This window comes from Hirundo rustica, chromosome 2 (assembly GCF_015227805.2).
Source record: "Hirundo rustica isolate bHirRus1 chromosome 2, bHirRus1.pri.v3, whole genome shotgun sequence".
NCBI lineage: Eukaryota > Metazoa > Chordata > Aves > Passeriformes > Hirundinidae > Hirundo > Hirundo rustica.
In genome coordinates this window covers 25269821-25330768 of record NC_053451.1, presented here as the reverse complement: position 1 = coordinate 25330768, position 60948 = coordinate 25269821, and the positions used below count along the sequence as shown (strand labels likewise).

Below are 60948 nucleotides of genomic sequence, written 5' to 3'. Positions count from 1 at the left end.
AAACCCCACATATAAATAAGCCTCTAACCAGTACCAAGATTTTCCAGGAAGTGTATGAAACATGGGCAAGTATAGAGAAATTACTTTTTTAGGATGTGCTTCTAGTCTCCGGAGACTGACAATTTATGGACTACCGGCACCAGGCACTGCTCAGCCCACTGAACAGATAGTCTATATTGTTTAGCTGCACTTGAAGAGTTGGTCTAATCACTTTTATGGTGGCTTTTCTGCCCAACACAGAATAAGATCCTCCCTCTGTAACATCACACTTCTCAATTTATTTGCTGTGGCTAGTTGACAAATTCTGGGTGTCTCAGCAGCCTTGGGGAATAGACAAAACCAGAAAGGATTGTTTTCCTTTGGTGAAATATAAGCCTGATTAGCATTCCGAGAAGCCAGGTTGGGGTTTTGTTGGTGGGTTGTTTGGATGGGGTTTTTTTTGTTTGTTTGTTGGGGTTTTTTTGTATTATCCCCAGCCTCTGTTACATGTACCAGATACCTCTAGGGATGTTACTGGACAACGTCCTATTCTTTCCCTGGGCTATTGACTACATGCCAAATAAGATTTCTCTCCAATCGAACGCTTCTGAAGATTTAGGCACTGTCTCTATCACAGCTGGTGGTGTCTAGTAAAACAACTCAGTTCATTTGCTACACCTTGCCTGGGTCACTGAGGAAGTTAACTGTGTGGGACTATTAACACCCCATAAAGATACTTTCTTAGCTTTAAAGCACACAGCTCTGAAACGTCAGCAGCACAGCGGTGATGGGCTGTCTAAAGGCTGCTGTTGAGAGCATAGTGTGCTGCTGACCCCGTGCAAAACTAAACAAAGAGACTGTGCCTGGAAAGCTGCAGGGCAGGGCTGTAAATCTCTTGGCCAGGCATGAGAAGCACAGTTCCTATGGCCTAGGCAAACCACAGGCACACTAGCTACACATGCACCTACCAAGAACAGCATGCTAAGCTCATCACCTCCTAAATCTGATGTCCTGATCTATCAAGTTTTGTGTCAGCAAAGACGTTTATTTGCATAATAATGTGACCTATAGAAATGGAGTACTGTACCCTGACTACTGTGGGATGATACTCTTCTGTCTTATTTTTCGAGAAATATCTGGCTTTGGATCTCCAGCACATGAGTGGAGGTTTGTGGGTTTGTTCTGTGAGTAACATAAATTGATTGAGTGCAGTGGAGCTTGGCTGAATTAAGCAATGTGGACATCGGTTCCAAGACCATGAGAACTGAAAGTTAGAGGGTCAGTGTGTCTCCAAAGAGATCTGACAAATGCATGCTTAACTCTGCACATTACCAAACTGTCCTTATACCGAAAGCCATGGTTCAGCATAAGCTTCAGATTGGATTGGATATTAGGAAAAAATTCTTCACAGAAAAGATCACGCATTATTAAAACAGGCTGTATGGGAAAGTGGAAGAATCATCATCCTGAGAGGTATTTAAAAGTCATGTAGATGTGACACTTAGGGACACGGTTTTTGTGGTGGACTAGGCAGTGCTGGGTTAGTGGTTGGACTTTATAATATCAGAGGTCTTTTGCAAACTGAATGATTCTGTGATCATGCTGATCACTAAACCAATTAAGTTTTGGTCAAGCACATAAAGTTCATAGAGGTGAGAACTGTCACTGCTGTGATTAGCCTAACAGGGAGAGTCAGTCATGAAGATGGGGGCCATGTTCCCTCAGCTCTTTCCAAACTCCTACATTGAAAGGGTATGTTTCTGAGAGTGACAAGAAGCCTCCATTCATGCACTTTGGCAATTGCTCACTCTGTAGAGGACACCTTTTCTGGTCTCTAGAAGATACTCCTGTGGACATTAATGTTGGTTGGAGAGGGTTTCTTTTCCATTCCTATACTGCCTGGAAGACTGCTGGCCAAGTGCCTCCACCTAAGCTGTGTTACCAACAGCAGAATAGTGGACCCCAAATATGTAGGAAGCAGAGGAAAGAGAGCACAGAAGTTTTAGGTACTCACTTTTTTCCCCCTTGGTCTAATATAAATAATACGTTAGTGTGTGTTCCTGTCTCAAACATTTGCTGTCAGTTGCTCTTACATGACGAATTATGACTGAACCCTGTCTGTGCTACAGTTAACAATCTTTTCCTTTGATTTCTTTTCTTCCTGCCAATGAACACCAGGGGAAATAGGCTCCAAAATGGTAATAGATGTTGTAAAACCAAAGGTAACTATCTTCTTGTTGTCCTGTTTTTAAGGACAAAAATTATCATATTTTAATTATGAGAGAGATTTACTGGGATAGATTCTCCATTGGTGAGGGCAGACTCCCTGGAGCTGATCATGTAGGGAGGAAGCAGTCTCTACCACCATATGAGCATGGTCTGACAAATATGGTGAGAATGGTAATGACGAGAGGGAAAGGAAAGGACTATGAAAGAAAGGACTATGGTCCTGTGATGTTCCCTTCATTATGCATAACACTACATAGTGCTTCACTGTATTAATCTCTTAATTCCAATTCTTTTGTTTTCTTTTCCATCCACGGCTTCCTTGCTATTCAGTCTGAGTCTGGCCAGCTCTGAAAATGGAGTTATTTCCTGGGCTGAAGCCATGTTAGCAGCAAACTGTCCTTGTAATAGGAGAGAGCCAGTGGGAAGGAGCAAGAGTGAGGAAGCCAGATGTTGTCTCAAGCCAGTGACAAGAGCCAATATCCACTGGCTGAGAGTGTGAGCTGTCCATGTGTCCTGCCTGCAGCATCAGGCAGAAGCTTCTGTTGTCTTCCGCCCCCGTGGGCGTGCTTGCCACAGTTGTCACAAATCCAGTGCAAATCTTAACACACACCACGGCAGAGCGGCTGTTCCAGACCAAGCTGCCTCCTCTGTGTCTCCCTTGGGGGCTGATTTTGGGGGGTGTATATCCTCAGCTCCACTCTACACCAGCTGTGGGCTTGTCCCTCAAGGACAGATACCAATAAATGTGGAAGTCTGGTTCTTTTCCTGCCGGGGGAGATGAAAAAGGACTCGGTGCATGGAAACCATCTGGGATGAGAGCAGAATTGGCCCAAAGAGCTCTGGCTTAAAAGAGCCAGCAACATGGAGAGAAAGTGGTGGGAGGGAGCAGAAGAGGGGAGAAGAACTGGAGAGGGGAGATAGTTGTGTAAATAGAAGAGTGAGGTATGAGCATCAGCTCAATCTCCATTTTCTGGCTGATTTTGACAATGAGGTGCCATGGCCTTCACTGGCCTCAGCTCTTTTCTGGTGTTGATGTGACCTTATTGCTTCCCTGGTTTAAAACATTTTTATTCTATCAGTGGCCCATTCCTTCTCCCCACCCCCACCTCATTTTTCCTTTTACAGCCTGTTAATGAGCAAAGTGCTTATGCAAATGAGAGACAGAAACAATCACTTTGAATAAAGAAGGAAATTGTCAGGGTAGAGACAGAATCCAGCTTCACTCTAATGAGTGCCTCTCTACCTTGGCTCTCGTGTCGACCCTCTTGCTTTTCACTACACCTGAAACTGCAATGTTTTTTTTAACTTTTGTGCCATATTATAAACACTGATATCTGTCTTTTTGGTAGCATCATTTCGCATGCCCATAGAACTGTAGAAGCATTAGCACCAATTTTCATTTTCTTGCTGTACAAAGATAAGCCAAAGGGGACAAGGGTTTCATCTCTCCCTAGCTTGCTATCTCTATGCAAATTTTGTGTCCATTTTTAATTGTTCATTTAGGAAAGTGATTTTATGTTGTTTTATCAGCCACCCTTAGTGTGGATGCGGTCACACTAACGTAAAAGTGCTGGAAAGCTATGCTGCTTAGTCAAACTGGACTATTACTTGTATGCAAATATAAGGGAGTGTGCCTTAAGGGACTGTTCTGGTTTTTTTTCCAGCATTAAAACAATGTATATTCTAGTGTGAACAAATATTTAGAAATGTCAGAGCTGCTCTGGAAAGTATTGTGCTGTTTCAGTAGAGAAAAACCTCAAGGATATTTTCTGTAAGCATTGCAGGATATGGATGCAAATCCTTTAAGGAAACTTTTCCTTTTACCAAGATGTTAACTAGCTCTTGAACTTAAATGTGATTTTTGTCAATACTTGGGCATTGACAAAAAACGGGCAGGTAGAAATAGCAAGATGTCTGTATGAAGCTGAAAAGAGCTAGCAGAACACAGGGTGCTGTTTAGGTAAATCAAGGCTCATTTGTTTTCATTTGACTCTAGGGGTTAGCCAGGTAACTCACAGCATGGGAACAGGGACTTTTCCCTTCCCTTCTTCTCCTTCCCCTTCCCCTCAACAGCAAAATCTGAGATAAACCAATGCACCTTTTGTATGAGGGCTCGTGAAAGAAAATTCAGTGGCTGTCATGTAGTTCCTATCTTTCCTGTCCTCTAGCATCCAACATAGAACCATACCTATAGGTGGGTATAAAAGGGCAGAAGTAATGACTGAAGGTTCATTCAGAGGCTCACACTTGCCCAAAAATTCTTGAATTTTTGAATTTTGCTTTATTCTCTCATCCAAAAATGTAAATAATCTACTTCTTCTGGGATGGATGAGACCCAAAAGGTCTGTGAAATGAGACTTTTACCTGTCTGGCTTTTGCCACAAAACAGTTCAGAACTTAATAATATGTTTCAGACTTGTGCTCCTCTGTCAAACTGGGTTGAAACTGACAAACTGACTCAATGGCTATTAGAAGAGACTTACAGACAGAGAGTACGGTCACATAATCCAGAGAAATCAGTATAAATTAAACAGAAGTAGGTGCTGTTTGCAGGTGAGCAGGATCATTTTTTCATCAGTCACCTCCTCTGGTGTGGAATCCCTTGGGATCTTAGGGGTGGCAGTGCAGACAGGAGTCTAGAGTGTACACTGAGGGTCCACCTCAAAGTCCTCATTGCCCAGGAGAGCATGGCCTCACAATGGTGAGTGTTCACCACTGGGTGATGAACATCTGGAAGGTAGGATTTTTCTAATTAATTCATGTATGGGTGTCTTGGTTTTGAAAGACAGTTCTCTGCCAAGAAAAGCTAGAGCCTCCCTTGGAATGGAGAATGTAAACCCCCTTCCCTCCAAATTATTGTAATTTTGCAATTAGGGGCTTTCAGGCAAAGATATTGGAATAGGAGTACCAGTTCTTTACTAGGAATATTAAAAAAAAAAGGAAAATACAAATGTCGTAGTACAGAAAAACAAGCAAGCAAGCAAGCAAACAAAAATCCTGGAAAAACCCTGACAGAGTCAGGGATATGACCTGACACCATGTTGGTCAGGGTGTTGGAAGCAGTCCAAATTAAGTCCTCCTGGAGAAATAACAGATGTGGTTCTGTGGAGTAGAGATGGTCCTGTGGAAAGTCCAGTGGTGATGAGGTGGGTCCAGTCTTCCTCCGGGAATCCAGTGGAAAAACAGGATACCTTGTGTCCTTCAGTCCCAGTTTTTATCTAGCTGGGAACAGCTGGCTCCTCCCCCACTGTGTGGAGCATCTCACAATGGGATGATGGAATGTGTCATGTCATTGGTGGGCCCTAATGGCCCATTATCAGAAGATGTCCCCCTGGAGGATGGAGGGGTGGTGAAAGAGACAAGAAACACTGCCCCACCTGCTTTTAATGGCTGGGCCATTATCAGGAGGCGTCTGCCCCCTCCCCCCTGGAGTTACAAGAGAAGGATAAAACCTCTCCCAAAAACCAGCTTTCAACAGTTGAAATAAAATACACATGTTTAGGTTGCATAATCCAAGACAATGGGAGCAGTATTAGGGTTAAGCTGTTTCATCCTGTTGCTCCCTACCAGGCTACATGCACTTGGTGTTTGGAGCCTGCTCACCACTGCGTTGTCCAGCTGATTTTACATGTCTCCACTGGTGGCTAAGATTTTAAACATTTTCCTTTGGCCAACTTAATGAGGCTGCTGAGAAGGGTTGGTTAAGCTTCTGATAAGCCTCTTGATTTTTGTTTTAGTTTTCCAAGCCTTATGTGAATCAGCCCTTTTGAATGCAGCCGCCAGCACCTGGAAAGAGGCCACCAGCACTCAGGGGCCGACAACATTATTAATGCAAGTCATTATTCGTGCGAAAATGCTCCTGGCTCATGCGAAGCGTGTGGGTTCCCACTGTTTCAAAGGAGGTGGAAATACCTGCTATGTGCAGATAACCCAGCCCCTCCGCCTATTCCGAACCATCAACGCCCACCACTCCAACCTGGCCCTCTCCAGCAGCCCTCTTGATGAGCAACGTCTGTTTGCTGAAGGGTCCCTTTGTGAAACTCCTGAGGTTTCACAGCAGAGTCAGGCTAACAATGTGTAGTGTAATTTAGAGACGGATGGGAAGTTACTCATCTGAGTTGAATGACAATAAGCATTTCTTGGACTTGAGAGGATGGGGAGGAGACGTGAAAGAATAACCAAAAAAGGAAAATATTAAAAAAACAAGCAAACAAACCAAAAACAAACCAAAAACAAAAACAAAAAACCAAATCCAAAAAACACAGAAACAAAGAGAATAACACCCTGATCCATCTTGAAACTGGGTTTTTTTTTGTTTTTTATTTTTTTTTTTCTTTTTGGTTTGTTTTCAGTTATTTGCTTTTTCAAAATTATTCTTCCTCTTAACAACGTGCAGATGTCTTTATTTGTGTAGACCTATTCTAGAAACAACAAAATAAAGTTTTGAAGGTGAAAATAATTACAGACAGGGAGGTAAGTGGGCTGAATGCAGTCCAAGTTTATCAAAGTGGAACCATTACAAACTAACCAGATACCTTGAGGGGGAGAACCAGCTTTCTAAAGATAAAAAAAAAAAAAAAAAACAACCTGTGTCAAATCTAATTTATTTTGGACTTTTTGAAGGTGATACCTAAATTGAAAGGTGATACCTAAATTGAAAGGTGATACCCAAACTGAAAGGTGATACCCTACATGTTGAAATTACTGCCTAAATCTGGAGAAGACAGGGATTAGGAACAAATTTACAAGAAAGGAAATCAGCTGATGAAACAAAACTGAGACACTCTCAAGAAAAAAAGTGAGATTGTGAAGGAAGCATTGGGAGACCTTGAAGGTAATAGAAACAGAATGAAATTGTATAGTGAAGAGTAAAAGGTTACATTCTTGGGATTAACATGAGAATTTCTTCTATGAGCCAGAATAAATAAATTCATAAATTCCACAAATTGCAGATGACAGCAGGGAGAAAGGACCAAGATGTTATTCATCCTGTGATCAGCTAGTACAACTGTGAGCCACCTCTGGGATGCGGGTGAGAAACAAGCAAATGCAATCTTCGGATGAGTATTTCTGAGACAGACAGGGAATTTTTAATATCATTGTTTGAGGAATTATCTGGAACATCATCTTCAGCACCAGTCAGTCACGTGTCTGGCTGAGCTGCAGCAGGGGCAGAACACGAAGGCTGCTAAAGGAGGCTGTGGGGCCATCCAGGAGAATGGAGAACCTGTCGTACGTGAGGAGACCACAAAGCGTTCTACTTGTCTAACAAAACAAAGGCTGAGGAGTGATATGATTATTCTCTATAAACACCTTAAGGGGCTAAACGTCAAGGAGGAAGAAGAGCTGCTTAAGCTAAAAGACAATGTTGGCACAACAGCAAATGGGTATAAGCTGGCCATGAATAAAAATAGGCAGAAAATTGGAGGAGAGTGAGTCTACTACTAGCAGAGCCAGGCTCCAGAGAAGCCTAGACAACTGTTATGGGTGAAGCATACAGTTACAGAGGTAGAGGGAGGCATGAACAGTGTCTATGCCCCCCGTCAGTGATGGGTGAGCACTCCCACCACTTAAGACTGTGCTTGAGACTTCCTCCTCTTTCTCTTTGCCCCTACCCCATTATGACTGACCCCTCTTGCTGCTCTGTGTCGATGTTTAGGGGGTCATTTGACCTGGAGAAAAAGATGTTTATCTATCATGATGTGTGCAGTGAGAGAGGACTGGCTTCTGCACCTCTGTACTATGATGATCCAAAGTCTTTTACTTCTCAAGGATGGGAACAAATATTTTTCTCTTAATTCTACATTACCACTTCATCATGACAAAGGTGAAGCTGCATGGTTAAAGTAGCTATGTTTTGGAAGGATATATTTACTTCTATGATTCCTCCTTTACCCCCCGTTTAACCTCTGAGCTGGATTTAATTTTTTTATTTATCTTTTTTTTGACAATGGAAAGAGCAACTCTGCCATTTAATAGATTTCTTGACAGTTGTAGCTTTTTCACAGGCAAAGAAGGATTAGGAGACAGGGTTGGTGAGTGAATTGTTCCTTCTCATTTCCTGCTGACTCACTGGTCTCTGCATTATGCTTACAGCATGGCTGAATCACCAGGGGAATCTAGGCAAGGCTCCTCTAATCCCATTTGGGATAATTTGAATTAGGAAGAGAAGGAAAAAGATGAAAGGGAGGCAAAGAGGAATTTCACTGTCATGGCAGATTCTAGGTGCATTTGTTGTGGTAGATAGTCCCAGGTAAGGTGAGTCAAGTGGATCAGAGAGGCATAGAACATACATCTTCATTTCAGTTTGAGAGACAGAGATCAAGATACTGCATGCTCATAAGCAGAGATTTGCTGAACTCTTGAGAATTGCTTTGACTAGTTCAAGCTCTATCTATCACATTTGACATTCACTAGCACACAGGATTTTTTCAGCTTTCATGTCTCTCAGTCACCAGTTGCCTCCACTACTGGCTGTGAGATAAGGCCCTGTTTGTAAACATCTGTTGTCTTTCTGGTAGCAAAGGAACAATAGAAGAAGAGAAGGAGCAGGAAAACTGCTCGAGCTTCAAGATTTGAGTATGAGGATTGTACTGATCAGGAGCACAGAGTGGTGAAATCAGCCCCTAACGTTTAGATTCAGCCCAAATTGTAATTCCTTATATGATCGTGATGTATTTCAGTGCCCAAAGAAGACTTGAAAAGCAGAGTAGTATGATTATTTTTAAGTGCAAATACAGAAAAAGGAGCAGATAAAAAGTCCCAGTGTGCTGCTATTCTGCCCTATACTGTGACTGTAGTATATTTAGAAAACAGCTCCAAGTATCAGTTTCCCTTACTAGTATGTATGAGCCCATCCAGGCCTCAGAAAGTCTTTTGATGAGTTATTACATTTCCTCTGAAGACTTGAAGTAATCACTTGCCAGGCAGGCTGCATCTTTCCTTGGACACTGTGGGTACAGACATTAACAATGTAGAAAAAAATCTTTGAAAAGATGACGAACCTGATAATGGTGGTGGTGCTGGCTTAAAGAAGGACTGGGGAAATAGCTATCTGAAGCATATGTGAGTTGGCTGAAGCCTACCTAATGTAGGGTAGGCTAATCTAATTTTAATTGAGATATGGCTGCAGCTCCTACAGCTGTACCTGAATTAGACATGCGTTTGCCAGCTCACGTTCTGCTGTCCTGTGGCCGCTGCAACACAGAGGTCGGGCCAGGCTGCAAAACCTGCCCGTGAAACTGCACGTGCTCAGCTAGAGGGAGTGGATAGAATTCGATCCACCGGCCAGGTTGTATCTGATGTGGGTTAAAACAAAATTTAACAAAGGGTTCATGGCCTGAGATAAGGACCAGGAGAGATCTCTCATTAAATACCACCAAGGGCAAAACAGGCTCAACTTACAGATATGAAGTGAATTTATTATTTACAAAATCAGAGCAGGTGATGAGAAGTAAAAGAAGCCCTTAAAGCACCTTGGCTCCACCCCTCCCTCCCTTCCCATCTCTGCCTCCTCCCCCAGTGGCGCAAGGAGACAGGGAGTGGCGGTTACAGTCAGTTCATCACCGTGCCTTCTCCTGCTGCTCAGGGAGAGGAGTCCTTCCCCTCCGCACTGTGAGGTCCATCCTGTGGAAGGCAGTTCTCCCATGTGGCTTCATCTCAGGAGCAGCAGCTCTCTGTGACCTGCTGTAACGTGAGTCCATCCTCCCAAAATTGCTGCAGCATGGGCCACTCTCCCATGGGATGCAGTCCTTCAAGGACAGGCTGCTCCAGCCTGTGAGCAGGGCCCCTCTCCCCGTGGGTCTCCCTGGTGTTATAGCCTCCTCCAGGCACCCACCCACTCCAGTTTGGGTTTCTCCTTGGGCTGCATCCCCGTGGACCTCCATGGGCTTGGGGGTTCAGCTGCCTCACCACGGGCTGCACCTGGGACTGCAGGGGAATCCCAGCCCCAGTGCCTGGAGCACCTCCTGCCCCTCCTTCTGCACTGACCTCGGTGTCTACAGAGTCGTTCATCTCACATGGTGTCACTCTACTCTTCTCTGACTGTAATTGCAACTTTTTGGTTTTCTTTCTCCTTAAATCTGTTATCACAAGGCGTTATCACCATTTCTGGTTGGCCCAGCCTCGGCCAGTGGCATGCCCATCTTTGGAGCCACCAGGGACTGTCTTTGCTGGACATGGAAGAAACTTCCAGCAGCTTCTCACAGAAGACACCCCTGCAGCCCCTCCAGCTACCACAACCAGGCCATGCAAAACCAATGCAGTATCAAATACCCAAGGGAATTGTGAATAACAAGAGTTTTTGGCATTGCTGTTGTCTCGTCATGCCAGAGAGGTTTGAGGATTTTTTGCTGAAAAACCAACAGCTTATGTCTTGCCCACACATTTCTATCCACAGCATCACTGAATCAGGGCCAGAATGGACAATGTCAATTAGCCATAAGCCATGTTCAGTAGTAGGTAGCCTTAAGTCTTGTCACCTCTTCCCTCAAACATTTAAAATTGTATGAAGCTCTTGGAAAATCACCAGTCTCAAGACATGATAGCCGCAGATGGAGAGTCTGCTATACCTTCTAAGCAATATATTAGTATAGCACATGCAAGTGTTTGGCTTTGGGCTTCTCTAGATTTGCTTAGGATGTCTTTTTTTTATTCATGCACTCCTTCAAGGCTTTCCTACAGTTCTGCAGTAACCATAAGAGAATATATTATGCAGAAGCGGGGTAATCAAGAATGAGAGTAGAGGAAGAGCTTAATAAACCTAGGAGGCCTGGAACAATTAAATTCAACCAATTGACAGAGCAGGGGAGATGAGTTGACAGTGGAAAGATAACCTGTTTGTAAATGCAGTCCTATTTTATCTTCCCACCAATTAAATTAAGTTCTCTTTGGCCTTCAGATAAAAAAAAAAAAAAAAAAAAAAAAAAAAAAAAAAAAAAAAAAAAAAAAAAAAGAAACCAAAAAAAAACAACACCAAACCAAACTAAATAAACACTGTTATGCTGCATACATCTTAATATTTCTAATCTTCTGACTAGCAGAGCAAAAAATTAATATCTTCCTGCCTTGGTAAGAGGGAAAACAGATGCCATGGGGAGGAGAAAATGGGAGAGGATGAGCAGCTCTAAGTTTAAGTTTGTGTGCCTACACACGCATGCACACACACAGGGAGTCAAAAATAGCTTTGCAAAAGGAGTTTAAAAACCTCATTGTAATAATGCCTGTGAGTATGCCAAACAATGAAAGCAATGAAAATACAGCACTTTCACTGTCACTTTCAGTGACCCCAGGCAAAAGCATCAGTCTAGCTCCAATGGCTTTGGTCCATGGCAAAACAAGAGGCCTCTGCAGTCCTGAGGAAAAGCTCTATCTGCCTTTCTCCCTAAAGATGTGGAACCAATGAGTTGAGAGCTGTGCCCTTTCATACCATTGCTGCCTACAGCCTGAGGCAGCTGAAGGAAAACTCTGAATAATTCCAGCACTGCTGGCAGAGATGACCAGGGCAACTTTGCACACACACGGTCTGCACCCAGCCCCAGTGACACATCAGGGAAGAAGACCCTGGGATGACCCTGGCACAAGGCTAGGGAGGAAATATGCTCCAGGAGCCCCAAAGCAGAAGATGATGCTTTGTCCTTAAGGATGCTCTCCAGGTTTGGGCTTTTCCCAGTGACCCCAATTTTTGTCTCACTTCCATGTGACACAGCCTGCAGTCACGCTGCTGCCAGCATAGCCCAACATCCCCACAGAGAGAAGGGGTAAGGAAGCTGACTGAATATTGCATGATCACAGGGAGGGAGAGACACAGGCAGTGGCCTCACAGCATACTCATGCCCATCAGCAAAGGTCTCTTTGGTCCTTTTCCCCCCTTCTTTTATCCTACCACAGCACATCCCAATGCTCTGCACTGCTGACCACGGCTCACCAAGGCTCTTGGGTGCTCCTTCAGAGAATTCAGGAGATGCTCCCTGCTTTTCCCCACTCTAATTCCTGGGCTTAGAACTCCAGTGAGTGAGATGAGGTGTGTGTGGAGCTCGTCCCCTTTGCCTCAGAGGTGCCCTATTCCAATGCAGAGCTTGTACCACAAGGACACGATGTCAAACAAGCACCGGGGCTGTGGCTTGGCTCAAGCCGCTGCTGCAGACTCAGAGCCCCTGCTAACACAGAACAGCCTCTCAGGATGGCAGGGCTGGGTCTCTGCTGCTTCAGACTTCTGTGGACACAGCATCAGAGCCTTTTCCTTGTCCTGCATCCATGCTGATGACAAGTGCAACTCTCTGTCACACCACAGTCACACCAGGCAGTTTAACAAGAGCTTACAGTGAGAAAAACCATCTCCTCAGGAATGCTTTCTGTGCAAGCAGAGCCATGGGAGATTGGGGCAGGAATGCACTGCAACCAAGCTGTGTTCCTTCTTCTCAGGCACAAGCATGTAAACTGCTTTATCCTGTCCCTTACCACTCCTTCTCCATGCCAGGCACAGAAATGCAGCAATTAAAAATCTTAGTACTCCAGTACCAGCCCGTCCACTCAAGTCTGACATGACCAAATGTCCTGCTCATTACTGGAAGCAAAAAGCTGTGGACCTGGGATCTAATTCAGACTGTTGAACACATCATTTCCCTTTTCCACAGGAGCTTGCTGAGACATACAATAAGGAATTTGTCATAATTCATAATATTCCTTTATTTTGTGCTGCTGAGCATTGTATCTCCTGTGCAAGCAGTCAGAACAGTTTAAAGCAACTCTGAGGCTCCTGCACACAACAATGGCTTGTTTTGTGATTCCGAATTGTAACTACAGTTAATAAATGTTGTGTCACTCCTTTAGATGCAACTGTCAAACTGGACAGAACTGTATTTGTTTCATTCCTTCACGTGAAAAAAAAAAAAAAAAGCTTTATTAGAAATTTATGTGAGGGCAAGTCTGCCTTGATTCAAGCTAAATGTTTTCTGATTCATTTTATTCTGTTATACTCCACTAGTCTGTTTTGGATAATACTATTGTTACTTTAGCTTTTTATATGGACACGTTTTATGTAGTTCTGAAAAAAAAAAAATCTTAATTTCTTTTTGGTTTATGTAAAATTCTTAAACTTTTTTCCCCTTGAAATGTATTTTCAATATGGACCTGAACCACCAATGTTAGTTCTATGTCCCAAATTCCTAAGCACCTCAGTGTGTTTGGTACATGCATGCACACAGGCACAAACCATCAGAAGAGGAAAATTATGTGTGGGAAGGCGAAGCACTCTAGATCAGCTTTATTTCCTTTTCATTGCCATTGATGATAAAATGCCACTTCTTGACTTCTGGGGAAACAGAACTGAGTTAGTGTTAAGGTGTTTTGAAAATACCACTCACTCTGCAAAAAATCTGTACTAGTGGATCCCCAAGGTGAAGATTTTATTCACACAAGACAAGCAGTTCAGACACAAAATGAACTATTGAAATAAAAAAAGATATCTCAGATAAATAAATCTAGAAAGTTGTGGGGTTTTTAAACCAAATTCCCACTGTTCCCTATCTGTCATTTGTTTATTTGCTTCATTTCCCTCTTTCAAACAGTATAAGTAAACTAGTGGGTTTTTTTTACTTTTCCATGCCCTTTCAATCCAAAATGTTTCTATTTTACATTGAAATGGAGAGAAAAAAATCAAAAAATAAAAAAAATCACCCCATCATGAAAAGATCTTGGTTGAAGTGATCAGAACATGTCCTCAGTGACACTGACATGGCTCTGCCTAACAAAAGTGACTGTGGCAGAGAGATGCCTTGAAAACCACAGACAAGAGAATTTCCTAAGCTGGCTGTCTAAGCATCACTCCCTTATATTTTTAATTCTTGCATCTAGTTGAGCTGGCTGTGAAGTCCATTAACAGAAATGAATCACACTGTGGTGGGCTGCACCATGCATTTACTGTGCTCTAAATGCTCTGTGGCAGCTCTTTTTTTTTTTTTTTTTTTTTTTTTTTTTTTTTTTTTTTGTTTTTGTTTTTGTTTTTGTTTTTGTACTTATCTCGTTGTAGGTCCTGAAACTGAGGTGAGGGTGTGCATTTGTGTGGCCACCACAGATTAGCTACTGCAGAGCTAATCCACTCCATGTAGACAGACCAGCTACCCATTGGATGGGGAGGGGTGGAGAAGCAAAGAAAATTTTTTAGCATTGAAGGCAGTATTTAGCAGGCTGAGATCTTACTCTGCTTCTACTTTCTTTGCCTTCCTCAAGCTTTTGTGTTATCTCAGGCTTTTTCTGTTTCAGTTGGGTCTTTTATTTGCGTGGGACTTTTCTTCTGTCCAGATGAGCTTTTAAAGTTTTAATCCTTCGCTCCAGTACTGTTTTGGTAAGCCTGAGTCTCAAAGTGAAAGCATCTAAAGTCCCAATGCAGGAACTTCCTCCCTTTCTGTGCACACCTTTGACCCTGGAGCTGCAGAGGCTCAGAGGAACTGCAGACATTTGCCTGTATGCCTGTGATAGTGGAGTTACTTCCCAAATTTTCACGATGAACATGTCTTGTGAATGATTTCCTTGCTCATTTTGCTTTGTGCGTGTGTCTATGTATTCACACATACACTGCCGTGAGTTCTTTTTGAAATGTGATCAGAAACTGTTCTGTTTACACAGAAACCTAAAAATGCTGCACATACATGCATATAAGATTATAGGAAGCATTTGCATTGTTTGACAAGTAGTATGTTTTATTGTTCAGCATTGTGTGAGCAGGCAATAAAAAAGTTTGCCTTTTATGTGATTCAGGCCTTTCACTTCCCTCTGTACACATTCATCTATTTATTTTTTAGAAGAGGGCATAACATTTTACATTATTCTTACCCAGTAATAGTACTGGAGAGTATTTTTCAGATGCTGACATCTCTATTTCCATTCTGAAACAGATTTATTTTTATTTAGGAAATAATGATGGATTTTGGGGACTAATTCGGAACAACTGAAAAGGGATAAATGTGAAGCAGGTGCTGACAATTTAATCAGGGAGGAGTGTCTGCAAGGTGAGAATAGGCTTTTTCTCTGCCTATCCCATGGAGGAGGTATCAGCCTTATCTGAAGGCTGGTGTCCTTAGTTCTGTCCAGCTGTGGTTCCAGTAAGAGCACAAAAGCATTCTCCTGCAAGCAGGTGGGATTTTTTTTTTTTTTTTTATGAACTAGACAGTAAGATCAGGATGTAGCTGGTAAAGTGGAAAGGGACTCCTTAGGGAAGTATGTTTTGGATGCTCTGGTGCTTCTTTCCTTTGCTCTTTGGGGCTCCTAATCGCTTTAGAGATGTGATTATGCTGGGACCATGGTGTCCTTTACTGCTGCCAGAAAAGCACGCCTCTCACCCTCCTCACAAACAGCACTGCAATGATTTCCCTTCTGAGTGCAGTGGGTAAGTGAATTACATGGAATGAGATTTCCCCTTGTCTCTAGATAATGCTGGGTGACCGAGTGTAAAATTGAGAGAGTTTTGCTTTCCCACTCTATCACTGCCCTCCCTTAGTGCTCTCTGTTGCTTACCTGTGGGGCCTGATTCACTGGAGTTTACAATGGTGTGAAGTCAGTGTAACAGAGAGGCTGCTGGCTCCTGAGTGTGAATTCTCTGTCCCTGAGAGATGGCTGTAGCTTGCTAAAGCTGTGGCCCAAGGGGCTGCAGGTTTCCACACCACCCCCCCCCTCCCCCCGCCTTGTTGTTCTTTCTGTTTTCACTGGTGCAAGTCTCATGATGCTTTCTGTAAGAGGAAGGGTGAGCCTGTGATGCACATGGGGAAAGCTGTGAAGTGTCTGGCTCCTTCTGCAAGGTCCAAGAGCTCTCTGTACCCGCAGCACAGCTGTGTTCAGGCTTCATGTCAGTAAACAGCCCCTCTCTGGTTAAAGCAGCTAATCTTCTGACTGCTGTAAGCTTCTCTAAGACCCGATCCTACCTGCTCCTAAGGCCTGATCCTTCTCCTAAGAGAAGGACAGTTGTTGGGTTGTACATCACATTAGCAGCTAAGAATAAAAGCTGGTTATCTCTCACCCAGTTACTCTAGAGGTCATTGAACCAGCATTAGAAATGGATGAGCTAAAGCTTATAAGGAAAGAGCCTCTGATTTCTGTGTGGCTGGAGGGAGGAGTAAATACAAGGAGCTTTGGGATCTGGTGCAGTGTGCTAGCTCACTAAACTAAGCCTCTGCCTCCTTTGTAGGTAAGTGTAGGTTTGTAACAAGTTTCTATGTTTTAGAGGCTTCAGCAGTAAAACCAACCTAATCACGGGGGTCAGAAAAATGACCTCTTTCCAATCCAGGACTGCAGCATGATCTTTAGTTTGTTTGTGAAAGCTCTCCTGAAAAGTCTCTCCCTCACCCCAGGGTTCAGTTTTTGAGCACGTTGTGAGAGCCTTTGAAACTGTCATGACATGGGGCAGCAGCTTGTCACCTTTCCAGGTGAAAGGAAGAAAGGTTTGGGACAAGCACCAGCTTCCAAAAAACATCCTTCCTGTCTGTCTGCACAGCATTTGTATGTGCAGGCTTTAGAATTCTCCTGCAGCTGTCTCTTCTGAGCTCACGTGGCAGAAATGCTAAAACTGAAACCTCAAGTTGATGGCAAAGAACCTGCTCTCTGCCTAGAGTTAGCTGATCGCAAAAACCTCAGTGAGAAACAATAATTTCCTTCTAAAGAGATTATTAGAAGTGGCTTTATATGTGCTCCCCTTGGAAAAGGCTGGTAGGGTGGATAAACTTGGCTGTTGGCCTGTAGTCATCACCTGGGAGCCTGGGACACTTTAACTGCAACTTCCCTGCCTCGATCTTCCAGGGAAGCCCCGTCCTTTGCCTAATGCTGCTGGTGGTCTGATCTCAGCAGCCACGGGACTGCAGGAGCTGCTGCTCCCCTTCCTAGGTGTTAATTGACCTAGAAGCCAGACGTTTCCTTGAGCTAAAAGACCTCCTGCCACTGCCTGGTGTGACACGGCACGCGACTTGTTAGATATTAGACTGTGAGATCGAAAGGAGAGGTGGCAGCTTCTGGAACTGAAGCAAAGCTTCAAACCTCTATCAAAGCGCTTTTCATCTTTCCTGCTTTTTAAGGTAGAGAAAATTATAACCTCTTCCTTGCTCGTTAGCGATCTCAAATGCCACGAATCCATTGTGGGTGGTGGCGTTTGGCAGTGCTGACGGGAATGGTTTGTGTCGCTTTGCCGTCCCCTGGGCCTTGGGATGGAGAGGGAAGGTGATCGAGGTGAGGTTCCACGGGAGCTGCTTGGGCTGGTTTTGTAGGTGCCCGTTGCGTCTTCCCAGAACACTTGGATCAGAAGGACACAAATCAAACCTGACCCCTTAAGACATGGAGAAAACAAGTGGTAAGGGTCTTTTTGATGGGTCTGGCTCTTAACCTTTTGGCTGACTGTGTTGCTTGGTCACAGTTAAGGTCCAGGCTCATTTGCATTGAAAATGAAAGCCTATAAAACATGGAATGATGGCTTTGGCTCTGTCATTTTTTAACATGATGAATGTTATTATATAATGTTTCCTGGACACTGGGACTCCTGAGAATCCAAAAAATAAAATAAAATTAAAGGTGGTCTCAGCTGTTGTTAAGTACCTCACTGTTTCTCTGAAGATAAGAACTCAATAGCCCAGAATGAGGGCACAGAAAGCAGCTGTGATCACTGGGAGCCAAAAGAGCTGTGTGTACCCCTGTCCTGGAGGAATGGAATTGATAGCAGCAATAAAAAGTGTTTGGCAGCTCCCTGATCAGCACAAATACTTGTAGTGAGTAATTCTAGCTTTTCCTGTGCTCCCTGTTCTGGAAGAGCAGGATTGCTGCTTCCTCCTCTGAGCAGTGGAGATCAGCATGGTAGCAGCGTGACTGACTATCTTCAGTGTGATTCTTGGTGTGTGAAGACAAGGCACTGCCTCAGAGAAAAGCTGCCAGCTCCTAAATTGAAGAGATGGCTTTGATGGCTCCTGCAAGGGGAAAGTTCTGAGGGAGAAAGGTACCTTCTTAGCATTTACATGGAGGTGGGTGGGGACACCTAGGCTTTCTGAGCTTACCCTGTGCCATGTCAACTAGAACAATCTGTAACAGAGAACAAATTGCAAATGTTGTGAGGGACTAATTTAAATAAGCAAACAAACAAAGCCTTCAGAATTAATTCCTAAAAGGCATGTCTTCCCTTGGGAAAAAAAAAAAAAAAAATGCAGGCATTCATATTTTTTTCCCCTCTGCCCTAAGCAGGCTTGCAGCTAGGATTTGAAACGCGGAGCCCTCCATTCCTGTGAATTTCATGTTGATTCAGGAACCACCTGGTTCCATATCCTCCTGGGACAGGGGCAGTATTAAACATAATATCTAGTGATTTGAACTGTGCAAGGAAGCACGCTGCTATTCCCACTCCAATGAGTGGAGTAATTTCAAGTCTCTAAATTGGGAAAGTAATAGAATGAACTGCTGGTTTTCAGAAAATCCCAAACAAACAAAACCTGCGCTTTAAGTCACCTGCAGGCTGTGGCCATGTCAGGAAAGATCAGATAAGCGGCTGAGGTGTCCCCTTTGTGTTGACTCTGTAATGAAGCAGTCCGGGCAGGAGACCTCTGGGCTTGCCTTTGCCGTAGGGCAATGCTGGATGTCATTAAGCGAGACAACTTCCTGACATCACCTCACCATTTACTACTGGGCACTGGCAGCACCTGCAGACTTCAGGGATGATGAGCAAGAGGTTGCTTTATCAGACTTGGCAGACTCGGTGTGTTGTTGGCTGCAGCTGCTGGTTTAACTCCGGGTCCTGTGCTGTGTAACTTATCCTGATGGAACGCAACGTCTGCCCCCAAGAGCTGCAGTCACGAGCCCTCCTTCCCTTGAAGCCTGCTGTGGGAATGCAGCCTGATTACTTGTTGATCAGCAGTAGCAGGAAACACTTAGCTGTCTGCAGGGAAGGGGCATTTTTGTGTAAAGCAGGTCCTTGAGAAAGAGGGAAGCCAGAGCTGCCTCTGCTCTCTTTCTTCCTGATCAAAAGGAAGCGTGAGGAGGGGACAGAGGAGAACTCTCAAATTATAACTTACAAGGACTGCCTGCTGTCCTTCTATAACAACCCAGAGTACCCCTGATGCACACTTCTCTGTGGCCTCTACAGGGATGAATGTGCAGCCACTGACCTGGACTTGCTTCCTCTGACCAGGAGGCATTGTGAGAGCTGCCGGCCCTCCAACCAACCAACCAACCGAATGCCTTTTTCATAACAATTCCCACGCTCTCCTGGTGGAACCATATTCGGATAGGAAGAGACTGATGAAGGTTTTTCCATAAAATCTTATTTTTTATATTCAAGGTAATCTAGGATTGGGGTAAATCATATGAAATATAATCAGTCTCCCTTGAGGAAGGCACTAGGATAGCTTCGTGCCTTTTTTTGGATATTTAAGATAAAAGAAATCATATGAGTAAAAGGAATGCAGTAGAATCAACCACAGCTATATCTTTTTCAGCTCTACTTCTTAACTTAAATGGGAATGAAATATTTTCCTTATGTGCCTTGGTTTCCTCTAGTGAGATTGTGATAAAAGTGCCCCCTTTCATCTTCCTTCCCAGAGCCTCCCCGTGTCCCTGCACATGCAGGGATGGATGCTCATGAGAGGGTTTGAGTTTCCTTCTGAAGTCATGCCTTTTTGACACTTCTGCAATGCTTTTTTTTTTTTTTTTTTTTAAACTGTGCAGAAGGCTGTAGAGCATAGGATGAGAGGATCAGCTGGTGGCAGATAGTGATGTGAGAAGCCAAAATACTGGGACTATTTAACAGAGTAGCATTTTCATATAATTTATTGGAAAGCTTGTACAAGAGCAGTATTAAGGATAGATGACCCTGTCCTTTTGGGGATGTAAAGAATACAGGTGACTTGACAAACCCTTTTCTCTGCAAGTTTCTTCTGAAAAGTGTTTAATTGCCAGCACTTCTGCTTTGGTGGATTCTACCTTGCAGCAGGCTCTTAATGGACTGGTCAGCTTCACCTAGTTTGAAACTCCTCTACCACCCACATCAGTCCAGCTGCTCCGGTTAGAAAACAGAAACTGATACTGTTTGGTAGAATTAATCTGATATTTCTGTAGCAACACTTCTGGGTTTTTTTAGGAGGGAGAGGTTATTGGCAGTGCTGTAGGCTTAAGCTCTGCTTTTGTATCACTTTTACGATATCATCGAGTTCTCACAAACTCCTCTGCAGAAATTCTGTGGAGTCTTGGGTTGAAAACAGCCTCAGATAGATCCTGATTTTAAAATTGGTTCTTTAAGGCTATCGTTTAATTTCTCTCTATTGATCCAGACTTTGCTGCTTTCATGTCATTGTTTTAAAAAGCTAAAACCACCCCAGCTATCCCCACATCTTAGTTTCTCCTAAGTTATCTGCTAAAGGTTAGGGCTTATCTGAACTTTGGCAAATGATGAAATAATGCTCTATTTAAGTGTTAATGTGGGGCTAATAGCCCATGTGGATTCACTTCAGTTCCTTCTGACTCTTTCCTCCTAGGTTTACTTCCACTGTAGTGCATCAGCCTGTGTCGAAGATGCTATGAAATCCTGCATACCTCACTGACCTTCTGAGAGGTAAAAGCTTGCCCTTTTTTTTTTTTTTTTTTTTAAATTTTATTTTATTTTATTTTATTTTTGGAGTCATTACAAAAATAGGATGCACCAACACTGTTTGCTGTAGTGAAAGTGTGATTTCAAATGCCTTGTGCCTTGAAGTTTAGACAACCAGCTTAGAGTGCTCAGGGATTTCTGAAGTCAAAGAGTGTCAAAAGCTGAAGGTTACCTCTGCATCTGTGTATTTGTACTGGCCATCAAGGAAGTTTCTCTGAGTTTTCTGGAGCCTTTATGGTTGAACACAAGACGTGGTGTTGCACTGATTTGTAGGCAACTGCAATGCCATTTGAGAATGAAATGGCATTAAAGAGTATCCAGTCTAAAATGAGGGATGGCATGGAAAGCCATGAGCATTTGCAAAGGTCCATATCCAAACAGGAGAGCTTAACTAATCTGTGGATTTAATTGGTTCTTTTTGAGGAGAGTTGCTCCTAACCAGCTGACTGGAAAGAGAAGAAAAGGCTGAGCCCATCTGTGTTCTGCCTCCAATTTCTCATCAGGATCCAGGCCTGTCTTGTAGATACTCTGGCCTATCCTAACACTCAACACAGGATCACTTAATGCTGTCTCCAAATTCTTGTGTTCCTCCTGGAGCTGCAGCAAGCTATAGAGTTTGGAAAGCATTATACCTGGGATTAACTTCCAAGCTCCTTTGGGTAAATCCACATGGGCTGTTGTTACAGAACTCTCCTTCTGTGGAGCCAAGTGTGTAAAGTAACCAGAGGTCCTCTGTTGTGGTTTAGGAATCGTACTCCCCAGTTCAGTGCCCCCACTGAGACTCTCCCAAACCAGACACTGCTTCCTTGCTTCCCCCTCCCCCTCATCCTTTCTGTTCCAGAGGAACAGAGTTGAGAATTAAAGGCACAAAAGTTGAAGATCATGGGTTGAGATAAGAACGATTTACTGGGAACAGCAGTGAGACAGGAAGATGAACAGTAACAGCAACAATATTAATACCAAAAGTATACGGAAGAGAGGGGGATTCACATGCAAAAATGCTCACCAGGGACCCCAAGATAATGAACAATGAGGACAACGGGTGCCATGCCTTTCTAGGGGAAACCATGCCCTTTTCTCCTGGAAACCAGAGAATTCCTTACCTGTGACCCCAGCAATGATCTGAGGGGATACAGAATAGCATCTGGGTCCCACCCAGAACTAGGACGCTTCCCATGGCAGACTGCCTGCCTTAATACTGACCTCACAGGGAATATTTGCAAAGGGTTGACCTTGGGAGAGAATAACCAAGGTTTGTAACAGCGGTGCCATCCTGAGGAGCAGAAGGGTGATCCTCTGCCTCTTGTTGCAGTTTTGGATTTCACCAGAAGGCTTCTCTTACCAGCTCTTGTAGTGGCTTATGCTGCTCTAGTGGCAAGTATTGCTCAAGCAGAGCTTTGCTTCTGGGTCATCTGAAGCAATGGCTTTAGTTCTGATACTTGTGGCACCTGGATCCCCATCTCTGAATTACCAAAGCTCTGACAATCTTTGAGTTGTTCTTGGCACCTTGGATGTGAAGTTTCTTAAAGTGCTTAGAACATTTTTAGAGGTCATGATGATTCTGTAAACAAAGCAGGTTCATCTGAGCTGTATGAATATAAAAAAGAAAATCTGGTGTTTTTCTCTCCTTGCCTCTCCTGTACCCAGATTTTTTTGGCCCTAATTCTGTAACCTCCTTCCTCTCTTCCCCTATGTTTCAAAACTCCTCCTCTCACACATATTATAAGTGCATTTTCATTCTACAGAGACTCTAACCCTCATCTGCTCTGACAGCCTAAGATCCTTGCTGGTCTATTAATTTAATATTCATGAATATAAGCAGAAAGGGCTCCAGTCTCTTACCACCAACCTGTTCTCTGGCCAGGACAAGGAGAAAAGTCTTGCCTGCTGTGATCATTAAGTATTTCTTCTGAGGCCTAGTTAAGTCCACAACTGTCTTCAGGGCATAATACCATTTACTTGTGCCTGAAGAATTTAAGACTCGGCATGAAGCCTATTTGCACACTTTGAATATTGACCCTTAAGATAGGACACAATTTTTATGAAGTGGGATTTTTTTTTTTTTTTTTGAGAGAGAGAGAGAATTAAACCTTTTCTTTCATTTCACCTTTCCTTACCTGTCCAAGCCTAGTTCTTGGGAGATTGGCTCAAAATGAAGCTTGGAAACAAACACTGAAAAGTGTAAAAGCTGCAGGTACTAACCTGGAACTTGAAGTCAAAGGCAGAGTGGTGGGACAGTGTTATGCTTGTAGCTAGTGCTATTTCCTGATGTATAAGTCAAGGTACTTACTAGGTGCAGTTGACTTTTAACTGTTCCCTGTGTTGTCATAAAGGTACGGAATGTACTACAGACACTTAAAGAAATGTGATGGAGAAAAGGCAGGTCCCAGAACTGCTGAAGGGGAGCTGGAAAATATGAGATCTCACGGCTCCTGAGTAGGAAGCAGGTGGGGGGGAAAAAAAAAAGAGCCATGTTATTTTTTTGTTGTTTTTGCTCTCTGTTCTTTGAAGGCAGCTGAGCTGCACTTTTGTCTGAGCAGGTGACATGTGTCTGTGTGCATGTACACAGACCCTATAACTGTTTGCAGCCTCTGGGCCATGTGTTTGCTTCAACTTGGAAAGTTCAAGTTGTTGGACTTTCTCACACAAGACCAACCTCAATTTGAAAGCGAAGTAACACTGATATTCAGGAACTCTGCCTGTATAACAGCAGTAAAACCTGTACCTATTTATGTGCTGGCAGCTGAGCATGATTCTTTCTTGTCACAAGTCAAGCCACAGGTGTCCAGTTATGGTGACTGTGTGTGATCATCCTGCAGCCAAGTGACCCGAGTTCCACTGCAGCACAACCCTTCTCTGTTCCTTCCACCGGTTTTGGGCTCTAGCACTGCTTGGGCTAGCTAAGACTGACTGCAAAGGCCAGGAAAGATTGATTTAGAATTCAAAAGGATTCTGATCAAGAGGAACTGTCCAAAATGAACCAGATGGAATTCAAGACAAGTGTAGAGATTTGCCCTTAGGAATGAGAAATCAAATTCGTGAATACAAATGGGGGATGGTGATCTCAGCAGCAGTTCTAAGGAAGACCTGTTGGATTAAATGAACTGCAAAAGGCAAGAGTCTTATTCCATCTCCAAAGGAAAAGAAATGGGGGAGGGGAGAAATAGTCTTTTCATGTAGGGAAAAGGGGCAGTAGTTCTAGAGGAGACTCTAGTGGGAGCATCTTGTTCAGCCTTGGTAACATCTTTGGAGAAAAGGGCGCTAGGAAAAAGGGGCATTATGCTTCCTCTGAGAGGCTATCCCCTCTAAAAAACAGAGAAATGGAAATAGGGGAGGGCTGCTTTCCTGAGGACTTAGTGGGGGGGCAGTGTTAAGTAACTTACCCTCTTTGTGGGTGAGGAGAGTATGAAGTAAGGGCAGACTCTGATAGATGCCTCAAGAAGGCATTAGAATCACTCTTACTTTTTAAGTAATTGGATAAGGATCTTCAGAAATAGCCAAGGTTGGGCTGTTTCCATTTCCTCAAGGAAGGGATAGGAGGGGCTTTCTGGCCCTACTTCTGAACGCTCTATCAATGATTAATCAGATTATGACTACTTCATTTGACCTCAAGAGAAGATATGCTTAATTTCTAAATCAAAGCTGCCATTCAAGAAAAATGAGTAGTGGCTTTGGGACCTTCCTGCACCAGCTCCTCATTTATTCCTTTCTGTGCGCAAGTTGTGTTCACCGGGTAGGGATGGCAGAGGGGCCGCGGTGCCCAGACTGTCCTCTGGGGTGCCACTGCAGGAGACATGACCAGAATTTACAGTCTCTGCCCTCCTTTCTGCTTGTCTACAGGATCAGTGCACATCAAACTTACAAGTAAAGTCTCCCATTCAGGGTCAGGGATCAAGAGCCATCTACTTTCTGAACTCTACCCTCTGTTACTTTGTTTTTTATTTTGGGAGAGTTGTTAGGAAGTGGCAGAGGTAGTACACTGCAGGCACCAGCTGACAAACTCCAAGCTAGTAAAACACTGACCTGAGAGACATCTAGCAACTGAGGCTGGGATGTGAAACTAGAAAATCCTTTAAACTACAGTTGTAAATGCACTGCAGATGAAATGGCCTTCCTTGCATTCCTGCAGCAAGTCTAGGGACTTTATAAAAGGTAGCTTACAGGATATGTCAATCTTGTGTACAGTTGCAGTTAAAATAAAGACAGGCCTAAATAAATCTCTACACTGAAGTATGCTTTCCTTCTCTCTAACCTCTGCTGTCAATGGCTTGCTTTCAGTTGTCTTTCCAAAAGGAGTGGTTGTATGTTTTGAAGAATCTGAAGATTATTTTCCTGCCTTTCCTCTCTCCTTTAACTTGGTCAGTCTTTCACTCTGAGATGCAACAAAGGCTGTTTTCCCAGAGAAACTGGGCAGTAGCCAAAAGGTCACAGTAGTTCAATGGAAATACTGAGTGGCTGCACGAAGGTGTTTAGAGCAATGTTTCAGAAATGTTCTGGTTAGAAGGAAAAGCATGGCCCAGGCAGCAGAGGCTGCTAAACTTGCTTTCCTCTGTGGTTACGTGAGGTCTGGGAGCATGGTACATATCATATCATGGATACTCTCTTGCTCCAGTGAATGTGGAGGTAATGTGGGCAACATCTTCCCTGTGAGCAGAGGGAGAGGGTAGTGCTGGGACAACAAAAAAATCTGCAGGACACGGAGGTGGCAGTCTTCTCTTTTGTAAAATGATCTCCGGGAGTACCCTGGGTAACTTTTATCTGCAGCATCAAATGTTGACTCTGGCTTTTCTTGAGGTGATATCCAACTCCTGCTGTGGCAAATGAAGTCTCGTGGACCCATGCTTTGGCTATCCTTCATACAGCAATCATCAGGAGCTAAGTAGGTTACAGGGATCTTCTTGCCACACTGAGCGGGGAGCAGAGCTGCTTTACTGGATCACTAACTCGCCATCCTAGCGTGAAGTGCTCTTGTAGTACCTAATAAGTTTTTTTCCAAATACTTCCATAATCTGTTTCAATGTTGCGCTAATTGTAGCAGCCTTGTACTGCGAAATTTGCTTGAGATGCTCAGTAAAACATCTGCTGGCTCTTTCAAACTTGTGCTCTCAGGGAGTGGTTTAAGTCTGTTGCCCTACTACCCAGGTGATCAAAAAATCTGGACTGTAGCTGCCCAAGGGTGGGTGGGGTAAAGGAGGATGGTGGTAGGGTTAAAAAAGCTGGTAAGTTTACAGTTTGAGTGGTTTCTGGCTGGCAGCTACAGCCAGTACTGTGGCCATGGGGGACTGTGGCAAAAGGTACGTACTGTTGTTCCCTAAATGTATAGTGATAATATACAGTTGCTGATATGACTGCCTGAGGAGATCTTGGCACTTTCTGAAGTAACATTAAGCCTTCTCCATGTACACCTTGCTGCATCCTAACGTCTCACAAATGCTCCAGTAGGCAGAGGCTACAATGGAAAAGGTATCATCTGCTGTTAATGTGAGTGGCTCCTGTGTGACACGTGTAGACAGGCTGCAGCTGCCATGCTTTATTTCCCATTGCAGGGCTTTAACTTCACGTGTTGGGGATGTCACAGAGCTCTCCTCCCACCTGAGGAGATACAGCCAGGGAAAATGTGTATGTTAATAAAATGCTTCCCCTGCTTCCTGGTCTTCCCCCCAGTTTTTCAACATGTGGAAGCTTTTTTATTAACGAGCACAGCAAATTCATCCTCTCCTGGTGCCATGGAGAAATGAAGATACAGATTCGAGATGGGACTAACTGGCTGAGCTCCGAGGTCTGCATTTGCAACCTCTGATTTCATCTGTGTTAGCCACCAGTCAAGGTACTTCTTGCACTCAGAGTTTTGCTTAGAATTCAATCATAAAATCCATTGCGAAATTTCAGAATTAGTTTTGCCGGTGGTGGGCTACCAACAGGCAGTGGATGAACTCTGACATAATGAAAAGTGTAGCATCGCAGAAATGGGGGAAACCAGCATTTGACTGATCAGTGAAGGCTTTGCATCAGCTGCCTTCTATCAGCTTTTGTTACCAGATCCCTGTCTGTGAGCTGATATGCCTTGGGACTCTTAATTGTCACTGCTTGTGTAATTTGGGAAGTTACACATCTAAATGAAATGTCTTAGACAGCTGTATAAGAACTTTCAATATGGGCTGTTTTCATTTGAAAAATACTTTGATCAGAAACCAGAAAGAAAGATCTCTGTCCCTGTCCACATACTAAAATTCAGAACAGTATCACTCCCAAACTCTTGGGGCTCAAGTGAGGCTTTTGATACTGGATTACTTTGAATGGAAAACTTCAAACTGGCTGTTAATCTTTTCCAAGTCAAATGTATCAAATCATACTGTACCACTTACCTTTTTAAGATGCAAGTGCAATAAAGGGAGAGCCTTATAACTACAACTGATTTAATGAAAACCCTTTAATCTCATTAGTCAGTGAAGCACTATGAGAGCCCCTTCTGTCAAACCTGTGCTTCAGACATGCTGCGGCCTCAGGCTATGTTTTGGAATTGAAATTTTGGCTTTCTGATTCCCAACCTGATCAGCAATTTAAGTGCAGTCATTAGAGTGGCAATTTTGAGGCTCTTTCCCTTTGTGGGCACTGTGGATATGTTCATGCCAGAAGTGGTATAGATTCTGATGGGGTCAATCGGGCACCACTGGTAATAAACCTCATTCTCAAAATCACCTATTTCAGATTTCCCCCTGAAACAGTTTATACCATAGCTCCAAGGATCGAGCTGAAAAGTACTGTTAGACCATAGGCAGAGGTAATATATGGTATTTTCACTCCTGTGTTTCCCATCAGGGTGTTAAAGCTCTGCAACAAAAAGATCCGTTGGCAGTGGTGTGGATTGCCTTGATGTTTATACGTCCTCTAGTGCCAGGCTTATCTCTTGAAGGAGGAAATGCAGCTTCCTGTTTATTTACCTGTCCCAAAGCCAGCTTCGCCTCCCAAATTTTTAGCTCATCTCGTCATAGGGAGCAGGTCTGTAAATCTAGCTACAGAGCCATGTGTGCTAGTGCTGTGTGTCCACACTGTCTGCTCGGTCCGAGAGCAGAACTTCATGCCTGAATTCACTGCACGCCCATGCAGCTACTTCGGTGACAATGGCATATCTCTCAGTTTGGGATTCACAGGCTTGCTTTAGCTGGCCCTCTTTGAAGGAAAATACCCTGTGTAGCACTTCAGCTCTGTGTTTGTTAGTAAATCAGAAGCAATGGTGTAAAAATGCCTTTGGCCCCTGACATGTTGCAGATTTTTAATACTAGGAGAGAGACCCTTAGAATGTTTTTTTGGTTTCTTTGCTACCCAAGGAACTGGTTTCTCACTGCTTTCTGGGAAATTCCTTTGCCAACTGGTTTCCTGGATTAGGCAGAGGGCATCCTGTGATGTGGGGTTTTTGCAGTGTACCTGAAAGAGAGAAGCAGCAAAGGTAGACATCCCTCCCTATGGAAAATCTCCTTCACTGGCCAAGGGCTCCACATGAGCCATCATTTCTTCTTCCAGATAGAGATGCTGCACAATGGCAGAATATAAGCAGAGCAAGCTGAGTCATTCATCTGCTACAAAATGTTCGAAGGCAAACTGTGGTTAAAGGCATGAGTTTGGATGATTTATTCTACTTGGAATCATGCTGTATTTGTTGAGACACCCCATTTTTAGGTTAAATTAACATCTCTGGATTCCTAGTTCCTGTCAGAATGTTCTGAAATCCATCTAAATTGTGCTCAGCAACCAGAGAATCTCCAGTCATAGAACTGTTAAGGCTGGAAGGAGCTTGACTAGTCCAACTCCTCTACTGAATGTAAGATCAAATAGATGCATTGCTTATGACTGTGTCCAGATGGGATTAGAGTAACTCCCAGGCCAGACCCCACAGACTCTCAGGGCAACTGGTTCTAGTGTTTGACCACCTTCACTGTAAAAAAAAAAAAAAAAAAAAAAAAAAAAAAAAAAAAAAAAAAGAGGCAGCTTTGTTTTCCTTATATTTGAAGGGAATTTCTTGTGTTTCATCTTGCAACCTGTGCCTCTTATTCCTTGACACCACTAACTAGAGTCTGACTGTGTCTTTTCTGCCTGCTGTCAGGTATTTGTATTGGTGAGAGTCACCCTAGGCCATTCCTAATTGAGGCTAGACAATCCCAACTTTGTCAGCATCTCGTGTGCCATACACTCCAAGCCCTTGATAATCTCAGTTTCTCACTGCTGGACTCCCTCTGGCATGTCCGTGTCACTATTGCATTGGGAAGCCCAGACCAGGACATAGCACCCCAAACTCTGTATTTTCAGTGCTGAGGAGAGGGGAAGGATCACCTCCCTTGACTTGCTGTCAGTGTTTTTCTTCACAAGAGGCTGCTGACTGCCACATGCACTGACGGCTCCTTGTCACTTATTTATGCAATAGAACTCCAAAAGCCTCTTTTGTGGAGTGGCTTTCCAACCAGTTGAACCCCAGTACACAATGGCTCAGGAGGTTTTCTTTCCTGGGTGCAGGACTTTGTGCTTCCCTTCAAATCTCTTGAGATTCCTGTCATCCCAATTCTTTAGCCTGGCGCAGTCCCTCTGAGTGGCGGCGCAGGCTCCTGGTGCACCAGCCCTTCCTCCAGTACTGTACCTTCTGTAAATGTGCTGAGTGCTCTCTTTGTCACCGTCCAGGTCATTCCTGAATCACAGAATCATCAATCAATCCCTTCCCTCCTTTTCTAAACTGGTCATTTCATCGTGAAGGGTGCCAGGTTGGCCAGGCATGCTGTCTGTTTCATAAATCCATGCTGACTGCTTCCAATTATGCTCTTTTTTATCCTTAATATATTTGGAAATGGTTTCCAGAAGCATTTGTTCCATCACTTTCCCAGAAATCAAGAGAAGGCTGATGGGCCTGTAATTGCCCAAATCTCCTTTGCTGAAGGTGGGAATGAGTGAGTTTTGCTGATTTGGAAATTATCAGTCGAAACCAAGTGCATTAATCCACTTCCCTTTTTATAACTTGGTTTGGGAACATTTGTGTTTTACCTGGGAAAAAAAATATCAGCAAGTCTTAACGCTGTTCTTTGGGCTGTAAGAAACACTGAAATAGTGAAGCTTGGGCAAGTGTAAGGAAGTCAGGGAGTGGAGTCAGATCCTGCAAGTTGTAGCTGGGAGCGGATGAGACTTTCACTCGAGTTCAATGTCACTGAACTAAGTGTGGCACTACCTCTTCCCTAGGAAGAGTATTTCACTTCTCTTTCTCATCCCAAAGGCAATTCTCATGGAGTAGCTGGACACCACATCTGTCCCGGAGTTACACCGAAGGGATCCCGCTCCCAAACTGCTGGCCTGGGGGGGACCACGGAGCCGGCCTCTCCTCTCCTCTCCTCGCTCTCCCTGCTGCTTCTGTTCCCTGCCTTAACTCCCTTCTGAAGGGCTGATATTTTATTCAGCAGCCCCTGCTGTGCTGGAGCCCGTGACAGAAGTTTCTCAGAAGCACTCCGTTGACAAAATGCTAACAGCTGGTCTTTGAAACTCAGGGAGTGCGAGTCGGAGAGGTGAGGGTGGCAGGGAGCAAGGCAGAGCAGGGAAGAGAGAGAGAGAGAGGGGAGGGCGGCAGAAAATGCACTATTTGTTAGGAATAATGAGGTAAAAATATGACAGAGGGTTTTATAGCGAATAATAGACAGAGTGAACTTCAAACAACAGGTGGAGAATCATTAAAAAAACCACAGCAACAGAGTTAAATAAATGCATAATTAGCCAGCGCCATGAAGGTGGAATTTACTGCACCGAGATTCTTAAGGGAGAGTCAATAAATTCACAGCTGGTTTGGGTTTTTTTTTATTATTAGTATTCTTCTCCCTCAGGAACAGATGAAAATGTGAATGAGCCCAGGGCTTGTTCTCAAGGTTTTGGCGGGATTTCTCTTCTTGTTGGCACAAACTGCAGCCTCCGTCTCAGTGGAGACAGGGCTGCCAGATCCACTCTCCCAAGGGAGATGGGATGATTTGTGAGTGGCAGGACTGAATGCTCTGTGCGTTCAGGATTAAACCAATGAGTAAGCCTGTCTGGGCCTAGGGAAATTTGAGAAAACACAGGGAAATGCATTGCAAGTCCTGCATGCACCTTAGCATAGGTGCGTGTTGAGACCACGTGTAAGAATGTTAGGCTACGAGGGTGTGCTACTCCTGTTCTTGACTTCTACGTCAGAATCCTTGTGGCTCCAGTGCGTGGGTTTGTGCTGTCGCAGTGTGAGCTGTGACTGACGTGTCAGAGGAGCTGCCTGTGGAGCCCTGCACGAGAGGTGTCCTGTGGGTCTGCTCTGCCATGCCTGGGCACAGAGTGGGGCTGCTTTTAGAAGGTAACAAAGCACGTGTGTCATTGCAGCCACAGCGAGATGGTATCATGGTATATCCTCACGGGATACCCCTCCTGTTCCTCTTCTCTCTCAGCGCCATGCATACCAGACCTGCGGGAAAATGTTCCTCACAAATGCCTTTTTTCCCCCAGGATAAAATGCAGATTTGTTCTGAACAGATTTCCGCCCGTGTTTTCACAAGGCACATCCCTTCCTCAGACTGCCTTCCCAACACCCCGTTTCTGCTCTGCACTAGCACAAATGAAGTAAACCCAAAACCCCTACACCCAAAAGGCAACGGTGATGCGATGAGTTTTGTCTGGTCAGCTTGAAGCAGGCCCTGTGCGAGTCCTGTGTCTCTCTCTGTTCCTGGAGCCATCGTCAGGCCAGGAAGCAATTCCTGTAAGTAGCTGTGTTAGGGGGACTTTTGGTTTGTTGCAACAATTTCAAATGCAGTATTTCATGCTACTTCTGTAAAACTAAATACTTCGATTTTGAGACTATCAAAATACTTTGTTTTGATCAAAAATATCAACATTCTGAATTGGAATTTCCATTCCATGGGGAAGAGCAAAAGTTTCAATTTTTCATCACCAGCTTACAAGGGGAAAAAAAAAATCTTCAGGTTTCACAACAGATAAAAACATCTTAATCTCACCATTTTTCTCTGCACGACAAGGTGACACCTGTAAAATTACCTATAGAACAGAGTTGTTTTCCTTCCCCACTTCTCACCAGCACACAGAAAAAGCTGCAGTACTTTGGGGCACTTGATTTGAGCCAGTCAGCTTTGTGTTCTTAAAGCACTGGAGGTCCAAAAAGGGAATCTGAGTAAAAGCAGTGTTGTCTTCTGTGAAGCTCTGCCTGCTCCCTTAACCGTGCTGCTGATGGAGCAGACACCCGCTGCTGGGACTGAGGGCACCTGCAGCTGCCAACATCAAACCTTCCACGTGAAGGCAGCTCTAGTACAACAGGCAGTTAGAGAGCCTGGACTCAGGAATTTTACACCCTCTGTTGGTTCTCTTACACCCCAAATTCTTATTCCAAGTGTGATTGGGTTTTGGGGGTTTTTTTTGCTACACGTGGAAAGATACAGACCACAATTCAGAGCTGGACAGCCAGTGCTGAAGTACAGTAGTATAAGAAAGAAGAATGACTCCCTTAAATGACAGGGGAGACTGAAAACTGTGAGACACTTCCTACTCCTATGGCTAAAAGACAAATGATTTCAAGATGAAGCTTTCTCTCAGATTATCTGCTGCGATAAACACTTTTCAGCAAAAAGGTAATGAGAAAAAGCCGTGCCTAACCCCAGAGGAAAGGAGAGAGACAACAGAGATCACATCACGCTATCGGTATGCCACCAAACCGGCAATTGATGCTAACGACAGACAGACACCGGAGATAAAATCGGAGTCACGCAGTGAAGCCTTCCCCTGAAAAGCCTGTGCCTGCCTCTGATGGAGACCCGGAGCTCTGCTTTCCCTCTGCACCATAACAACGAATGTGCAGCTTATCTCTCCCAGCAAAACGCTGAGCAGGACTGCGGGTGAGTGCTGCGTGGGGTGAGTGTGTGCGCAGGACTGCGTGCTGGAGAACATTGGTGTGCTTGCCCGTGAGCGCCCCAGGAGCATCTCCCTACCCGTGCAAGGCACAGGACTGGAGGTATCAACCCCTTTGCACCTGCAGCTAGGAGTTAATAGGATTAGCCTGAGGTTTTAAAAGAGCTGCTGTTAAAGGCTTTTGTGTTAGCTGGATGTGTGGAGGTCGCTCGTGGCACCTTGCTCCGCGTTCTGGGGGGTTCTGGTGGAAGGAATCAGAGTGACCACACGTCCTGAGGAGCTGCTAGAGGGTATTATCTTGCCACAGATGGTATCATTCCTGCAAGTAAATCAACCAAGGGAACAGGAATTGGATGTTGAGGTCACAGAAAGAAACAACATGAGGCACCACTTACCTGCTGGGAGCAAATATTAAGGGATATTAAGGTTTGACTCATGAGGATATAAAGTAGTCATCTGACACCACCACACATCACCTGTGCCTGGCAGGGACAGAGAGAGGGAGGGTTGTGGGAATGAGGGGACAATAACGGGCACATTCTGCCTGTTATCCCGTTAGTCACAGTTTCTGGAAGAATGATGGGAATGACTGGACCACCTGTGTGGATGTTGCACAGGGGCCGAGATGGGCTGGGCAGTGGGAGTGTAAAGACAACGTGCTCACAAGGACAGCCATTGCTGCCTCGGTGTGTACCCTGTGCAGGGCACCTCCTACTGCAATGCCTGGGTACCCTGAGGAGAGATTCTTGTCTGGGAGGGCTCCTTGTGGTTAGCAGAGGATGAGGGAGGGAGCTGTGTTGGAAGGGAAGGCAGCACAGCAGCCTTTCTCTTCCAAGTGTGCAGCCTGAGGTCTTGGAGAAGTGGAACAAAGAAGACAGATGTGACAGGCAAAGGAGTAAAAGAAGAAGAAAAAAACAAAACAAAACCAAAAACAACAACAACAAAAAAACCCAGCTCTGAAAATAACTCATAGTGTTTAATTGGAGAAAGGATATGGATGTTTTAGGGTACTCAGCCTTTCACGTAGCAGGAGAGTGCAGTGGCTGGCAGGGGTGGGCAAACCAGCCTCCAAGAAGTGCTTGTGCTCTGCCAGAGCTCTAGTCCTGCTTTACCCACCTTGGAGTGTCTCTGTCCTGTCTGTACAGGCCAGGTCTAGGTGCAGCCATGCCGTCTGCACAGCTCATCTCCCAGAGCACACTTGGGGGGGACAGGTTACTGCAGAGGTGAGGCTGCTGCACCCTCAAGCCATTGCATGCCTGACAAATTGCTTTTGTTGTGACAGGTCCACCCAGCCTGCCCTGACCTAGCCCCCCAAGCAGGCACATACTGCTGTTTGTATCCTGCACTGATGCAGAGACTGAATCTCTGCTTCTGCTGGCTTGCAAATGTCTCACTGGGGGATTGTTGCAGAGTGCACCAAATAAAAGGGAGAGAAAAAAAAAGAATAAAATAAGCCTTATGTTCAGACCACCTTCTGGCTCAGAAAAGTTCAAGAGGTTTCAAAACAACCTTCTCCTTGCAGAAATCCTGAATCTCCCAACTGAGCTAGCACTGGTGAGATACAAAGCCATAAATCAAGCTCTGGCTCCTTTTGAAAGAATTGGAGAGGTTTTTTTGGTGGGGTTGGTTTTTTTTTTTCCCCATCCCTGAATTTCTATTTTATGATGGAATCCAGGAGGGCTTTGCACAGCAAGCCTGCATAATGCTGTAGAAAGTCAGCATACACACAAGAGCAAGCTCCAGAAGAACGCCCCTGAGATGTTCCAGGTCAGCAGACCAGAACCAGCTCAAGGTTTGTTCACTGCTTAGGAGATGTGGAATGGTTTGGGGAACAGGCTGACCCTGGAGTAGCCACGGTCTGTTTCCCCCACCCTTTGCTTCTGCCTCGCTGGCTCCATTTGGCCCCCGCTCAGGTTGCGAACTGTCCCTGTTGCATTTCCTGCTGCACTGTTGTTGTCCTCACAGCGAGGCACCTGTAGGCATAGGCAAAAGAGAAAACAGAGCTGTGTCTTCCCAGGGCTGTTTGGCTGTCCTTGAGAATGGAGAAGGCATGAGGGTTTCAAGCATTTCTCACCCTTTGAGCTGCCCTTTCTGCCACCCTGGAGCAGCTGTTAGTGGGATCATGTGGAGAGGAACAGGGTGGTAGATTGAAAGTTAAATTACACAGTTCATCCTGTTAGGCAGCGGAGACAAACACACACAGTTTGGGAATAGTTTATTTTTTAAGCTGGGTCTCATAGAAATGAACAGCTGAAACCAAGTTTAAGTGGCTGCTTACAGCCACCCCTGTGACCATGCTCTGTCAAAGCTCAGCTCTTCCTAGAGCTCACCAGGATCCCCTTTACCTTATCCACCACATTTCTATGTGTTACCCATCACTGCAATTTCACAGGCTTACTGAGGATTGCTTTGTACGATCTCCCTGCACAGAGTTCACAGCTCCAAAACACACCCGTGCCATGAAGTCACCACTTAAACAGCGAGCTTGTTTTCAGCCTGCTGCAAACATTGTATTTCTGTAAAGATCTAGAGTTTGGTGGCACAAACTGCTGTAAATTTGCAGATGAAGAGAAGTTAAAAAAAAAAAAAAAAAAAAAGACACGTGTGAAAATAGAGATATATCTATATGAACATGTGGTCCTAGGCACAAAAGAAGTTTTTTCAAGTGGCTGTGCTGACCCAGCTGGTGTAGGTTTGGATCTATAATTGCAGTGGTTCTCATGACACTTCCTCTTTCCAAAAGCTTTTTGGCAGAGACAATGTAGCTGGCAGGAACGACAGTGTGAAATGAAGATAAATGAAGAATATGGGCACATGGATCCCTAGAAGGAGGCTGGGTTGATGTTGATGCAGATGCAAATTTCCAGGTACTGTTTTTCCTTCTCTGTAACTGGAATAGCAACAACACAAGGAGAAACTGAAGTAAGCAGTAGAGGAAAAAAGCAGCCCTGCATTTAGTATGTCAGCTTAGGGTTTAAGAGATTCTGGGCCTGCCTCTTCTCTAAACTGGTGTTTAGCTGCCTTGAAAAAGAAGAGGCACCCTGCCCTCCCTCTTCAGAACCTCGATTTAAGCATATTTTGACACATAGTTAAAAGCACGTGTGCCATTCTGGCCAGCACTAAAACAGAGGCTATAGCCTGGTGTCTCCTGTCTAAGAGTACAGATGGCACGAGCACAGGGCACGGCTTTCTGCAGTCCTGCTGCTTCTGAAAGACAGGGATCAGTGCATGTCCAGAGCTGCTGTGAAGGGACTTTTGTCTAGGAAGATGGGTGGTATGAAGCTGTGGAGGCTCGCTCAATAACTGAAAAGTAGCTAATTCTATAAGCAGTGTTTAGGAGACAAATCTCTCTTAGTTGCCCATGGTCATTTGAGGGTCATTTTGTGACGTGGTAGGTGAGAGGGATGCTCACCACGTGAAGTCCCCCATCCAGTGGAATATGCATTCAGGTGAAGTTCCTATACAGCTGAATTCCCTTGGCAGGTTTTATGCCATCCAGATGTGCCTGTTTGAATCATTTCAGGAAAACATCTGCACAGTGGGGAGCTTCCCTCAACTCTCCTCTGTCCTCCCCATGAATTGTATGCAGGAGTGCAAAGTCCCCTTTTTGTGGGGACAGTTTGGTTCTGCTGCAAGTATTTTAATATGATTATGGGTCAGTCAGGTTCTAATTGATATTAATTAGCAGCTTCCTTTAATTAGCAACTTGCATATATAAGATTTCAAATTTTTTCCTCTTTTTCAAAAGGATTAAAATAAGTTACCTTCAATCTGATCCAGCTGATGGCTGTTTCATCAACAGGGCAAAGACATCTGTCCCCACACAGAGGCTGTTTTTTGGTGGTTTGATCTTTTGAGTGAAATGATCCCTTCAAGGGAAGATCAGTAAAATAGAATTCCACAGTATTATGAAGTCACAGCAAGCGAAGAGACAAGTATAGGTGAGTTGCAGGTCACTGATTCTTTTTTCTCTTGAATGAAGTTCTCTGAATGTATTAGAAATTGCTGAGATCCTCCAACTTTCCACAAGATTCATCTTGTAACTTAAATTTCCTTTAATTTTTCATTGTTTGCTCTGTGGCAGGTGCTAGTATGAACAGTACTTTATGTGATGGGTAAAGATGTGCAAAATAATCCTTAAGAAGCCTACTAACTTCTCTCAGGTTAGTGTCAGCAAGCACAGTTCCGTTTCCTGAGGAGGAAAATTAAACATTTAGTCTAACTGAAGATAGTTTGTTGCTACAGTGCTGTTGCAGGATCAGAAGAGTTGTAGCCTGGGCGTCAGTGAAGTTGGGTTCCTCAAATGAACTTTGTCCCCAAGACCATGGGGTTGTTCTGGGGTTTTCTTGTTATCGTGTTTTTGGGGGTGTTTTTTGTTGTTGTTGTTTTGGTGGTTACAGTGGTGGTGTTATTGAGTTTTTTGCAAGCTGGCAACATTTCTCGTGGGAGACAGAGGATGACCTTCATCTATACCATGACTTTGAACATCTGCAGTTCAGGTGTCTAGGTCTGAACCCCCCACCCTAAACCACCCTGAGAAGTGTTGCTGCAGCTGTCCTTGTCAAAGGACAGTTCTCTTCTGGCAGATGGCAGGATCTAGAGGGCCTTCTGTTCCTGTGTCCTTCTCTTTGAGAGAGGTGTAAACTCCATCTGATATGGACAGAAAAACCTTTCTGCAGAGGCCTGTGGAGCCAGCAGTGACATAGGTGAAGGGAACAAATGATTACCCTTCCTTCTCTCAGAAAAATACGTTATACATTAGAATAACTCTTAGAAGTTTACGTGTGGGTGGGATTTTTCCATATCAGGCTATTTTTGTCACAATTGCTTAAGAGGAAAGACTTGAACTTCTTCCGAAACTTCAAGAAGACGTGTACTCAGAAACTGGATTTGAAGAAAGAGATTCAGCGGGCCCCAGCAGAGAAGTTCTACATTGCTAAAAGGAGTGTGAAGATGGATGGACAGGTTATATGGCCCCCCTGGTTGTTGAAAATGTGCTTTCTGATAAATTTTGGTGCTGAAATAGAGGGCTCTGTCCATTTCTAGTCCTTCTGCTGGCAGGGGAAGGGAAATCTAAACTCATGTAAATCACATCTGAGTGGTTTTCACATGCATTTGGAGAGAGCCCGAAACACTTCTGAAGGGTTATGTAGAGGCATTCTTCATTTCACTTGACTTTATTTTCATTTTGCTCTGAAACCTACCTTTGAATACTTTGGGTAGAACCAGTTCCCCAGCAGGTTTATTTCTCCCCTCCTCTGCCCACTATAAATAACCCTTTTCCCTTGCCTTGAGATAGAACAACCATGTCTTTACTTCCCCTGGTCTCAACTGTCTTCGCAAGGTTTTTGGTTTTGCTTTTGCTTTCCACCATGCAGATTTTCCTTTCTTTCAGCACACTGAGTTTCAGGATGGATTGATGGTCCTGCGGAGCAATGTTTCTCCATGTGATAAATACCAGAAGGAGTCTCTGTACTGATCAAATGAATTTGGGATTTCCAAGGTGGCAGGGTCCATAGAAATCTCAGAGAGTTTAGGATTAGCAAACTGAAAAAAGTTACTGGTATTGGAATTGTAGCAAACCAAAAGGGCTTGGCTGACTGTTTGCTTCCTCCTCTGGGGCTGGATGTGGCTCAGTGGCTGTGCGCTGGAGCTGATGTTGTCACCTTTCTTTGACAACCACAACGTCTTTGCTTCCTTCAAACGAAGTTTGGGCACCCTGATTTAGTGGAAGGTGTCCCTGCCCGAGGTAGGGACATGGAAGTAAGGGGTCTCTAAAGTCCTTTCCAGTCTGAGCCATTCCATGGCTTGGAGAAAGAGAGCTGATGATCCAAACAGCGACTGGTCCACGTTTATCATTTGTGCTTACTTTGGTGGATGTTACTTGTTACCCTCCACAGCTCAATCTCATGTGACTGCGTGTATGCAAATTGGCAGGTTGTTTAATGCTTCTCACCTCTGGCCTCTGACCCTGCTCCACACCTGAAAAGCATTTTGATTTGGTGGCTCATTAGTTGCCCATCAGATGGGTAGATGAGATACAGCAGAGCCCTTCCTCCTCCTCCTGAAAAAAAAATTTGGTATAAATAGCCTTCCTGTTGGGCAGTAAGCCAGAGAGGGCTGGGACAGAATGGGACACAGAGATTGCAGTTTTTCTTCCTTCTGTGAGTCCTTTCTCAGTTTAATTGCTGAGGTTATTTTAGGGTAGGAAGGGAGTGTGGGAAAGGGAGATGGGATAATAGATAGAATAGCTGATGCTGATATTGCTTGCAGATCTAAACACGTAGGATCCTTTTAATCTTGCAGTTTAGCAGTCTGGTACCTTATGCTGCCACCAAATTAACTTAAAGCCTCCACAAACCTTTAGGAGAGAAAACATAGTCAAAGCACAGTAGAGCAGACAACAGAAAAAAACTGTAAAGTATAACTAACCAGCTACCCTGAGATCCCAGTGTTGCTCAATCGTCTTTGCAGAAATTAAGCTGATGACTTTGACCTTTTTAGGGCCTTAATTTTACAGATGTAATGCCAGCACTTAATACTTTCCATGTGCAAAACTCAAAGCAGCTTAAAAAATGAGGGTAGCTGCAGCAATCCTTTATTACAGACAGACTCGCTGAGAGAAATGATTTAACAAAGCCATTAACAGTCACAAGGCTTGCCCATTTTGTGTGTGCACAAAGTTAACATATCCTCCAGACTTGGCTTACCTCATCCAAAGTTATCAAGAAGCTCAGGGAAAGTGCTTCGTTAATAATGTTCTCCCCTCCAGCTTGCTGATGCTGTACTCCCTGCCTGAAATCCCATGATATACTGTTTTTTCCCGGTCTCATAAAAGCATGCCAGGTTATTATGCACTCTGTATTTATCTGATGGCCTTGTCTACAGTGTGTGAGTTACCCTTGGCAAACTGCTGGTCTTAAAAAAGGAAATGCACCAAGTAGCATGTTGATACAGGTAGTTGTTTGGTTCATTGTTAGGCCATTAGGGACAGAAGAAGTTGCAAAGTTCAGTTATGAGGATGCATCAAGTATCATGAGGGCTGACTCTGGAGTCTCAAGGTCAGATCTGAGCCAAGACTGATTTTTCAGTAAAGACAGTTATGCTGAGCATGACCTAAAGCCCCTTGAGGAACATGGCTGTTAGCTTCTGGAAGAAACTGATGGATACAGTCAGGCACTGCAGCTTCATTAATGTCTGTGTTTAGCAACCTGGTGAGTCCTGACAAAGCAGAGCAGTTAGTGATGAGCCACAAGACATCCCCAGAGATGTGGGGACCTGAGTGCGTTGGTCAGATGCTCATTTTGGTGGCTTTCTGGAGTGGTGCTTGGTAGCAGGAGCCCTGATAGATTTTATCCCATTATCAGATCCCACTTCATAGTTTCTCTTCATTTCATTATGTATTTGGTAGTGTTAGACAAGGTATATGCCCAGAATGATTTAGACTGGAAAAGAGCTCCAAGGTCACCAAGTCAAATCTTTCACCAACTACTCCCTTGTCAGCTAGACCACGGCACTAAATGCCACATCCAGTCATTTCTTGAACACTTTCTCTCATCTCATGTCACTGATTGCCTGAGAGAAGAGGCCAGCCGAAACCTCACCACAGCCTCCTTCAGGGAGTTGCAGAGAGCCATAAGGTCTCCCCTGAGCCTCCTTTGCTCCAGGCTGAACACCCCCAGCTCCCTCAGCCACTCCTCATCAGACCTGTGCTCCAGACCCTTCACCAGCTCTGTTCCCTTCTCTGGACATGCTCCAGCACCTCAATGTCCTTCTTGCAGTGAGTGCCCAGAACTGCACACAGCACTCGAGGTGTGGCCTCCCAGTGCCGAGCACACAGGGACAATCCCTGCCCTGGTCCTGCTGGCCACACTATTTTTGATACAAACCAGGATGCCATTATTATGCCACACAGAGGCACCCAAAGAAGTGTCTCGTGCGAGGTTTGAACAAGCAAAGACCAGAGCTGCATTTCAAAGACTCCAGGTTCCTGGTTGCTGCTTCTTTCATCTCCTCTGGACCTTTCTCCTGCCTGAAATGCTGGAATAAAGCATTCTCTGAAGCAGATTGCATGCTCTGTTTCCCCCAGTGATGCCTAGTAGAAGAAATCTTGTCTCTTAGATATCAAATTTGAAAGCAAAAATGAGAGAAAATAACAGTTGCCTTAAATAATGAACAGAAGTACCAGGAGATTTATTTCCTCCACATTCTCCCCTCCCTCATGCAGATATTCCCTTTAAAAACTGTTTTCCGAAGTGAGTTTCATGCTGGATGGACTGCCCTGCAAAGCAGCATCGTCTGTTCACATACTAAATGGGAATAACTAATTCATGGGAGTTCAGACTTGCACTCAGCAGGAGAAGCATGCCTTGAACCTAATTCAACTAGAAGGTTGCATATATGTGGAGGTCTGGGATTATCTGCCTAGTCCATTCAGGAACAAAATCCTGTGCTCTCCTGTACAACAAGGGTGAGAGAAGATGTGGGAATTTATTAATTTCCAGGGAGGTGATAAATGATCAATTAATGACTTCACTATAGCTGTTATTAAGGGTTTATGTGAGAAACTCTATCCGTGGCTGGCCTGAACCAGGTGTCCTCCAGGTGAAAACGGTGGATGTTGCTACAAATCTTCTTGAACCTCTTTTGCCTTTGAAATGGGCAGATTGGAATTGATTGCAACCATGTCGTTGTTCAACTCATACCCTGTGTTTAGAAAAGGGGAATGCTGCTGCTTTACTACTCTCCCCCTCCCTTCATTTGTTTTCCCCTGCATAGCTCCTTCTATCTTCACTCAATCTCTTATTGTGATTGGTGATCTAACACATAAAACTTAAGGGAAACTAATGGGTAGCAGCTCCTGGTGTAAATACTTGCTTAGAAAAATATAAAGTTAATTGCTGGAAATTTTTGTGGCAGAAAAAAAAAAAACAACACAATGAGAGTGAGGCCACTTGAGTTGAAAACATTTTATCGACTCAAGCAATTGTTTCCTAGCATTTCCTTTCCAACATTTTTTGAGACACCTTATAACTGAGAAAATACACTAAGGGATATTTTTAGGGTGAACAAGGTTAATCAGCTACAATGCAAACCAAATTTGAACTTTCTCCAAATCTCAAGCTGTGCAGCTTTTGCGGCTCCAAAAGTTACAATTAATTTCTTTTTTTCTTTTTCATGATCAGTGCACTTCCAAATGTCCAGGTGTCTGCAGATACCAGATTCTGGGAGCAGTGATATGCTCTGATAGGGTCTGTTCTCACGTTATTTCTAAGATAACCACAAGCAGGATGAATTTGAAGTAATCTTTTGAAGAAAGTTCATACTGATGAGTATTCTCTTCCTGTTTTCTAAAAGTCTGTATATTTCAAACCGGGCCAGGAGTGGATCGAGCACCCAAACTGGAAACAGGTATGAGCAAAGTTCATAGTCATTCTCCTAATAGCTTTACTTGCATCTATAATTTTTTTTGTTTTGTTTGTAGGGCTTTTTTAGTTGGTTGGTTGTTTTTTTTTTGCTGCCTACCAGCTAAGCTTATAATATTATTGCCAAACAGATAAACAGTCTAAGTTTTATCCTGAACTCATACATCCTCGAACTTAGGAATCTTGTCTACAGTTCTTCCCCTTCGAGGGACGGAAAAACAAAAGTGGTATCCAGAAGATGTTAAGTGACAAGGAAATTCCAACATTGCCTGGAAAGTCTTGACAGCTTGGACTTGCTGTGTGGAAGGTTTGGCCAAGGATGTGACATAGAGACAGCCCTAATAGTATTGATGGATAGAGGAGATAAGACTGAGCTAAAGATCAACTATTTCCCCAAGCTTATTACAGGACTTACCTGTTTGTCACAGGCTGCTTGCAGTAACTGAAAACAAGAAATAATAAACCCATATAAAAACAAAGCCACAGTTTTTAGAAAACAAGGCTGTTGAAAAGCTGAGAGAAATGAGAAGGAGACCCAACCAAAGCCTCCTGTGGAATCTTAATTATGGTATGGTGGACTGAGATGGATGGATGCCTTAAACAGACGAGTGTGTGCACAGAAATCATGAAAGTTGCATGGTGGCCTCACTGGGAAGGCATTCAGAAAGACAGAAATGTCAAAAATTTTTCTGTCCTTTACTGGGGGTGGGAAAATTCAGGACTGTTTATTTTAGCAGTCTGGGATATACTTCCTTGCTAATGTGTGTGATTTGGAGTTCTATTTTCGTGGTGGGTTTTGCACTTTGAAAGCAAAAAAAAAAAAAAAAAAAAAAAAGGGGCAAAGTGAATTTTGAAGTCAGGAGGGTAACTGTACCAGAAATGGCCTCAGCCTCCCTTAGGTTCGTGGGTGCATCAGAATGAGAGGGAGGTGGACAGGATTTACAATTGGAATACCGGAGGACAAGTTGATCATCTTTCCTGAACAGGCATGAAGGATGTGCTGGAAAACCCGAAATGTCCACATCCACCTTCCTGAGGACACAGTCCCCTGTGTGGATTCCCTTCCCCTCACGTTGGCTCCAGCAGTCTGGACACTTGTCAAATCCCCAGCATGCAGCTGCCTGCATCTCGCACTCCATTATTATTGCTGATGCTAATCTCTGACCGCTGAACACGGGTCAGAACCAGGAGATAATTGCAGCTCCGATCTGCCAGGCACGGTCCTTTGTGAGTAGTTAATGAGTGTTCAGGAAAATAAAGCAGAAAGAAGAAAAGGGGGATTGTGGTTTGCATACAGTGAGATAGGGAATGAATAGGAGATGGAAAGAGGGGACAATTCACTGATAGGGGAAAAAGAAAGAGTTTGGGAGAAAAAGAAATCATATGCACTAAAGCTTCTACTGCCTTTTTCTTGTTTAGCCTAAGTGGATGGGATCTGGCAAGAGGGGGACTAAGCAGGCAGGATGCAGTCACACCCTGGGCCTGTCAGTGATGCTTTGGTTCTGGGTGCCATGAATGCAGATGGGGGTCATCCTTTCCCCTGCCACTTAGGGGTTTACACAAGATCAATGTCCTCGTGGTCTTTGCTCTGAGGTATTTGCTCTCCTTTGCATCTCACACTGCCTGTGTGTTTGAAGGTGCCCTCTAGAAATTGGCTATCTGCTCCTAAAATTGGCTTTAGCTCTCTCTTAGCTTGAGTGGCAGTGACCTGTATCTCTCTGTCTGAATCACCCAACTTTATTCCCAGCTCTATCTTTATATCACATACAGAAGGATCGTTTTTGGTATCTGAGGGAAAAAGGTGACTTTTATCAAATCTTTGACAGGCCCTTACTCCAAACAAACAAAAAAAAAAAGTAGCTGCATCTAGTGATCCACATAACACTGTTGTCCCCAGCACAGGGTTCTTTAACCCTGTGTGCAAGAAGCCAGTCCATGCACAGAGTAGAGATATTTTATTTCACGTCTTTGTCGAGATGGGTGATAGGTGTTAAATCCACAAAGCTAGCACCTTCAGTATGCCAGGTGCTCATTTTTATACTCTTTGAACAATAAAAAACCTGCCATTTCCTGTATTCTTAACAACCTAAAGCTATGGCAATTGGTTTTTCATTCTCTCCTCTTGGTTTAAAGATACAGCGCACATTTATTTTACTGTGCATGCTCTTAGAGGAAGGGGCTTTTATGAGTAAGGGGTGATCATAGCTTATGTATGGGCACTTTACTATGCTAATGATCACAAAGTTCAAGCTAAATGGTTCTTTGGCTTCGTAGTTTGATTCATAGCACCCTCCTGTTCTTACTCCTCAGGTTGTGGCTTTTGGTTCCTACAGGTTTTGTTTTTCTCTCATTTTTCATAAATTCTTTTGTTTTTCCTGTACTATACTCCAGTGATTCAGTGAATTTATAACTTTTAACCTTCTCCTTTGTATTTAATTTCAACAACATGACTCCTTATGAAGATTCCAGAGAGCATGGGTGCTCTTCCTTGCAGAGGAGATGGCTCCACCTGCTCCTGTGACATCTGTCATAGGGAATAAATGATGGACTATGGGGACACAACAATTTGGTAGTCTGGACATGTCTGGGTTTCTGGAAACCAGAAACCACCTCGAATGAGGGGAAGGAAAACTGCTTCCTGCTAATGAATTAGAGTCACTCAGGATGGAGTCTAAGGGGGAAATAAATGATTGTGGTGCGTGTTTGTGTCCATATGAGTCCCCTCTTCCTAACGACCATGTTAATGTGCTCATAAAAAGATATGGTGCAGGGGGGACGTGACTGTTCAGGCTGATTAGCATTTTATGGCAGAACTGAGCTCCATGACAAAGTGCTGGCTGGGTGGGCTGTTCTTACAACCCAGAAAACTCTACTTTAAGATGCTGAAACTGTAAGTTTCTTTTCCTTATTTTGAGTGCTATTATACCAATAATAATATTAATTACTACTGGCCTTTGAGGGGAGTTGCAATCCTGCAAATCCCATGAAAACACAAGATGGTGAGGGAGTTTGGGTGACTCAGGTGAGTCCTAACTAGAAGTGCTCCGTACTGGCACAACAGGACAGGGAAGTAGGCTTACAGAAATACCTGCAATAACCTGCAAAGCACGACTGAGGTCCTGGGGCCTCTTGGACCTACTCACCAGAATAACTGGTATTGAGTCCCAGTGTCTTGGCCATACCAAGTCTCCCTCTGCAGTTTGCTCTTTGCTTTCAGTGAAGTATTAACTCGGCTTTGCTTTTGGTCCAAACTCATGTGTACCACAGTTCTGTATTGCTTTGCATTCTGGAGGCATTTTTTGGTAGTGTTGCATGATCTACGTCCCCATTTATGTCAAGCATTAATGCTGAAAGGAGGTATGAACTGGTAAAACGGGGTACCAGAGAAAAAAGAGGGTTTCAATCTGGTTGCAAATATAACCTAGAGAGCACCAGCCTTTCTGGCACTGGGATGCTGCAGATATTCATGCAGAGAGTCTGTTCCTCAGAGCTGCAGAGCAGGTTCAAGCAGCAGGGCTTTGCGAGCAGGGAGCAGCTCCTTACGTGAGGCAGCAAGCAGAGGGACCCTGTGACGGTGAGCATTTATCCGACGTGCTCCGTGTTGCCTCTAGTGATGGAAAGGCTCCATCTGGTTAGAAGTCTCAGTATATAACTGCTTATCATATAATGTCACTCGGAAGTCAATTTTTTTTTTTTTTTTGAAGGGGGGAAGTGACAGGTATTGAATAGCCTAATGTCAAGAGAATAACAGGTTTTACGCCAAGAGATTTAGAAATGTGAGAGAAGTGGTTTTCAGGGCAGATCAATTCTGTGAGTGAATGTGGCACATTGTGCTGGAGAAGGGATGCAAGCCCAGCTGCTGAAAACTGGTGGGGGAAACTGCAGTGGAGCAGGTAAGTTGAGCCATGCATCCTGCTTACATGTCTGTGCCTACACACACGTAATTAGTAGCGAAGACCTCAATCAGCATCCTGCCTTTATTCAGTCATGTGTGTAAGCCTGGGTTTCTTTATGTACATGCTAAAAACCATTAGGATAGGTCTCTCTGGAAAAGCTGGAATAGCCTTCTGGGCATTGGGAATGATTAATTCTAGGCACATACTCGAATGCATACTGAATAGGTGACCGGAGCCATATGAGATACTTGCAAGGAAACCTGAAAGCGTGTAAGACTCTGCACTTCTTATCTTGCTGCTGGCTCCATCCTGGAGCTTGGCAAACCATTAAGAAAAAAATGTAATTTCACAATTGTGTAAATTTCTCATAATGCCTCTGTTGAGTGTGTGGCTCCCTTCCCTTCCTCCACACCCTCTTCTTCCCAGCGTGCTGTCTGGGAACACAAGGGTATTACTGATATACATGACTGAATTGCTAACACACTTAATTTGAGGACTTGGAGAAGGAGTTTGAAATCAAGAGAATTTAGTTGAAAACCCCACAAGTAGGTTTTCACACTGGAAATGCTTATCAGCAGGATAATGGATAAGCAGGAGGTTACCAAGTGTGGCCAACTGGGACTAAGCATTGCAGCTCACAAACAGAATATTTGGAGTCACTCTACCACCAAAATATGTGACAAAATAGTATATTTAACATATAACAGTATATAAATTCTAATAGCTTATAGGTGTATTTGCACGGCAATCTTCCACAAGCTGGAAAGAGGAGGGAAAAAGGCTCACGCTTCATGGAGCAAAATATTTGTTATTACAATTTACTCTGTTTGCCTCAGTTTGTCAAAGGGACCCTGTTTTATTATTTCGTGTGTCCCCACCTTGCTTATGATCTCCTTTCAACCTCATGTGAACGTTGCAGGCAGGATGGAACCCACAGGAATGGAAACGGGAATGTTTTACCGAGCCTCACCAGTAAGCTGAAAACACCACGATGAAGTGCCAAGATGAGGTCTTCACTGCAGCTCTCAATAAGGTGCTTTGCTTTCTCCTTGTAGAAGCCAGCAGTGAAGCAGTTAGTGGCTGTGGTCTTTCCACTGCCTGGGAGCCATGGGAGCCTTTGAGAGGTGCAGGAGGGTTCACTTCTCTGAGCTGTAGCTTTGGGGCTTACTTTTGCCACATGTTTCAGCTGAGAAGCTTAAAATCTCACTCATTCAGATTGTGACAGCTCCACAGCCCTGCAGCTATGCTTCCGTGAACCTCTGAAACAATTGCCCAGAGATCACCCAGGAATGTTCTTGAACACTGTAATGGGCACTGAAACCTTGGTAAAGCTGAATGCAGCCTTCAGCCCCTGCCTTGCAAATGACTGGTGCTCCATCATCTTTGTTGATGGGCTGTCGGAGGGTGTTAGCAAACACACAGGAGCCCAGACTGAAATTTAAGACACTGGGAGATGTCCTTGCACGGGCCTGCTTGCCATGAGCTACCAGGCCTGCTCCTGATTGCAGCTCCCAGCATTGCAGAGCAGTACACACAAAATGAGCTGGCAGCCTGCCCAGGCTGCATATGGTGGCTGGAGATGGGGTACATTTGGTGAGGAATTGGGAAGCTGTGATGATAGGGAATAATAGCAGCTATTTCTGCTATGGGATCATTATGTTCTGAACAAAGATGTGCTTTTGATGAGAGTGGGATGAGTGGTAGGATGTTTTGGCTTGTCATACCTACGGCTTTGTTCATCTTTTTTGAATGAGCGTGTGTAGTGCTAAGAGGGCATCAATGGCTTTCTTCTGGGGAAAGGATGACTTTCGCTCCACAGCGGAAGCAATGAAGGATGTGCCTGAAAAAGAAGTCCTATCAAGAAGCCATAGCAGCGACATCCTTCTTGGCAGAGATATGATGAAAGCCAGTAACTGAGATTCGGATCTCTCCTTCCAGGCAAAATGAAGCTGTCCTTTCTTGGAGATGAGGAAAAGGCTACTGCTTAAAGCATGAGGCAAAAATTATGAGGGCCAAGAGGTTTCCAGGATAATAGCAGCAAAAGCATGGATGAAATGAAGTGAGGGAAGCAGTTGGAAATGTGTCACTGAAAGCAAGCAGGTAGATAAGATGTGTGGGACACAGCACTAACTGTAGAAGTAGACCTGAAAATAATGAGGGAGAAAACTGCTGCTCATTATGGTTTCTGCTACATTCAAGGAGATAAGGCTTGACGCTGGACTTCTTTTGAAATAATCAGGATTATTCCAGTTAGCTGACCCAATTCAATTCCAGGACTGGAGTTCTCCATCTGTGAATACTGCTTAATTGCTCAGTGCAAAGGAACGGCAGTGCCAAGGCCACCACTAAGGTCTCAGTCTCAGTTCCATCGTCTTGATCTCTGGTCTCCTGACAGAGACTCATGGTATTGAAACAGCTGTGCTTGAGTTTCCTGTATAAACCATGGTCTGCTCATTGCAGACTTGTAGAGGAGTGTGTTTGGTACCCAGAAGGGCAGGCATGATGGAAGAAATCTCTGCCAACCAGATTTTATTTTTACTCTGTTCTTCTCTCTCAGGAAAAATCTTACTTTTTTATTCGATAGTGGCATAGGTTATGCCATACTGTAATCTTCTGAGACTACAGGGCATACTGCAGAGGAATCTGGAGAACGAAACTTATGATTTAAAGCAGTGTACTGCCAACTTCTCATATGGGGAGAGAGACATGAGCTTGAGGGCTTTCCCTGTGTTTCTCTGAGGTCTCCAGGAGTTTTTCATAGCAGCCTCTGGTGAAAGAAAGTCAAAATCTTTCTACTGAAGAAGGACCTCACTGCTTCTTTTATAGTGTGGACTAGTGAAGGAGACTTGTCACACCAATCGTCCCATCACTTGTGCCTTTCCCGCCAGTACTGCCAGCACTCAGTTTAGCACTAAACCAGGAGATCCCTGCTGATATAAACCAGAACACCTCTCCAGACCTATGTACACAGGTGGGGCATGAGGAGTTAATGTCTGTGACCCTCCCTAACGGGTCTGTAAAGGCACAGCCGTGAATCTAGACAAGGACTGGCTTGAACTGGGACAAAACGTTTAGTGTTGCATTGAGCCGTGCAGGAAAAGCACAGCTGGGGTTGGAACACAGCTTCAAGACAAGGAGCAAAATGGCATCCCCACTCCACAGTGTGATTTTTCCAGCCCTTAATTTCCTTTCTGTGGCCTTTTGCCTGCTCCTGGTGGCCAAGAAGCCCCAGTGGAACCACAAAGGATCTGTGTCCTGTATGTAATCTGCTGTATAGGGATTTTTTTCATGCTAGCCATACTGCTGAAAGTTGGCCTTTCTAAGAAGAAATCACCAGCCGTACAAACTCTTGAAAGCGTGGCCAGGAAGCCAAGGCTGGGGATGACGCCCAAGTGTTGTAATATTCAGATTTGGGTCCGAGGTCTGAGCCCAACCCTCTTCTCTATTTCCAGTGCAGAACACTGGGATCTGGTAGCAGGATTCCCATGCTGCACACGAGCAGGAGCACTGTAGCAGAAACCAGAAGTAAAAGGTTTATTACAGAGCAACCAATTGGTATCTTAAACTCACTAACACCAGCTTGGCCTGAACTACTTCCTTTACTAACTTAAATAATTGCATCCTTCTAGCCTTTGATGCCAGAAAGAAGGAGACTGCATCTTTAAATAGAGGAGAAAATGATAGGGGTGAGGTGATCTGATTAGTCTGTAAGATGAGCGGAAATTAGTTATTTTCATCCTTAATCACCCACAGGATGGGCCAATTATCGAGCTGTTAGAGACCTATTAGATGGTTGGGAACTCACCCTTCCTCACCTTCCTCCCATAACCCGGCATGAAATTATTGAAGTCACTCAATTTCACTCTCATTGAAACCCACGAAGAGAGATCTCACAGCTGAGCATGGGGTGGTTTCAGAGGCCTTTCTCTAATGACGGGCGGCACTCCGGCTTCCAGAAATTGGTTTATCGATTTTACCCAAGCCACCTCCCTGAAAATGCAAACTGCACTTTTGCAGGAAGAGTTTTATCTATATGTTTGTCTGTCAGCCTATCTACTCGTCTATCTATCCTCTTGCTTGACTAATCTGAGAGAGACAAACAAACTTTTAACAGCTGCCTGTCCAATCAATGCAGCATGTTTATCCACTCCTGAACAAACCTTCATTTTGCATGTGTATTTGCCAATGTATTCGATGAGTGCTGCTTATGAACAGTTGCATCCTGTGGATTTCCCACTAATTGGATTTCCTAAGTGTGTTTGTTGCTCGGTACTGCTGTGGTAAAAGGTGATGGGTCAGATCCATTCGCATAGCATTGGTCTCCTCCTTCCCTACCTCTGACTGGGTAAAAGTTATTAACAGAATGAAGAAGGCACACAGAAGCCATTGTGCTTTGGAAGAGGGAATCAATAATTTGAGGAAGGAGGAAGAGTGAAATTAGGGTTAGTTCTTTTGAGTTGAATTTGAGGCCCCACCATTAGGAAAAAAAAAAAAAAAAAAAAATTAGATTGTGGGGTGAGAGTTGAAATAGTTTTTTCCCATCACACTCACAGAAAGTTCTGTGCCCCATCCCTGGAAGTGTTCAAGGGCAAGTTGGACGGGGGCCTGAGCAACCTAGTCTAGTGGAAGGTGTCAGGGGGGTTGGAACTAGGTAATCTTTAAGGACTCTTCCAACACAAACCATTCTACGAATATATGACAGAGCTGATTGCGGGGTACTGAAAGCTGTGACTCCATCCTTGCCCTTGCATAGCCACCCGTACTTCAGCACCTTTAGCAGAGTGTTGTGCAGCACCTGAGGCAGAGGATGTGGTTGTATGCTCCTATGCCTAATGCTGGACTGCATTTGTGCCACCCCTCTGTCTGGGGGTTGTAAACTCTGCTCCTGCTTGGAGCTCTGTGTTGCTATATGGTGTAAGGGGCTGGAATTTTGAATCACCAGAAGTGACAGGATGCTTTCATTTTCCTTCGTGCAGTTTTGAGTAGAAGTTGGAATCCTGCATGTTGGCTACTTAAATACTTTTGAAAATACTCAAATGTGTCTAGCTGCATCTTTTACATTTTCAGATGCAAGCCCACATTGTTTCAGGTAATAAATGTGTTCATTGAATATGGTCTGCAAACTTTTGCCAATGGCTGACACTGGCCATAATAGTTGTCAGAAAAAAACCCTCTGAATTGCTGACCTAATAGCTCAGTTCAGTTGTGTAAATTTAGCTGCCTTTTCCCCTGCTAAAGCTGCACATGGGTATCTGAAACTGCTGCAGATTACCAAAGACCAGCAGGGCACCTATGTGCTTCCAGAGTGGTAGCTTTAGCTCATGTGGGAATTGTCCCATGGCTTTAGATGTCTGTGTTTAAGCAACTGAATTGAGCCTCCTAAACTCTAGGAAAGAAAGACTTCTGTGCTGGCAGCCCTGTAGCAATCTGGTAGCTTCTCTTGCAAGTCTCCCCCTCCACTGCAAGAGTGCATAAGCATTCCTCTGAAAACTGGCAGCAGTGTGCCCTGGGAGACGGAAAAGTAGTTTGAAAGATTTAAGGGCTTATGCCAAAAGGAAGCTTCTGATTCTTTTTGGAAATAAGATGATTAACCCTAGTCTGATTCCGAGTGCATATCCCTTTCTGGATGCAGCTGGAGCAATGGAGGAGGTTGCCTACCCTTTTACAGCCAGCTATGCCACACAGATGTTAGTATGAGCAGTTTGCCAAGGCAGTGCCCATCAAAATGACCCCACTCGGCTCTAATCTGCTTTATTTTAACTGCTGTGGGTTAGGAAATGATCACACAAGCAATTTCCCTGGCAGGTCTGAGAGGGTGGCACCTTCCCCTGTGGTTTGGTAACAGGCAGCTCTGCAGGCCCTGCAGACAGTAGCCCCAGCAGACATCTGGTCTGTCTTACACCTTCAGTCACCAGATGATAGCTCAGTGAGTCATGAAGAATGCAGCCTCTGTCTTCTGTAGACCTTGGGAGAAATGCTTATGTTATGTGCAATGAAAATGAAATCAAGAGGAGTATGTGGGATTTGTCATTTTTAGTTTAATGGGCAAAAAAGGCCTTGGGCAGATTATTCATGCAACATAGCTCATTAGCTTAATACCCAGTGTTAGAGCTACTGATAAGGGTAGGTTTGATACAAGAACCTGGGTATTCTTGGACCCTCTACCAGAGACCATGATCCTGCTGTTACTGCAAATATTATCTGAGGCTTGGGACATTTAAGGCATGGAAGTTAGTTTCACCTTTAGCAGCCTTTGGGCAGGTTTTGGTCCCAATCATATCCATGCCCTCTGAAGGACTGTGGATTGTTTTCAGAGTTGTGCCTGTATAATTGAGATGAGAACCATCCCCTTTCTGTCTGCTGCATCTTATCTGTGGAAGGGAGAGGGACAGATCACTCTTGACTGCTCCCACTACGTTTGCTTGCTCTTTAAATCTTCTGTACATTTGCAAAACACATCCCACTCTGGATTTGCAAGAGGTTTCACGGACACCTGCAGAAGCATCACAGCAGGTATTTATGGACACAAAAGGGAAGACTAGGCTTATTTAAACTAGTCTTCTGTTTTGGAGTGTTTTCTAGCTGTTTCATACAGCTCAGCCTTAGGTAACTAATTCAGTGGGGTAGCTAATGTGCTGCAGATCGTGCATTGGGCAAGCAAGAACAGGGCTGATTTTAATGATATGCTACCATCTGTAGAAACCATTTAGGTACTATGGTTTTGGGTAGCCTGCAAGGACCTGATAAATGCTGCTGCTCTGTGCTGGAAGTTACTTGATTGAACTGGCTGTTGCTGTTGCTGTCAGCTCCTCAGCTGTTAGTTAATCTTTCTTCTTGTGGCATAGACCTACTTGGCAGGAGCTTCATACCCCTCCTCACTCCTGTCCTCTGGGCAGAATCTGCGAGCCTCCCTCTCCATGATTGCTTCAGCTGGCAGGTCCTCCTCACCCTCCCATCTGATCCCAAGTGGACTAGACCCACAGGCATAAAAAGTCATTCTCTTCTAGCTCCCTGCGTCTGGGTTTAACCTTCACCAACCTCGGTTTCCTTTCTTAGATTTGCCCCAGTTGAAGGGCAGCATATCCTTGACCCAGACAAAACAGATGGCATCTCCCTATGTAACATTCAGGCACGAATTTCGTGCACAGGCTGAAGGAGAGGGCTCAGACAGGTCTGTTCCCCCTCATTAGCTTTGTCTGACATCACGCTCCAAGTCATGGGGCCCAGGAATGGTTGTGTGGCTGCGCAGAACCGTGCCCCTATCCATTTCTCTCCTGGATGTGGCTCTGGCAGCACTCATGTCTGCCTTTGTCTGCCCTTATATACGGATCCCATGAGGCTGGGCCCTCTCAGATCCACAATTTAATCACAGAAAGCTGACATGATGCTGAAAGTGATTTGTTGCGGCCATGCTGGCAGTTAAGTCATTGCCAGCAATTGCATCCAAACTCCATAAATTGCTAGCATGGACTGGTGATGGGGAAGTATCATGGCTGTCATTTCAGCACCCGCAGCACGGCTTTTCACCCCAGCCAAGATTTTGTGCTGGGGGTCTAATGGGCTTCAAATCCTGTGCAACCAAATTCTCCACTAGTATCCCTTCACTGGGTTGCACAATGGGAAATTGTGCCTCCTGTTCTTAATGCGAACACAGCCTTAAAAGAAAGAGTCTTATGGGGGAGGGAGAGGTGGAATTGTGACCTGAAGTATAAAAAACAGATGGGTGTAATTCAAAAAAATTCAGTGTTGCAGAGAAGAAGGGCTGGAACAAAGGAGACTACCATCCTGCTCCCCAGTCCTGAAAAGTCTGAGAAGGAAAGCATTCATAACTCAGAGCTTGTGTTTGTTTTAGAGTAATCTGGGATTTACCTAACTTATTACAGCTTTAGTGCATAGCAGCAGTTTCAGGAGCAAGGGCATGAAAAACATTAGATCCAGGCAAATAGAATGTGTCAACCCAGAGTAGTAAGAGTCATCAAGCTTATCTATTTTTGTTTTGTTTTTAACAACTAGTGGGAAAAATAAAAACACGTTTCTGGTAAACTTTTGCCCCCTACTGCAGTAAACCATGGCTTTGTACAGTACATTTCACAGAAACTTCGACAAACAGAAATCTGGGTAAAAGCTCATTTTGGTGTAATGGGAGTATTTTGACAATGCTTTCCAACTCCTCTCATTCTGTGATCCTGAACAGTCAGGTCTCATTCTTAAGCCCACCACAGAGGACCTTGCAATTTATATCCATGAGATATGGATAGGGCCAGGGTATGTGATCATGTATTTGTACTCTACTACACCAGGGATTTTACTTGAGAAAGACCTGCACCATCAGAGTTGTTCTCTCTCGAATAATTAGGAGGAAAATGTTCTCCACAAAGAAAATTTATCTCTGACTGTCATGGGAGATGTTCTCTGAAGAAAGCTGGAGGAAGATAGATGCTTGGCTGGACATCTCTGAGATTTTTCAGGCGTGCATGGTTTCAGGTGGATTTAGTGTTGTGAAAAAGGACAAATGGAGGAATGTGAAGACTGACGGTCTGATACTACCTCCTTCTAAATTTTATATGAGCAAACTTTCCTTTATCCAGACCTAGCCCTGCCAAGAGGCTTTTTCCTTTCCCTCTTGGTTTTTGTGCTCAGGAAGACCTTCTGTCCTCCCAACTCCTCCTCAGTCCTGCAAAATGCATGACAGTGTAACAGCATTGACTTCAGCAGGGTTGCTCATGTCTGGTACTTGGCTTTAGTGAGAGATGATGTAGATCTCCTGAGCAGAGAAGGAGATCAAAGGTCAACAGACTTGGGCTGGATCCCTGATTTCATCACTGAACTGCAACATGATTTGGATGAGGACTGTGTTTTCTCCGTTATTTACTTCTTACATCTGTATTTAATGGCCCTTACCCATGGCCAAATAGCTCTTGAAGTGTTGTCCACCACCGGTGTACCAAATCTTGCTTGCTGAACACCTAGTGGGGTACCTAACCCCACGAAGGTGTTTTATTAGCTGTGGATGAATTTGTTCACCCGTTGTGCTCATCACGGTGCTTCCTGGGTGCAGCTCTGTGTCCAAGAAATCTGCTTCCATTCTGGTGTCCAGAAAGAAGCCCACAACCCCTTCTGTCTCACCCCTGAGCACAGCAACCCACTGCTGCCACAGAGGGTGTCTCAGACCGCTATTCCACCTGGTCATTTCCCCACCCCAAAGGACGATCATGCCTGTCTTCCCCCAAATCTTTCATCAGTTTTTAATATTTTCTCATTATCTCAGATTTTTTCCGCCTATTTTTGTAGAGCTTCCTTTCCTTAACACAGCATTAAAAGGAAGGATAAAAAAAGAAACAAAAAATGTGTGAGAGCAGAAACACGTGTGTCCTCCCCATTCCCTGTGCCCTGAGAAGTTGATTTCTTGACATGCAGTCCCTTTGGGCGACCTATGGAGCCCTACCGGTGCCATCTGATTTGAGTCTCTTCTCCATTAGCTTGGTCCCCATGTCAATGGAACAGGAAAGATCCACTGACAGGTTGATGTTGCTGGGTCTGTTCAAGATCCAGGCACGTGAGGACCTCTCACACTAAATCTGTGGGGAACCAGCCCTGGAAAAGCAACAAAAGAGCAGGGCAGGAAAAGCGGTCTGGGTCAAGTGCCTTGTAGCCCCGACAAACCTGTTTTGAGGTTGCAGGTCATCACACGAAGGAAGACCCTTCCTACCACTGTGTAAGACAGGGTTTGCTGGCCCTGTTTAGCAGCCTGATTTCATTCTTTAGAAAGCATCCTAACCACACACAGACAACCAAAAGCCTCCTGCTTGTTTCTTAATCGGTGTTCTGTACTTCAGCCTGTTACTGTAATTTGTGTTCTCTCTTAATCCTTAATCCACCTACATTTTCACCTTCCTGGAAAGCCCTCCAACCTCAAAACTCATTCCCAATAACCCCCTTAAACACCTTTTTCAGCTTCCTTACCTAGTCCTCCAAGTTATGTGTTCCTTTTAAAAGGCTCACACACGTAAATGCCATTTTTTACCATGAGGAGGCAAAACCCCTTCCAATTCCTTCTGCCATCTGTTCCTAGAGGATTTATTTATTTTTCAAAAGCCACACTTCTGATGCTGGAAGTCTGGGGTCCTAATCCCTACTGTCTAGAGGCTTTTCAGTTTAGTTACTGGATTTCAAACAGTTCTACAGCATAATGTTGTTCTCAATGATACACTAATGGTGTGTCCCTCCTTCAGCCTAGGAAATGGGCCTAAGAGTTAAACCACATGTTTAGGCCATTGCAGTTTCCACTGGGAATTTGGATCCTTAGCTTTATGTGGATATCAATAGAAGTAAGGCTAATAATTTTTCCGTATAGGTATCAGGGATAGGTGTGTGTGAGAAAGGCAGGGGAAGGGGCTGAACAAAGGTTAAAAAAAAATAATTAGCTTTTCTGCCCTCTCTTGCCAGAGATGTCAGCCCTCTCTATCACCACTCAGCCACGTGAATAGTTGATTTCTCACCACAATGACAGAGGTGAAAGCAAATAGCAGGCTGGGGACAAAAAAAGCATAGACGAGGGCAGAGTAAGGCAGCAATATGGTTTTACAGCTGGCCCAAGGTTCTGTTCCAGCAGCAGCTCATCTGCTTTGGGAGATTCTTGCCCCCTTTCCTTTCTTTCAGCTTCCCCTCTCTGCACCTCTGCATTTACCAGAGTCTATCTTTGCTGTACTGAGTCAACTGATAGTACAGCTCCAATATATGCAACCAACAGAGTAGAAATCTCTGATGCAGTAGTGGGACCTTTTAAAATGCAAATAGAAAGCTTTTAACTGGCTCCCATCTAACAGCCCTAATTAGCAAGGCTCCTCCTCGATTTAGCAAAGCTGGGATCTGCTGCATCTCGCCCTGCACAGGGATGTAGATGAGGACTGGAGGTTATTTTCAGTCTAGGGATTGCTGCCTTGCCACTGCTGCCCCGTCACACGGGTGATCTCTCCAGACTGCCAGGGACTGTGGAGAAGAGTGACTCGCTGCTCTGTGTCCCTCCCAGCTCAGGCTTCTCTCCTGCTGAGATGGAGCGTACGATTTGCTCAGCAGCCGAAGATCCAGCACGGGGCCTTTTGAAGAGTCTCCGTGCAATTAGTATGGCAAATTGGAGCCTCCCGGGAGGATACACAGCATCACGCTCACCAGCAACAAGATCTCAGCTCCTCCGCACAAAAGGAACCTCATTTAATATATTAAATATTTAATTAATGAACTGAGGCTTTAATGAGGTGGTGATGAAGATGCCAAACAAGATACTGGGACAGGAATATCCTACCCCAGAGATAACAAAAAGCTAGTTACTATTCTCCCAGTAGTATTTTTTTTTTCATTGGCAACACAGCTGCCTGGGGAAACACTCAGTACCTTTAGGTCCCATTCTGCCTAGGTGAAGGGAATTGCACAGGTGGGATGCATCCCAGATGTGGGATGGAAAGCTTCTTTATTGCCTCTTTTACTGAGCTGGTATAGAAGCTTTGGCTGGGAAGAAGAGGAGTGCTACAGCCTCTCTGCTGCACGCGGCGGTGTAGGAATTGCTAACTTAAGAGATAAACAGAGGTGGAGTGAAAAATCACGTCGGTAGGTATGCCATTGCTAGAGCCATGAACGTTCAGATTTCTCAGACAAGGGTTTCAGGTTGAAAAGGATCCTGGTTTTTTTGTGCATTGGATCTTCTTGATGCCGCTGATGCTACGTTTAGTACAAACACCAAAATGCTGCTGGGCTGGGCCAGGTGTTTTCCCAGAAGTGTCGGGAGTCAACCTCTTACGTCTGGGATTATTCACCGTGAGAATGTTCATTTCTCCTCCTTCAGAGGGGATACTGCTAAGGTTTTACCTGCTCACTGTCCTTAGTGGGGTCAGGCTCTCCTGTCTGGAGAGATGAGAGCCAAGGGGCTGAGGCACTGAGGGCACAGGGTCTTCTTCAGGCAAGAGGCACTCAAAGAAAAGGCCATAGGGAATTCTGGTGACGTGACTGAAGGACGCAAGAGCCAGAATAATTCTCACTGTTTCCTCTCTGTGTGAGAATTGCTTTAGCTGATCAGCCCCTGTTATGGGAACCCTGGGATTTGGAAAGGAATAATAAAAGATTAATCGAGAAACTCCTGAATGAATTCAATAAAAATGACATATGGAGTGTGCACCGTGATATTTTTATGATTAGGCTGGCAGATAATTGGAATGAGCAGATTCTGCCCCACGCTTGATCAGGCCTGGTGTCTCAGAGATCCTTCTGGTTTCAGTGTTTCTTTACAATGCAAAAATTAGAGAGGAAAAGGGAATGAACGGAAAAGGAGGCAGACCAAATGCTTCTCTGCTCACTTTAGGAGGAAGCTCTAAAAAAGCTGCTGTTTAAAATGCATTTCAGATTTCAGGATACAATCCTCTATGCTACAGGTTTTTGCTTGATTCACACATCATTAAAAACCAGGGTTGGGATCACGGTTCCTCTGAATTTTCAGTCTTTCTCTCCTTGCTTCCAACTGGCAACTGCAAGTAGTTAGGCCCAGCATAATGGTTAGAGGGCAAAATTTAACAACCTCCCAACATCTTCCCCAAACTCTACAGCAGGAGGTTGTTTCTCAAGAACAGCACTTCCAAGCCAGGGCCTCAGCTCAGAGCTAAACCCTCTCTTACATTTTGCTTGGACCTCTAGGAAGGGTTTGCAGGACACTGTGGTGAAGTGTACCCTCTGCTGCTCTGCTTCGACAACCCTCTGTCCAGCTTTCCTTATCCCCTCTCTAACACAGTGAGTTGGTCTTGATTCAGGGCCCGTGATGGCCTCCCTGCTCAGCTGTGGTGGGTCAGCTCTGCATCCTGGCCGATTCCTCTCCCTGGTGCCAGTCACACACTTGTCACGTTTGCAGAAGAGCATCTTCCTGCCTTCTTCCCTCATAGTATCTGCAAAACTGCCTCTGTGTTCTGCCCTCAAATCCTGCCCATGGCAGCAAGGTTTGGAATGAAATTGTCTCTAAGGTCCCTTCCGACCCAAACCATTCTGTGATTCTATGCTTCTGTGAATGATCTTGTTAACTCCTTTTTCCTCATCTGCCTCTAGCCAGCCACTCTCTTGCCTTATATTTAGATACTTCTTTAGACAAAGACTGTATTTTTTGTTCTCTGCTTGTTCAGCACCAGGTGGAATGGGACCTTGATCCATACCCAATGGATCAGAGGGCGATGCAGCTTTTGTGATAATAAGTGATAATAAAAATTATTGACTGGTTCACAGCATGAGGGTGTGATGAAATGATGGAAGGTTATATTGTACCTTTTATCTTAGAAAGACAAAAAGAGAAAGGCAGATAGGCAAGGACATGTGGATTTAGTTTATCCTTCTTTTGTTGTTTGTTTTTTTTTTTAATTCAGAGGTGGATGGAGTGCTTCAGGTATGTTATGGAACCCTATGAATACTTTTTACCCTGTGTTAATATCCTGCTACCTTTCCTTTAAGGCCATGTGTGACGTAACCCTTCTCAGGAAAAGTGCTCTGCAAGATCTCATTTGGGATATTCCTAGGTACTGTGCCTTGCTTTTTGTCAGATACAGAGCCAGCCCCTGGATGACATGTCCATGCTGGAGCCAGGGGTGTGATTTCAGGGTGAACAGAAATAACCACCCTCTCTGAATTAAAGTTGTGGTGAACTTCATGAATACTAAAGTGGGACAACACTTTATTTACACAGCTTCTCGGATGAACTTACACAGGCCTGTTTAAATTTTATTGCTACCCATAGCAGCAGCATGTGAGGTCAAGCTACCTCACGCATGTCCATGCTTCCTGCAATTTATCCTGCAGTATAATTGCAGTAAAGATGTTGCCCATGTGAAAGACCAGAGGAGACTTTCCTAAAGCTTTTATCTTCCAGATCTTCCCTGGGCATGAGTTTTCCCATGGAAATGAATCTCTGAGAGAAAACACCATTTTCTTCCCTATCGTAAATAAAATACAGAAACTTTTGACAGCTTTAAAATGCTAGACTCTGAACAGAATGTTTTGACTTGGATTGGTTCGAACATTTGCACTTGCTGAAATGAATCAAAGCACTTCGCTGTACATTTATTTGAAATCAGGTGGTGCCTGCCCACAGGGCTGCAGTGCCTCATGGGAGTTGTAGTTTGGATGCATTTTACCTGTGGCTCTCATGGATTTATCTGCTTGTCAGAGACACATTTCCAATAATGTACTGCAGATCTGCACTGACTGAAAGTCAGAGAGCAGACAGGTATCATGACAGATCAGTTCCAGCACAGGCAGAAACAAGGCTGTGAAACATGCAGTATAACATCCCCAGATGCAATGTTTAGTTTCAAGGAATGCCAAAAGACATTTTTTGGATTGGAGAAGTGGAAAAAATGACTGTATTTCCACTTGTAGGTTTGATTTTATTTATTTATTTGGTTGGTTGGGTTTCATTTGTTTGTTTGTTTTTAATATTCCTTTGGAAAAGTATGTATTAATTAAGCTTTTCATTCTAACAAGTTATGATATTTTTCATGGGCTGGACCACCCAGCTCTATTCTTACCTAACATACGAGTTCAGTCCCGCAGCAGGTGTAATGGGATTTATTCAGTCTCAGCCACTCCAGGAATGGAGTTAACCCAGTGATTAGTGACACAATTAATGAATTTTACCCTTGTTGTATGCAAACGTGTTTCTTTGTAATTTTATTTGTATTAGGCATTTTTTCATTCTGAGAAATAATTTTTTCATCGGAATTTGAAAATCATTTGTGATGGATAGAGAAAAGACCTACTTGCTTTATAAGGAGTGTAACCTCAGCCTTCTTGTACAGTCCATACTAACAAAACAAAACTAAGAAAAACAAAACAAAACAAAACAAAACAAAAAAAAAAAAAAAAAAAAAGCCTTTTACTCTGAATG

At 44.3% G+C, this 60948-nt stretch overlaps 1 long non-coding RNA gene across 5 annotated transcripts; it reads left to right on the top strand.

Annotated features, from left to right (window-relative positions):
• Positions 1-15244: 15244 nt before the first annotated feature.
• LOC120749606 (uncharacterized) lies at positions 15245-47361 on the top strand. Of its 5 annotated transcripts, none has more exons than XR_005699692.2 (7): positions 15245-15340; positions 20700-20776; positions 31307-32703; positions 35460-35583; positions 36519-36657; positions 42074-42127; positions 42320-42665. It is a non-coding gene; the product is annotated as an uncharacterized LOC120749606 (long non-coding RNA). The 5 variants fall into 5 exon arrangements; XR_005699689.2 differs by lacking the exon at positions 15245-15340 and adding an exon at positions 15408-15592; XR_005699691.2 differs by lacking the exon at positions 31307-32703.
• Positions 47362-60948: the final 13587 nt, after the last annotated feature.